The 72,089-nt window shown below is 28.0% G+C and overlaps 2 protein-coding genes across 7 annotated transcripts; one reads left to right on the top strand and one right to left on the bottom strand.

The window, feature by feature from the left end:
* Positions 1 to 14,892: 14,892 nt before the first annotated feature.
* On the bottom strand, positions 14,893 to 28,883 carry LOC129975844 (uncharacterized). 4 transcript variants are annotated; one of them, XM_056089086.1, is made up of 10 exons: positions 28,807 to 28,883; positions 27,702 to 27,864; positions 25,852 to 26,041; positions 23,696 to 23,818; positions 23,376 to 23,557; positions 21,216 to 21,374; positions 19,900 to 20,197; positions 17,705 to 17,953; positions 16,694 to 16,782; positions 14,893 to 15,126 (listed from the first exon to the last, which is right to left on the bottom strand). In XM_056089086.1, exons 2-10 carry the CDS (start codon positions 27,848 to 27,850, stop codon positions 15,003 to 15,005), a joined length of 1,563 nt encoding a protein of 520 aa, XP_055945061.1. In that variant the 5' UTR covers positions 27,851 to 27,864; positions 28,807 to 28,883; the 3' UTR covers positions 14,893 to 15,002. The 4 variants fall into 4 exon arrangements, with proteins under 4 accessions (XP_055945061.1, XP_055945060.1, XP_055945063.1 ...); XM_056089085.1 differs by having other exon boundaries at positions 28,734 to 28,876; XM_056089087.1 differs by having other exon boundaries at positions 15,011 to 15,126; positions 16,637 to 16,782; positions 28,734 to 28,876.
* A 246-nt stretch (positions 28,884 to 29,129) lies between these two features.
* On the top strand, positions 29,130 to 38,875 carry LOC129975886 (39S ribosomal protein L51, mitochondrial-like). Of its 3 annotated transcripts, none has more exons than XM_056089155.1 (4): positions 29,130 to 29,150; positions 29,480 to 29,632; positions 33,487 to 33,612; positions 38,582 to 38,875. In XM_056089155.1, the coding sequence occupies exons 2-4, from the start codon at positions 29,494 to 29,496 to the stop codon at positions 38,791 to 38,793; spliced, it is 477 nt and encodes a 158-aa protein (XP_055945130.1). In that variant the 5' UTR covers positions 29,130 to 29,150; positions 29,480 to 29,493; the 3' UTR covers positions 38,794 to 38,875. The 3 variants fall into 3 exon arrangements, with proteins under 3 accessions (XP_055945130.1, XP_055945129.1, XP_055945128.1); XM_056089154.1 differs by having other exon boundaries at positions 29,134 to 29,259; XM_056089153.1 differs by lacking the exon at positions 29,130 to 29,150 and adding an exon at positions 29,177 to 29,344.
* The last annotated feature ends 33,214 nt before the right edge of the window (positions 38,876 to 72,089 follow it).

Here is a 72,089-nt window from a genome sequence, read left to right as displayed (position 1 = left end):
TCATTTCTGAAATGCAGATACAAATAGCACGCAAAATTGACATAAAACATACCATTCTGAAGTGACTGAATGTGATTGAGTGTTTTCGAGTCAGACAAAGTTGATGAAGAATGAAAGAGCGCAAAATGTAAGACATGGTGGAACCACCTTAAATAACCATATGAGAAGAATGCACTGGCTTGGTCAGATGATCATGAAAGGTTAGCAACTACCAGATATGACTGTTTCGCTTATTGACGTCACCATTCGGTAAAATCCACCTGTTTGCATAACGTTCAGCAACCATTGTGGATCACATTGGTACCGGCGCTCATGTAGCAGTGTTTAGCCTTTCGTCTGTATCTGCTAATAATAAATTAAGAAGTTTCTGCCGGCGTCCTGGCATAGGGGTAGCGCGTCTTCCCCGTGTTCTGGGCGTCCTGGGTTCGAGTCCTGGTACGGGCATGATTGTTTTTCCTCCGTTCTATCTGTGAGATGTGTGAATGTACCCCCCAGTAAAAAGGGGTTGTGCAAGCGAATGAGATGCATGAGTAGCTAAGACGTACTCTTGGCCCTAGTTGGCGCTACTGAAAACAAGAGACGCTCCCTTGGCTTAAAATCGCTGACTTCGTCAGCGGGCTTGTGCATGGCAAGTGCCATTATAAACAACAACATGAAGTTCCTGTAATTTGAATGGATACAGATCTAAGATTCTACAGAATACATTGAATGGATGATTCTCGAATCCCTTTATTCTCCCATTTTCAAGAATTGCTATCTTCCATTGATGTTTTGGCTGTCAGAGTGCCTTTAGTACTTTTAACAACATGGATGGAGTCCGCCTTAAAGATGGTATGCCACTTCAGGGACAATCCCCCATTTCCTAAACGTGTCGTACTAAATTCACTTTCCGATTAAATCAAATAGGAATTTTTTTAATATTCAATCCGGGATTCAATTTTTAATATTTTTTTTTTCTCAATACGAAATTTTTTTAACGTAATAATTGTGGATTCACCATTCCTGTAGAAAATTTTAATTAACAACTTTCAATCTGGTAATGATGCCATGCTATCGGTAAAGAATGACGACCTAATTCCAGCCAGGTATTTTATTACTAACGTAATCTGTATGAAACATATCAGTATGATGTTTAGTGTTCTCTTTCGGTTACTTTTAGAATCATTTTTATACATGGAAAAAATCCAATTTATCTTTGATTTTAGTCATGCAAAACTAAATGATTTTCCCCAGCATTATTTTTTTAAATTATGAATATTTGAATAAAATTTTTTTCACCCTTCGTGCACTTTTAGAACTTTATGATCAATGAAATACAATATTATTTTCATACTAGTGCCATCACTTAGTAGTGAATTTGAGAAACTATAGATCTCAAGATTAACCAACGGATGTGGTCTCTCCTAAAACATTGTCGCATAATCTCTAATAAAGGTAAAATAGAACGATGATTTAGATGCGTTTTTTCCCAACCGATTGAAGCCAAAAACTGACACTGAACTACAATTGCAATAAAAAAATTCATTTATCAAATTTCAGATATTTACGTCTTTGCGTTTTTAAGTTATCGTTTTTACATGTTTCTGGAAATATACACCGACAGATGGTCAATCCCTTATTGAATTTGGGTCAACATTTAAGGTGTTTACACTAAAGATGTTAAATCTGCGTACCAAATTTTATTCATATAGCTCCTTTCGTTTTGTAGTTATCATATTAACTTACATTAGAACGCCAAACAGACAGACTCCCTCCGAACTTATTTTTCTCAAAATGTGATTGTAATCTACAAATTTTTTGTGAAATTCACATATCAAATATCTTCTGTCTTGCTCAAAGCATTTTTGATTTATCTGTGTCACAGACCGACAAACAGATGACATTTCCAACATGACATTTTCCATATTTTCTCTACACTTTGTATACGAGAAAGTAAAAAGTAAAAAAAAAAAAACTATTAAATTAAACTGAAAATATACTTAGTAAACGCTACATAATTTTATACTAACAAAAATGGTTTTTAACACGATTTTTAGTTAAATTCATTATTTTCAAGGAATAAATTTTGATTTTATATTCTTTGAAGTTGGAGAAATTAAATATTAGTAAATTTATTTAATTTGAGGTACAAAAATTAAAATAATTCTGTAAAGAATAAATTTTGAAAAAAAAAATCTCACGTTTTGGATGTGTGTGCGGAGAATTTTATCATTTATCTGAAGACAATCTATCTTAATTACTTTTAGGCATCTCATTTGGAATATATCGAATAAATGGAACGATATAATCGCTTTCTAAATTATTTTTATTAAAGTGCATCAGGGACAACATTTATTACTTACTTAGACTTATCAGATATTTGAAATTATGAATTTAGAATTCAGTTGTCTTATAGATTTCTACCAAACTATTCATTTTCTTCATTCTTTCTCCAGCATATTTCTTCTGTTGGAATATTGCTATTTTACTGTCATATTAAACTGAATCTTGTGTTTAACACGTGAGAACTGCATCGAGATTTTTTTTTTTAGATATTTAAAAGTATATAAATGACAAAATATTGAATCTTAAATATTGAATATTAAAATTCCAGATATTGAATTTTAAGTATTGTATATAAAATTACGAAATATTAAGCCTTAAAAAATGAATATAAAATTATAAACTATCGAATCTTAAATATTGAATATAAAATTACAAAATATTGAATCTTTAATCAATTTTTCAAACAATAAAATAAATATTTGGTTTTTCGAAAAAATCTCAGAAACAATCTTCCGTATATAGAAATATCATGCAGAAGGCTATCTTTGACTCAAATACAATTTCATTCGTCATATCTCATATTTCGGCGATATCTTTTCCTCGTGTTCCATCTTTCGAAGGAAAATACCAGATTTAGAAAAACATGATCTCATATTATTATTTCCCAGATCGGAATGCTGAAAGGAACGAGATGCAATCCGGAATTTTAGCCCGCTTACCCCGGAATGGATGACGCTGGTGGTCAGCCTTTCGTAATTCGTGAGTTAGGGGGTCAGTTTTCTGTCTCGATGAGGGCAAAGACCCGCGCAAGTAAAGGTTTCTTGAGGGAAATAGTCAGCAGAAAAGAAAAAATAATGTTCTCCTTTTTTATTTTTTCCTTTCCTCTGTTGCTGGTAAATGTCAGAAAGGTGATATTCTGATATATTGATAGCTCCATTTATTCTGGTAATCTCCGAAATTCTTAGATGATTTGTTGACATCCAGAGAATTTTTTATATGTGATACTTTATAACAATTCGAAATATGAGATATTAGAAAAAAATTCTTTCAGATCTTAAATAGAGTACTTGGAATTTAGTTAGTACATATTTATTGATTGTAGTGAAATAATATGTAGATTTTTTTGTATGAAAGTAAATTTTAGATACATTAATGAGAGAACGCGATTTAACAATCATTTAATTAAAATAATATATTTAAGGAAGAACCGAAGAATATAAATCAGATGAATATTTATGCATGATTCTAGACTCTGCAAGTCCTGAGAGTGTCGCTCTTTACACTTTTTCGAGGTTCTATTGAAGAATATCCGTTCTTGTTTTCCTCGGTAGAGACAAAAAGAAAAAAAAAGTAACAAGGCCTTTTCAGTTAGTAACAAGCGATAACTTCTAGGTTTTTCTTATAATATTATGAAGAAAAAAAATTGGGGAATATGTATATCTTGTTAAAGCTCTCCAATAATAAGATCCATGTATGAAGATGTTATCAAATTCTAAAAAATTTGCTATACAGTTTCAGAGAAAATACTAAATTTCTTAATATCAAATAAATTATATCTGTAAAATAAATTGATTTCAAAAATATCTAAAATGTCTTGCAGTCTCCTTTTTTTACAAAAATTATACATATTATGAAGATATTTATTTAATGCAATGAATTCTCCGAATATTATTCTTAAATTATATACAAATATGAAACAGAAGAAATAACATATTCCCAGGAACCTTATAGAACAGAACAAATAAGAACAGTTTAGCAGTTGCTATAAAAAATATTTATTTAGATTTCGATTAATATTTTCTACGATTGCTTAAATCTGCTTCAGAAAACTCTCAAATAAATAAATGCTGCTATTAAAAGGTGTCTTCTAATCGTAAATTTTCGAAGAAATCCACTCAAATTGTGAAACCTTTCGCTGATTTTAGCGAAATTTCAGCGAGGAAGGAACCCTTAACTCTGAATTAATAACTCTCTAAGGCGTAACACGGGTCTTCTTTTCCTCAGCTATTTCCGTCTTAGAATGAATCAGTTAACGACACAGTTAACGCAAATTCCCATTAGTGTTTCGAGAAGATTCTTGTTGCTAAATTTTCTTCTAAAGATTCTTGTTGCAATAAGAAACCTATTAAAACTTTATATCGATACTCACAATATTTGTTAGTAAAAATGTGAAACATGTTGCTATTAAATTTTGAACTGTAAGAAATATTACGAGTTTAAGCATTTTAAAAATAAAACAATTTTAATTAGCTTCACTATATAAATCGATACGATTTTTAATATTTAATTAACAACATTTAAATTTATTTCTGCATCGGCGTAAAAAAAATTCAAAATCGTTGGAAAGAAACTCATCTATTTTTTAACTTAAAGATATTGTTTGAGTTTAACATCGATTTCAAAGTATAATTATGATACGTTACTAGTTGCTCGTGAGAATTTTATGCTTGTCTTTGTATCTTCTCCCCAATATAAAGTTAAAAATTCATTAATTTTGAATATCAAATGAAAAGATAATATATTAAACAATATATTTACATTATTCGGCTTATATTTGTATGGTTAGATAATCATGAATTTATATACTCACCAGTACAGAATTCAGGGCATAATGTCTTTTTTTGTGTTTCTAAGGATATTCAATATGTTCCTTTTTTGTTTCACTTAGAGCATGATTGTTTTTCTTCTGCAAATTTTAGACTATTTATTTGAAAACACATTTGAGGAACAGCTTATTTTTTGAAATACTAAAAAAAATACATTCTGGTTTATTTACACTCTACTTGGGAAAGTTTTAAAGAAAAATTTCTTTTCCTCAAATTATCTTTAAAATGTGTTCTTGATTGAAAACGTATCTTGTCAGTTCACTTAGAAATTTTTATTTAAGATTTAATATGTGTTTTCAAGATGGTGAATATTTTGATATTACATTTGCTTTCTTTTTTAATTTTTAAATTCCTGATAAAAGTGAAGACATTCGGAGAGCCGGTGTCCTGGCTTAGGGGTAGTGAGTCTTCCTCGTGATCTTGGTGTCCCGGGTTCGAGTTCCGGGTCGGGCATGGTTGTTCTTCTGTGTTCTATCTGTGAGGTGTGTGAATGTTCTCGACTGTAAAAAAAGGTTGTGCAAGCGAATCTGACGCATAATATAGTTAAGTCGTACTCTTGGTCCTTGGCGGCGCTACTGGAAAAACAAGAGACGCTCACTCAGCTTAAATCGCTGACAGGTAACTTTCAGCGGGCTTGTTAAGTGCCACAGGTCACAACATTCGAAGAAAGAAGTAAGGTAAATAAATAAATAAAGTGAGATATGAAAAAAAAGCAATCAAAGAAGTAAAGTCAAACGCAAGGAAAATTGGGTTAAAATTGTTAAGTGCGAAGTAGATAGATTAACTTTATTTATTTTTTCAAATTATCAAATGATTTGAGAAAAAGGGAATTAAAACTTTTGGTATTAGAAAAATTTGATAATGCATATTTTAGATTATAAAATTAGATTTATGCATTATATACTACTATTTGTGTAGTTTGCTAAAAAATATTTAAACCGAATGAAATTGAATTTGCCAGCAAATCATCAATTCGTATTCAACTTTAAATTAATATACGGACTATAAAAAATGTAATTATTAATTTAGAGTTAAGTTTCTTAAAAAATTCCTCTTTATATATTTATCTCTTCTGGAATAATCTGTTCTAAAGGATTATGTTAGGAAACAGCATATTTATTTGGATTAAGGAAACATGCAATGAAAAAGTTACTAACAATATTTCGTTAATTAAATAGATCATTAACTCTAAGCAATCTTTAAACTTCAGATTTCGAATTCTCTTGCATTCCCAGCAATTATTGTTATTTAAAATTCTAATGAAGTTTTCTTTATAATATGAAGAAATAAATGCTCGAATTCTATTTACTTTATTAAATGATATTTATTCTGGTCTGTGACATCTTTTTGTGACACAAAGCGGGAAAAACATCCCGTTTCGATAAATCATTTTCCTCATTTATCTCTGCCAACAATTTCTTGACTCGGACCATCATCGAAGTGCACATTAATCTTCAGTTCATACTTTGGTTTCTGTCTTTGATCGGGGTGTACTTTAGAATATTTGTAAAAGAAGGAAGAATTCATTGGAATTACGCATTTATCTCTTTAATGTTTCGATCAAAATGCACTTATAGATGCTGTTATAAACATGATATGCTTATAACAGCATCCGAAACAGATAGCTTATAGCAGACCGAAAATGGAGATAACTTTTGTTTTTAGAAAAAGGGGAATGTATTCGTCTAAGGATGTACGAAAAGATATTGGAGATATCTATCTCATAAATAAATTAGTTAATGCGTTGTTCAAAAAATAATTTACTTTTTATTAATGTTGACATAAATACCTCAAAAGTTTTATTCATTTTGGGTTTAGAAAAACTTACTCAGTTTTATGGATACATAAATTGCCAGGAGAATTTTAAACAAAAGCGTTTCAGAACGAGTTTCTTTTTTAACCGATTATTTCTGGCTATGCAATACTGATGTGATAACAATACGTCCCTGGATAATTTACAACTCTTTAAAATCTGTTACCTCTATTTTATTTCGAGAATGTTACAGAAAATCCTGTTAATTATTCGTTATTCCTGTTAAGTAGCTAATTAAGTCAGTTAAAAACGTAACGATGAGCTTTCTGAAAATTAGAACACATATTTAAGTAATACACTTATGTTTAAGAAATTTGGTTTATATTGTCATGTTGTTTCTTTACACTTTAGGGGAAATCAATTTCATTCAGGCGAATCTGTGCAATCGCAATAATTAGCCATGGTAATTAGTCAATTCCGGTAATTATACGTCCCAGGATAAATTGCAACTCTTCCGTATCTTCTATCAACTATTTAATAAATTTTATGAACTATCTGCCAATTATTTTATTAGGAGAACGTTACAGTTAATCTTTGGTAATTAATTGTTATTCCTTTAAGTAACTAATTAAATCATTTAGAAAGAGGATAAGTAAGAATTTTCTTCCTGAGAACAGAAACACATAATTGATTAATACACTTGCAATATTTATAAATCATTAAATTTTCATATGCAAAAATTGATTTGTGGTTTTCAATTTATATCATGCTGTGGTTTTTTCCACTTAGGCAGAAACCGATTGAATCAAAACGTATGTTTGCAACTTCTATGCATATTTGCTCTTTTTCTGTCTTGTAAACCATAGCAAAACACAATTTTCAAATTGGAAGCATCCATTGGAATTCGTTGTGTCAAGGTTCTTTAGGTAAATAACGAAATTGTCTACATATATATTAGATATTTTTTCTAGTGTCCTGATTTATTTTTGAAAAGTTTGATGTACATAGAATATGAACATCAATATAGTTTAAGGAAAAAATATAGTAAAAAAAAATGAAATGCTTCAGACAAACCGGAAAGTGGAGTTGTTGTTATAAAGTTAACTACAAGTAAAATAATCAGATACATGATGGATCTTCCGTGGAATTGAATTTCGAACCTGCAACTTGCTGGTTCGATATTGAAACTCTACCACGAAGCTGAATAATTACTGACATTTAAATGTATATTGTGATAGTTTTTATCTGCATATTGCCGGCTTTTAACTTAAACGGTTGCAGATTAAAAGAAAACTTTACAAAAAGTATCTCATTTTCACTAGACAATTAATTTTGCAATTTGAATGTAATATTTTTGCATTCAATATTTGAATAAATGTACGAAAATGAAGACCTTATTCTTTTGGATGACTCATCTAATGAACTCATCCAAAACTGTCACTTACTCTGCGACATTTTCACTCTAGTACGATTCCAATTAAACACACTAGTTTTCACATTCATAAAATAGTATGTGTAAAAAGATAAATATTTAAACTCTAATTATGGTTCAATAGACACTTTCTTCAAAGTAAGCATGTATTTTCAATCAAAAAATGCTTTTAATGACTTAAGAAGTTATATTTTATGCCTTTGAATCAATAACTGCTGAAAAAAAATTAAGGATATTTTAATTTTTATACAGTCCCCATAGCCTATTAATCATGTTTGGTGAAACATTTCTGGCATAGTAAAGTTTAAAAAAAATCGTTATTCTGCGTTTAAATTTGACTCAGTTAAGAAGGCTTATTATTTTAAACCACTTAATGGTAGATTCAAGAAAATATTGTACTAAATAAAATTTATTAAAAATTGTAAAATGTAACGTAAATATTGTATATACTGATTGCAATTAAATAATTAAAAATCTTCTAAAATAGTGATACTCAAACTAAATCAGTTTTCATTTCTTTCAAAGTCATCTTTTTTTTTAAATATTAGTGCGTCGAGAAAATTCTAAATTATGAATAATAAAGCCGGGAGATTGCATAAAAATGGAAAATTCTTAGTTTGCACATTTATTGACTCAAATAACATAAAATACAATTTTTGTCATTTAACATATTTTTGTAATTGGATTTATATGTATATCCTATTATGGATAGGATATATATAATTCATAATCATGCATGTCCTGTAATGGTTATGCATTATTGTATCTATAAGCTAATGAGAAAGAATTAAAGCGCATATCATAAATGTATTCATAATTGTAAAGTTAGGCTTTTAAAAAGGAATCACCATAAAACTTTTACTTGTTCCTAGAATTCCTACTGGCAAGTAAAAACTTTCTATACAGAAGTTTCTACTTTCAGATATACAAAATTCCATATATTTGTATGGGAAATTGCAAATATTACTAATTAAAAGCACCATTTCTTGATTTAATAACTGAAAAAATTTTCAGCATACTTTTGCTATTAATTTTTTTTTTACTTTTTCGTACGCAAAGTATATTAAAATTATTGGAATCGTTAAAAAATTCGAACGCTAGATTTTGATGAATGTTTTCATTTTAGACTTCCCTGAAACTGAACGACTTTTTTTGGAATATGTCTGGGACAAAGATAACTCAAATAAAATTTAAAGCTAGACGAATGAAATTTTATTCATGGTCTATACAACAAATTTGCTGATTTTTATCAAATTTTGAGCCTATCCGTTACAGGAAGTCTGTCTGTCCGGCTGATAGAATATAATTTGAAACGATAACTGCAAACCTAAGAAGGCTAGATAAATAAAATTCGATGCACCATTTTAATGTACACAATGTAGACACGGGTCAAATTTTCAGTCAAATCCAACAGTAGGTTGATTGTCTGTCGGTCTGGCCTTTCAGAGACATGTAAACAAGAAAACTCAAAAACACAATATATATATCAAACATGATGCATGTTTTTGTGACTACAATTGTAATTTTGTGTCAAATTTTGGTTTTAATCGGTTTGAAAAAACATGACTAAAACACAAATTCAATTTTCAGATAATATTAGCCACATACCAGGGATTAATCGGCAAATAATTCGCCAATGATACGATAGGATCACTCGATAGATTCAGTAAAAATGCTAAACTCAACACGAAGTTTAATATTTCGAAGTTATTTTGCGCCAATGTAATGTAAGGCGTTCTCTGGGATAACACCTTTATGAGATGTTACCTAAGTATATTGCCCCGCCTCTCACTTGTAATGCTCTCAAGCGGTATATGTGAAAAACTATCAGTCTTACAAATTGACCGATATAGCAGCAAACGCCGAAAGAAAAGCTCAAAAAATGTCCCGAAAACGGAAAAACAATAAAATTTTTAAAATTCTAAAAAGGTCCGTCATCATTGTTGAACCTCTCCAAGCGAGTGCACGAAAAAGTTTTGAGATATGACTTCTGCTGATTTTAATTTAATAATTTCTTCTTTTAATATCATTAATATATATACATATGATACTGTTCTAATTATTCTCCGGTCGTATGAAATCATGAATATTTATCTTTTTTCTTTAAAGCAGAAAGAGGTATCAAGATTTTTCTGCAATAAAAGAAATTGTACAAAACTGCATAGCAAACGAACCAGCGGCATTTTCATGGCACATTGTACCCTATCAGAGTGGCTCGTTATTAGATGTGGATTCACAATTCCTCCCGCAGAAGGTATGATCAGCTTCTCATTTTCATCGTGCCAGAATTGTAGCGCCATTATTGCCGCATCACCAGCTGCGCCCGCTGCTGCACTCATCAGGGATCACTGATGCGAAAAACAGAAGAATGACGCCCAGGTTGCTGCGAAATTTGCGGAGAAAGTGAGAACTGGATCCGTAAGTGGAACAATGAAAGAATAAAAATGCTTTATGCAAAAATTTGCATGTTTACATTGTTGTAGAAACAGCTGTTGTCAAATCAGCATAGAATCTCAAATAGCAATAAATAAAAATAGTCTTCATCAAAAAGTAAAATAATACCTTCCTTTTAAAAAAAGATATAGAGAAATCGGCCTTATTTTTTTCATTAAAGATTAATCTAAATTGTATCAAAATTTAATCATTTTAGATACTTTTTAACTTTATTTATTTTATGTTTGTAGAGATGAAATGTGTGTTATTTCTGCTAATTCTATGTGTGTTATTTCTGCTAATCCTGTTGAATCAAAAGTGAATACGATATCAGAAGTTATTTAATATCATTCAGAAAATAATATGAAGCCTATGCAATATAATTGAAGTATTTATTAGCAATTAGTTCAGTATATTTAATTTTTAAACCTAGATTCTATCGGGACACTCTTCTAAGTATCGTCTTTTTCAGTTGTGCTTTCTGGTAACCCCTAACTTATTCCAGAAGTCTTTAATTTAAGCTGGATTGTATAGTTATACCAACTATTCGCAGAATCCTTTTACTCACAGAGGCATTTTTAAGCATCAAGTTTTAATTAAGTAGAAATAAACTTTATTCCTAATTAGAATAACAATTTTTGGCTGGAAAAATGGAATTCTTTATATTTAAAATATACCAGTAACAAAGCTTAATACTTCTATTTTTTAAAAAAAACCCTTCAATATAAAGAATAATAATAGGATTTTCTTCTTATTATTTGTGGTTTATCAGACTAGGGGTGGGGCCCAGGCTCTACCTCGATTGTGTTTATTGCAGTTGTTCTTCCTACAACTAAATAAATAGTAAACTGGATAATTATTAGGAACACCTGCAAAATCCATCCTTAATTGGATTTTCCTTATTGATTAATGTCTTCATAAAATGATCCAAATAACAATTCCTCGCATACACAAGCTTTTACATAGCAATAATGTATTTTATTTAACATTTAAATTCCAGATAAAATTAATTAACAAATAATGCAAAGATATTCAATTATTCCAGAGAAATAATTTTGTCATTCTTAAAACATGATTTTATATCGTTTGCTTATTACGTTGTACTACAAAAAAATATATATTAAAAATTAAAATTTCCTGTGTTAATCTACTGCATGAAATACAATGACGTAAATGTTTGTTCATAAAAATTCTTGTCAATATTCACATAATTATCGACCGTGGCGTTTAGATTATAGCGATGATTCACATTTAAATCCATATATTAATGAAACTGTTAGCTATTCTAATTTTTGTGAATAATTGATAAAATATGAAAATGGTTTTTTAATGAAAACACTCGCTTCTAGCTAGCAAACGAGCATTTTCCGAAATAGAAATTAATGTTGCATTACTTTTCCGATATTTGATTCTTTTGCAGAAGTATCAAGTAATTATTTTTATCAAACCCTACAAACAGCTTGCATAATTAATTAATAACTGTTAGCTGGGAAGTGAAAATTTTTTTAGTTAGATAGCATTGCACTTTACTATATTTTCTTGTAGTTAGGAAATGCTTCTCATAAGGCTGCCTGCATCCTATTAATTGAAAGAATTACAAATGAAAAATTATTAATTTCTTGACTAAAAATGTATATAAGAAAATTAAAGCAAATTATAAAAACTATTTTTGGATTACGTCCCTAGAAAAGTATCTTATCTTTAGTTTTCTTTTTTCATTATTCTTTTCATATAGTGTTTCGTCTCTGTTCCTTTATTGCGAAAAAAATTCCTTTTTTCTGCAAAAACATAATAGCCAGATCGTAAACGAGCATGCCAAAGGCAAACTGCATGATCTAAATATCGTAACGCAATAATTAATTACTATATTTTCAGAAATTTTTTTTCAACTATCACTGCTTTTTTTTCCCTTTAATGCAGATTAATTGTTTGAGCATGAGAACCATATGCCAAAATTTCATGTTACTAACTCTTGTCCTTTTCATTTGTTGCACTCTTTAGATTTTAAGCAGATTAATAGACAATGGCAGGAATTATTGCAATAATAATAATCATACCAATATTTAGAAGAAAGAAATGTTGGTGAATATTTAAGTAAACTTGAAACGGTGGTATTTCTAATAAAATCAGCAGATTAACATAAAACCTGCTTTTTGGATTTCATATAGCAGGAAAGAAAAATTCATCTTTATGAAAAGTGAGTGAGCAAAAGTTTCGGTGTAAAATCCTACAATTGCAATTTGCTATGCATGACTTGTTATTTATGACTACGCTGTGAAAACTTAACATATTAACAACTTTTTAAACTTAAAACTGAGAAAACGTAACATATTTGTTAAAAAAATAAAACATATTTCCTATATTGTTTTAGGAAGATAGTTATGTCTCATAACTTATCAGAATTGATTCTCGAAAGTAGAAATACATCCACCTCAGTTAATTAACCTAATTATCGTAAGCATAGTGTTGCGGATAGAAAGAGTCGATAAATGTAACATCAGAATCTCACGAAGAACGTCGCTTCATAATTCATTTAACATAACTGCATATTGTCTCACACTGGATGTTAGTAACGGTTACGGAGTGTACCTCCATGTGAAGTTTCTGTGCATTAGAGTTTTGTAATCAGTAAATTTTGCGGGATTTACAAAATACAAACTTTTTTCTACAAAGGTTCTGCCATTCAAATACCCTTTCTTCCTTTTTTTTAGAAGTATGGAGTAGTCTGATTCTTCATGACCACGCTGTGTTTGCGTTGTGATGTCTTTTATCCTCCAGTAAGATGGGCGATGGATTCAAAATTTAAAATGCCATGACGCCCGTGCAAAGTTGACTGGCCTTTGGTTCATTTTGACGTTTCCCCGCAACTTATAACTCAATAATATGCTGTGAACTCAAGTAAATAAAAATGGAGAAACTTTTAAATAAAATTATTTAGCCCTTTGCGAAACAGCCATACAGGTAATTTTACTTCATGATTTCTACAGTTGACCTGATTAAGAACAGTCTTGGATCGGGCACTTCGACTCTTCACTAAGATGTCTAAGCTATTGACTTGCCATGAGTACCAAAGCTGATATTTCTATTAATGGGTGTGATTTTCCCCATTAAAAATACAGTTCCTTTTAAATATATTTGATGAATGTTTTTAAAGTAAATACAGAATAATATTCTTACAAACTTTAACTGGAATTGAATGGAAGTTCAAATTTTCACCGATTATTCTGAATTTAGTGAAGCTGAAATAGCAATTGAATAGATTTGAAAGATACAAGTATTTTAAAACTCTGCATTAAAAATTACGATAAATGTGTGTGTGTGTGTGGTTGTGTATGTAGTTTTGGCGACAATCCAGAACATTTAACTTACAGTTAACAAATTTGGCTCATATATACCCAGGAGTAATTTTAAAAAATTTAATTAATTAAAAATTAAGCTGAATTTTGGCACATTTTGGCAATATTATTGCGAAAAATGAATTTTACGCCGTTTCAAAACATTGCCTATATAATGATTAATCCTGCAAATTTTCCTAGGATTTTAGCACTTTTTTAATAATATTTTGTTCTAACAACAGATTAAATTGTTGCCCTGAAATTTAAACTGTTTTCATTGTTTCATCAAATATTTGATCGCGTGATTTTCTTTCTGTAGTTGAAAGCTAAAGAGAAAAGATTCTGCTTAAGGTCTAAGTAGCTTATAAAATGACTTACAAAAGTGGTACTAATACCATAAGAGTTAGAAGATACATGAACTGCGCACATTTATATTTTTAATAGCATTGGACTGGATTCTATTAGTCAGATTCATATACTATAGATTCGAAAAACTTCGTGTCACCTGATTAAAAACACTGCATATTATAAGCAAAATATACGCGGAAAAATTTGGTAGTTTTTTTTAATCATCTTTATATTTTTCCGATTATATATGTTATTCTTATGAAAAAGCATGTAATTACTGCGCAAACATGATCTTTAGCGAAAGTTCTAAATAATTATTAGCTCTCTATGAAATAGGATGAGTCCAAACCTTTTTCAATTTCTATTAATCTTTTAAAAGCCCTCTTGACCAAACCTTCCCTATAAAATGAATATTCAAGTATATTCTTTGCATAGAGGAATAATAATCTAATAACGAGAAAGGTTGGATAAATTATTGGCAGAATTTTTCAATCCGTTTTGTGGCGCCACCTAGTAATGAGTATGAGAAACGATAGATGTCAAAATTAAAAATAGAAGATAACCAAAATAAAAATAAAAAATTCTGCAATCTAGAATTTTTATAAAAATGTGTTTTAATTAAATTTAATATTGCAAACTAAAAAGGCCACGGAAACTACATGAATATATAATTTATTTACATGTAATCAAAAACAGTAATACAACAAGTAAAAAATATCTATTGTAAATAAATGATCCAAATATCCATAAATACAGATATGATATGATTTTCAATTATTTTTAAGCGTTACATTATAAAAAAAAGAACCACAAAAACATTTATAGGCAGTTTATGGACGTTCTGGACTCGGCTGCAGTTTTTGTCGAAAGCTTTTAGCAAATATTTCCAAATGGTCCTTGTTAAATGGAATTTCAGGGATTTTGGCTTCGGCTTTCTGATGGAAATTCGACTTGCTGGAAAATAAAAAAAAATGTTAATGCAATAATCTAATATTATGTTGCACTGCACAATTCTTATTATATTAACATATAATTTAATAAGGTACGAGCTTTTCATAAGACCTTCAATAAAACCACTTTAATGTAAAAAACACATTCACTGACTTTTACAACCAAATCGACATAACGAGTGGCCGCCACTATAAGATGATCAGATCACGTGAAAAATAACGAGGATGTATAGCAGCAAATAGAAGGTGCACCATTTCAACGAATTCAATTTTTCATTGAAATTACCAAGAACAATTTAAAAATCAATATAAAACTGTTTTTGATTCCAAGTAATGAAAATTGCAACGGAATTTTCGAAGACAGCAAAACTGCTGAATTCACAAATTCTGAATTCTGTTGAACAAACCACTTATATTCACTTGGGAACTTTATTCACAACTTCAAACGTACTGCTATAACTGATATCGTTTAGTAATTGTGATTTAAAAATGAACATCATACGTTTGCTGATTTTTCTATGCATAATTGTGAACCAATATGTTCAATAAAATATTATAAGAAAAAAATGGGATTTTTTTTCATCAAGGGTTTTATATATCTAAGGTCTCCAATATTATACAACATAGCGGATTTTCAACAATAATAAAAAAATCGATCAATGTTTCATAAATCTGTAATATTGCTTCCTTGCGCAGTTCGTTTTGTTGTAAGGAAGCGAGTTTTACTGTCAGATCGAATGGTTTTTGGAAGGATACCCAAGGCAAGGATAATACAATTATCCCTGGCCTTGGAAACAAATTGATGGCTTTGGCGATAAAAATGACGTTATGTTGGTGTTATCTCTATTAGGAGCCGAGATGCGGATTTTTCCGGTGAATTCGAAACTTTCTCCCAGAGACAACAAAAACTCCAGAGACAGAGCTGAAGTCAATAGCGCACCAAATTATTTTAGTGTCGAGTTCTTTTTAAGCGCTTTATGGTGTCAATAACGATTTACCGCTTAAATTCTGTTGATTTTAATAAATGATGCCATTTTGTTACCCATTTTTCGTGTTTTCCTGTCAAATAAAGTGTAATTCGTAATTGAGTTCAGTTTTCTGTTCAGAATTTCTCTAATATCTGCAACTCCCAACTGCGCTTGTGAAATTTCTTAACATACATCCAAAAGATGGATTTTCCTTAACAATATCCTTATTCGTTTATGAGTCCATCTGAATCAAATGGTAATTAAGTAACACAGTGAGAATTAAAAAAATATATATCTTCAGACTTGCTTTAATGCAATATATTCAAGTGCAATGAAAAAGGGAAATAGCCCACCTACTGTATCTCCAAACTGCACATTTTAGACTTCTCGTGCATTCACCAGATGGATTTTTCGTAACAATATGCCCATGCTACCATGCGTAATTTCGATTAAAGGTTCATTTAATAGTGCACTATTAAATGAGTAATGCAACCGATTCAAATGTAATGAAAGTAGCCGAATAATAATAAAAAAAGATACATTTACATTTCTTCGTAATACTGAAGATATATATTTCCAAGTTAGTATTAAAGAAATCTGCACCTTTTCTCTTGACACATATAGTTATTAATTACTCTTTTCTCCGAAAAATTGTGTGATTTTTCAAGAGTTGTTTTATGAGCAGTGGCAATCTGTAATAAAAGAAAAAGACAAAACAAATAGGAACAATATAAAATTTCAATAACAATAAATAAATAAAATGAAAAGAAAGAAAACATAAATATGATATAGATGTAAAAAAAAAGTATGAAGAAGTAAAATAATAATAATAATAATAAAATAAGAAATAAAAGAATAAATGAAAGGCTCTCTAAAAATATAGTGTCCTCTTTCCTTCTTTCTGTATTTATTTGTTTATGGTTAATCGCCCAATGATAATTAACGAAAATCCGTTTTCTGTATCTTTGTAGAAAAACAATGCTTCCTGCAATGTAGCGAAAGATGCCTGAGGCACCATTTCTGCATTTATCTTTGAACTTTTGCCCTACCTGTAATACTGCCCAGATTTAGTGATTTCTGGTTATTATTTATTTTGTTGTGGCCTCATACTCACTTCCAATAGCCAACAATAACGAAGATTTGGATGCAATCATTATTTGAAAGACAAATGGGCAAAATGAATAGCTTGCCTTGGCAAAATTCTTTAAATAAAGCATTTGTTACCTTTCTCCTAATTTAAAATTGCTTTTTAAGGAATATTAAGAATTATAAATTTTCATTTGTGGTAATACACAGTCGATAAGGGATACAGAGTGGTAATACAGAGTCTTCTGTAAGTTGGTGTAAAAATCATTGTGCACAGAAGGAAATGTATGATGCAATCAAACCAGATGAAGGTAAATGAGATGAATGAAGTATAGAACAGAAATGTCTATGCTTTTTCAAACTATTTTTCCCCCTTATAAGTGTAATTTCTTTCAATTGTAATATTTACCAACTCCCTAAAAATTACTCTTTATCACATAAACCCTTATTTACACATTTCACAAAAAGAAAAAATATAAACAGAAAACACATTTAATAAATATAGCTTTTTTTTTAAAACCAATGTACCTTCATATCTGCAAGTTTACTACATCGTATCAGATCAATGATCCTTCGCTCCAAAGCTTCAAGGTACTGCAGTATATTATCATCTGTGATACCGGCGTCCACCGTAAAGGATACCTTCTGATTGGATACTTTGTCCAAGGATGTGTAGATCCTTTGCAGAATTTCCTTGACGCATTCTAATTCCTCTGCTTTGGCATCGGTGGCGTCCTCCAGCTGCTGAGCTTCTGCACGCAACTTATCAGTGGTATTCTATATTAAATATATAAACCATTTATTTAATACAGCCAAAATCATCTAAACACATTATACACTATTTCTATTTAACCGAATGCAAAGTATAACTTCAAAAAAGGCACTAATATTAGTTTTGATATCAAGGCCTATATTCCTAACAAATCACCATTTATTCAATATAAAGTACTATGTAAAAAGATACATAAATCTAAAATTAGAATTGAAGTAAATTTAGGAAGGAAACAAATGAATTTTCTTAGAATTCTGAAACAATTCAAAGTGAAGCTGCAAATAAATAAATAACAATAATTTAGTATGACCATCGTTCTTCTATCAATCTAAAATTAGAGTTTATTGTAATCATGATAAAATGTAAATCATGGAAGTTGTTTAAAATATTATTATTTAGGTTCTATTGGAATTTCAATCGTAGCATTTCCTGATATTAAATTTCAAGTACGTATTTGATATATTATGCTATTTTATATATGTATATATCAATATATGCTTTATATATATGTGTTATTTTAAGAGTGAAGTTAGTGCTGTTTTGATATTTGTTCTGTGCAACATTTTATGGGCATACATTTCAGCACATTCACATTTATTAATAGTAGAGAATACTTAAAAGAAAACTTTAAAATCTCTCCCATCATACCTTCAAGGAGTAATGAAATAATAAGGATTAATTCTCTTCAATTGTTGAAGTATAAAGTATGAAGTATTTGATAAAGAATTAATTAACTATATATATATATATATATATATATATATATATATATATATAATGATATTTTAACTCTAATTTCAATTTAATTAAAACATTTTCAATATTTTATCTTAATTTAGAGAATAAGAGAATATTTTCTAAAAATATTCTCTTATTTCATGATCCAATTCCACTGTCTCTACTTAATTAATTCAAGAGAAGCTTTGTTAATTTGCTGAATCAGCTAAAATCTCACTTTACCACACTGCGCGTGAAAAGGCAAAATACCGCTGATGAGGCAAATTCTTTTTTAAAATCTCCCTGTGTTTCCCCTACCTTATCCATGCGTGTAACGAAAATCCCTATCAAAATCTCATAATACATTAGCACAGTAAAGAAATGTTTTCCCTATCAAAATCATAGGTTATATAAGACCAGGGATAAAATGTCCAAGAGCTTTTTCCTCATTCCTTTTCTGTGTTGTTCTGCGTGCTCATCGCTTGTACATATGCCCGCTTCTTCAAAATGAAATAAAACGACGTCACGAAATTAAAAGTATCTTCACTGTCTTCAAACTGCACCATGCTTCACAACAAATAATGTTACACACACACACACACACATACACATATATATATGTCATGAAATAACAGAAAATAAAATGAAGTCCAAAAATGTGATATAAAAACAAATTAGCTACAATTAATCAGGAAGAAAAATATCACAACTTTCTAAATATCAAACAAACAGAAAAACTCATCTAATTTGATACAAGTTCATTATATCTAATAAGTTGAAATTTATTATTTGCTAATACATATTACACAAGTATTTAAAATATATTAGATATTAGATTAAATTAGTAATTGAAAGTAAATAAATAAAATTTCTAAATTTTAAAATTAATTGTAAGGAATTTTTTTTAAAAAAATGCCATATAAATGCAATAAAATGAAACAAAAACTGCTTTGTACATAAAGTAATTAATTGATCAATGATAGAAATAATTTCTTAAAATCAGATAATATAAAAAAAATGTGTTTCAACTTTTAAGCCTAAAATAAAAAATATATGTTTTAAAAAGAATTTGAAAAGTAGTAAATAATAGAGTTAATTTTTCTAACTGTGCCAACATCTATAAATTTATTTTACCATTAAATGAAAATTATGAAAAATTAATTGCAATATTCCATATATTAACAATAATAATAAATAAATAAATAATATTACTAAATTTCAAGCAATTCTTTACCTCTATATCATGTTTCACTGCCAAATCCTTTCTTTTCTGTTCTTTGTACTGTCGAGTGATAACTTCTAATTCTTGTCTTTGTGCTCTCACTTCTTCATGAAGCTTCTCAATTTCAAGACTCATTTCATTTACTTTCTCAAATAAATTCAAATTTTTTTCTTCTCCCTCCACAAAAGCTTTGCAGATTCGATTGACATCTTTGCAGCCTGATGCCATCTGAATACGAGCTAATATTCCATGACATGTCTGTAATCGTTGTTCCATAATTTGCTCGTTTTTAGAAATTTCTTCAGAATCACTTAAAAAGAATGAAATAATTATACATATATCATATGGAGCACAACAAAATGTGAATTAAAAATTAGAATTATGAAAATAAGCCCAATATTGAAAATACGATTAAAGTTGAAAACCTTTGAATGGTGAACTGAAAATGAAATATTTTGGCACAAACCTGATAGATTCTTTTTTTGTTAAATAGTTTATATAAATTCCCATTAATTTGAATTATTTTCATTATGCTAAATTACTAAAAGAATTTAAATCCTCAAACAATTAAAGACATCCTTTCATATAATATAAAAAGAAAAAAATAATCAAGTTTTTTCAGTAATCCAGGAAAAATAATAATGATACTAAAAATATAACTATATTCATATTTAATATTTTTCATTTCAATTTTTCAAAAATTATCATTAATTAGAAATTATTTGAGCAATAACTACAATGATTCAATGTGAAGATGAAAGCTTTATTTTGAAAATATTAATAACATTAACAAAAATACTTGAGCTCACCAAAAATATCATAAAGTATGTTTAAGTAAATTAGTTGCATAAAACACCTATTTAGCAAAAAAAAAAAAAAAAAAAAAAAAAGACACTAAAAAGAAATTTGAAATTGATAAAAGTGTCTCTCTACCTTGATATATATTTTCCTAGGCTATCAACAAATAATATTGAATTATTTAAAAAATCAATAAAAGGTCATTAGAATGATTGTTATGACATAGAAATATAATACCCAATTTTTTTAAAGAAATATCAAAAAAGTATTCTTTAAAAAAGGCTGCAAGATTATTTAATAATCTATATAACTGCTATGTATCAAAAATATAAATCGGCTGACTCTTAATATTATTTTTACAGTATTTATAAATACAAAATATAATAGAGATAAATATAAAAGATAAATCAATATAAGTTATAATAGATATAGAATATCATAATATTAAAATTTACAATTATTATGGAATACTCATAAATTTTTGAAGTATTGCTATTACATAAAAGTTAAAGATAAAATTAAATCCAAACCTAGATGCTGATCTATCTTTCATTTTGAATTCTAGAAAATCTCTGAGTTGCTTGTCTTGTTCAACCAGTATTTTCAGTTCCTTTATTCTTTCCCCTAACTTTTTCTGATCCACTTGTGTTCTTTCCTTGACTAGATTTAATTTGTATTTGACAGATTCTCTGGAATGAAATGAAATGTCATTACAACATTAAAAAAAAAAGCAGATAATTATTTTATTTCATCTTGAACATTATAAAATCTGAAAGTCATGCTTGAGATATTAAAAAAAATACTTTTGTGCTTTTATTCTTTCTAACATATTTAAAAAATAAAAATAAATACCTTATATTTTTGAGTATAACCCGATCCATGTATAAGTCAAAAATAAAATGTTTCTTCACAAATTAAAAAAAAAAAAAAAAAAAACAAAAAAACAAATTCTGTATATAAACTGAAATCAAAAATTATAAAAAAAGATTTTCAAGTATGCTATTATGAGGGCGAAAATATTGCCAAGTGACTTTTAAATTATTTATAGTGATTTTTTATTTCTTCTTAATTGTATATAGAATTGTGATTTGTTAAATAATCTCTTAAGAAACAAGACCTTGTACTTATGCCTTTTTTGAAACGAATTTTAAGCATATATGAATGAATTCAAAAGATAAGCCTACACCTAATTTCCATTTAAGTATAATTATACTGCTTCTACTAAATTAAATGTATTCTTACGATTTTAAAGTAATTAATTTTATTACTTTATTTAATGTATTTTGTTGATAACTAATTTATTTTTATGCCAATTTAAAATAACTCATTTTGTTGAATTTAATAAAAAAATTAATAAACAAATTTGGATTATAAAATTATTTATTCCATAAAGACATGTATGGCATAATTATTATATAATGATATCTTTCTTACAAATTTCTATTCATATTTGAAGTAGCAAGCATCAATCATGATCAAAGTACTACAATAATGGAAATTAAAGATATGTAGTACAAATGAATCAGCATTTAAAGTAAAGTTCTGCATTTGCATTCAACATTTCAACTAAGATATATTTTATATGCATGGCTTCATATAATAAAATCTTCCCTAATAATAAAAAAAAGAACATTTATATAGAACATTAAGTTGTTGGTAAAGCATGGGAAAAAACTCATTTAAATTTATTAATGAATTAAATGCATGTCTTTTTTATATGTTTGTAAAATAAAATGATATAGAATTCCATGTTTATTTGTGAACAAACAATAATGAAAAAATTTTTTGCTCACACATGATTTTAAAAAATGCAGAAAAAAAGTATAAAAAGATTTTTAAAAAGTTTTTCTATTTATCTGTAAGATACTAATTTTAATACTAAAATTAATATTATTTTCTAACAATATATGATATATTTAATTTTTTTTCGTTTATACAATATGATTATCATTTTGGATCTTTAAAAATTTTAGTTCAGATGCAATATAGAATTATTTCTTTTTCAATTCTCGAGAATATTTTTTTTTCGGAAATGAATCAAATTTCTGTCAGAAATTTTCTCATTAATATTTTATTATATATGAAATAGCAATCAATTGCAATTTTATATGATTTTAAATTATTAAAATAATAAAAATATTATCACCACTAGTTAGAGAATAACTAATTTTTATATATATCTATATATGAAAATGACTCTCTCACAGAAAATGCTAAATAATAATATAATCATGTATATTAACACAATTTTGTACCCCATTTTTGTGAAAGAATTTCAAGACATCAAAAAAAGTTGTTAATCTATTAAATTTTAAAGCTTTGTATAAATTAAATAAAACAATCCCTAAAAACATTTTAGATCAAAATCTTTTAGTTAGCATTATTAGCTTTAAAATGATAATTTCAGTTTCCATATACAATGAACAATATCAGAAGAAATATGAGTAGCTCCTTTTTCGTTTACAATTGTATTTTTGCATTTATATAAAATTGATTATTAATAACAAATTTCATATGACTACTGAAAGAAATTAATCGTCTTGAATTATTAAAAATATTTTCATATGGAAATAAGTGTCTACATTAGAAAACAGGGTAAAGAAATAAACACCTAAAACTTTATGTTATCACAGTTATTTCACATCTTGTATAAATCAATCAAGTAATATTATAAGACGAAAAATAATTACCCTGTTTGGTAGGAAACTGTTGCAGAATGAACCACTTCTGATAATGTTTTTTTACCCATTGCTAACAAACGTTTAATGTTACTGTATTTTCTGCGAAATGAACTTTGAGTAAGTAAAAGTGAAGTAATATCATCTCTAAGTGCTTTATTGGAAACAAGTAGTTGGTTATATCTATGAAGGCTCTGTTGAAAAAAAAAATGTTCACTGTCAAAATAATTAAATATAAACAGGTAAAATTATTTATCTACTTAAAATAGTAGAAAACATAATCCTCATTTTAGAACAGTACAATAAAAGGGAATGTAAGAAAGTCTCCGTACACCATTCAAACGATTTTCTAGAAATGAAATGTTCTGTTGATACTTCAAAACCCTTCCTTTACTTCGTTGAGCTTTAATAACTTCTTTCTGTTTTTGTCGAATTTTCTTTTCCAATTCTAATATCTATAAAAAAAATTAAAAAAAAAACTGCAGTAAGTAAATTATTGCAAACTTATAAAACTTTTTTAAAAGATTAAATATTTTGAACATAGCTAAAATAATTCATTTTCTCTGAAGAATATAGTGTACAAATAAAATCCCAATATGAATGATGAAAAATAATTGGAAGAAATTTTTATTTTATAATCCAATAAAAATTAAACACAGATGAAAAATGATAGTTTTTAATGACTATTAAAAATGAAATGGCCTAAATTCAATTTTAGTATTACATAAACTTAGACTTGTTTTAAATTTTCAAGAACCAAATAACCTTTGAATTAAGAAATGAAGTAAATTATGATTTACGCTTTCATCACTAAGAAAAAATTTACAATTAAAAACTCAGTTTTTATTTAGTTCGGCTACAAAGGAATATATCGAACATTTTTTAAGGTGTATTCCTTTTTCCATCCTATAAAGTGCTTAATAATTTGGAACTATCTAGTAAAAGCATCATATATCTAACTATCCTGTACTTATCCTTTTTTATATCTTACTCATTTTATCCAATTAAAAATGAATATTTAGTAAATGCAATATTCATATGAATATTGTATATATTTAAAATGAATAAAGTTGAAATGTAGATAAAATACAAAAAAAATTAATAGAAATTATGAAATTGAATCATTTTTTTGTCTCATAAAACAACATCTTGGAACTTGAATTAATGTAAAGATACCACTAATTAAAACTTGTGTAACATTATATCATTAAAATTCCAAGAATAATAAAGTTATATAAATATAATGAATAGAACATTTTGGTTGCTTCTTATAAAAAAATACTATGAAAATTTTAGAACTAATGTTGAATGCAAATGCTGATTTATAAATGAAATTTATCATTCTCAATAGTTACGAGAGTCTTGAAGATATGTATATACATCAGATGCATATCAATAGTTAGAAGAGTCTTGAATAAATACATCCAAGTTATCCAGCCATTTCTAAATTACAAAATTCAATACACAGAGCTATTTCTGATATCTAATGAAAACCTGGAAGTTGTTAATAATCTACCAGTGTAAAAGAGTGATAAATTTGGATAAAGAGGAATCCTTTAATGAGAAGGCATATTGAATGATCATACATCATTAATACAGGGTGACCAGAAAGAAGCACCCGAAGAGTCAAATGAATTAACAAACAAACAAACAAACAAAAAACCCCGAATGAATAAATATGTTTTATTTCAATTACAAAAAAAAAAAAAAAAAAAAAACATATATATTCTAAATTTGGTCATTAATTTTATTTATCTCTGAAGTTTAAATGATTTATATACAGTGAGTTTTGAGATATTATAGTACCTTTTTAAGGAGCTTATTTTTGATCTCCCTGTGTCTTGAATGTACACAATGTTATAAGAATGATGCTCTTGAACAATATATAAAAATTCTCTGTAGATAGCTTTTTTTTTTTTTTTTTTTTAACAAATGATGATTTGTAGCCACAGTTTTCCAAATAATTTTCAGTAAAATGGTATTCATCACATAGTTAAGCCAGTGGTGAAATATAATTTAAATCATATAAAACATGTTTAGCATACTACGAAAAAAATTCTTGCATTCTCTTTGGAAGAACAAATTATTCATGCATTTAATTAGAAGAATCAGATTTGATAACCATAACTACAATCCACAACCTCATTTTCAACATGAAAATCCACTATGATAATTATAGAAATATACAGAGAGCAATACTCTATACTATCCAATGATTCTGGAAATATCCCATGTCATATTTTGACTTTCTTTGTCTCATTTGTATACCTAAAGAATTTTATTCTGCTTACTTTGCATTGCTACATTTAGATTTTCTTATAACATCGAACAAAGATATGTACAGTTTCATTACAATAAATTAATCAATATGCAATCTATGGCATGTTTAGTGTTTGTAATTTTAAATTTCAACAGTAGTGAATATCAGCTACATAGGAAGCTCTTGGATAATTTTTACAATCATAAATACTAAAATTAACAACCTCACCTGATTATTGTATCTGTTTAATTGCTCATTCTGCTCTTTTATTTGATTTTCATACTTCATTACTTCTTCTAAAGATTTCTTAAATTGTTCAAAATTATTATTTGCCTTGTTGGCAAAACTTTCAGATTCTTGAAGTCGTAACTGCAATGTAAGTTCTGATTTTTGCTTTTTCAACTCTGTTATGGTTTCCCTAAGAGGATGAAAAGAAAATTGAAAATTTTTGTTTCACCAAAAATTAATTGCACTTTTATATTCATGCTTATCTAATTAAAACATTTTTATGAATAAATTTGTAATTAGGGACTGAAGAAAATTCATTTCATATGCCAAAAATGAAATGCATATAATTCATACAAAGGGAAAACTTCAGCAAATTATAATACATAATAAAAAATAGTTAAAAATATATTTCAGGTTGCATTATTACTCCATTTATTTATCCATAACTTGACAATAACAAAACATGGAAAAAACAAATTCAAATAATTTTTAAAGTTCAATAAAAGTACTACTATAATTTCAAATTTATATGAAACTATTTGTAATCTCAAAGAATATAAAGAATTTTTCATACATCAATTTTAGTGTAACTATTAGGAAAGTCACCCATAAAAATATATAACATAAAAATATTTCTTTAGAATTCCTTTTTAATATTTTAGAATTCATTTTCAAAAATAAACAAAAAGAAGAAATATATATTCACTTAAGGCAAAAAACCTAAACCTTTCATATATTTATTTATTTAGAAATTATCACTGCAAAATGCACCAATGTAATTTTAAGAATAAAGCAAATGTTCGCATATAATAGCTTTTTTATTCAAAATTAATCATAAAGAAAAAAAAATTTAATATCATTTTGAAGATTTAAAAATAGCTTAATAGATTTTCAAAAATGCATTAACTACTATCTGCATTAATTATCCCTAAACGGTAAATGTATATATACAATTTTATCAGACCAAAAGATGAATAAAATAAATTAATATATATTATCAAAGATAATTTATTGTTTCTACAAAAAATTTTTTAAATAGTTTAATTCAGTCACACAACTTATTATTAAACTCATGCTGTTTTCAATTTATAATTGATTATCATTTCAAAATTAGTCAGTATAATCAATTCTACAATTCTATCCATTAAAAAAATAGATATGGAAATGTTATATGCCTGCATACAGTAAATCAAAAAACACATGATAAATAATTATAATTAAGCATTTAATTTTTTCAAATACATTTGTCTTTTACAGAATAGAAAAATGTACAAATTATAGAGCACTCTTAATAAACGGTCTTAATAAATTTAATGCCCTTACTGAACTATAAGTATAACATTAAATATAGATATCAAAACATCTTATTTTTTAAAATGTCCTACTTCATTAAGATAGCTACTTAAAAAAATCTTAATGCAGTTTATATTTTTAATACTTTGAATGAATCTATATTTTAAATAATACAGATTTTCTCAGTTTTGTGTTAATATCCTTTTCATGCAATTGTTTTTCCCATTAATTTACTGTATAATTAAAAATGCAGTATACATCATGTTTTTGAAGTGCAGAAATGACAAAAAAGCATACAAGTATGCTGAGCGCTATAATCTCATGTTGAAATGTTCATTTTTCTTTTATTAGAAAAATAGTTTTCATTTTTAATGAAGCTATAGTTTTTGAAAACATTCATTTTTAGTGACAAATGGAATTAATAATATTCAACAAATGGTATCTAATTATGAATTATACTAAACAATAAAATTAATTCTAACAAAGAAAAAGAAATAGATAAAAAAAGGTTTTTGAAAATTATTACAGTTTTTAAGAAATAATAAACAAATCCTTACCATTGTTGTCTAATATACTGCTGCATTTTTGCATGTGTTGATTGGCGGTCTGCTTCTTTTTTCTTCAATTCATAAGTTAGCCGACGATACTCATCTTTAACAACTAGAAATTTTTCTTTATCATCATCTGAAGATTTTTGATTTTCCATGACTTTTGTTCTTTCTATGATGAAAGTAACAAATTTAAAATTTTAGGCTGAAAATGTGAACAGTTCAGCTAAATTATTTTGATTTTTTTTTAATTTGCTTTGAGTAAAATGAATTCTAAATTAGAATAAGAAAATAATGTGATGAGAAGATAAGAAAATGGCACAAGCAATTTTAATTTAAATACACAAATATCTTTGAATGACTTTTGTTATTTTGCAATTACTGTACACTTATATAAAATTCATGTGATTCCTTAGATAGTAAACTTCGCTTTAGAATTAAATTATTTTATCAAAAGCATACATTTAAATATACTTATTGAAAGATTTCAGAATGATAAACAGTGAAATAAAAATGAAAGTGAATACATTATCTTTATATCATGAATTGCATAATGCAATAAATTTCATTATTGCTACCATATTCCTTTTCAAGCTTGAATGTTTGCACTATTATTTATTTTGCTAGCATAAACATTCAATGTCAAAAATTTCTGATGTAAATTATTATTAAGATTTAGCAAGAAATTGCTACTATTTGATAGACAAAACCTATCAAATGATAGCAATTAGTAGTCACAATTTCTTACTTAAAACTGAAATCGGAATTTTGATTTTTTTTTTTTTTCCTTTTTTTTTAATAGCATTAATTTTAAGAAAAATTCTCCATATACATATATACATTTCTTAATAATATATTTAATATATATATATATAAAACCTTATCAAATTATGTTTTGAGTAACAATCTCAGTTTTACCAAATTACAAATATAAATATATATTTTTATGCAAATTACATGATGTTCTTTTTTAAAATTTAAACCATTTGAGAATGTTAAAATCTGATAGAGTACACCGAAATAAAATGAAAGGACACTAACTTTAATGCGGATTTCGGAGATGCAAAGAAATTATTTCACTTATAAAAATTAAGTTTCGAGAAATTTCTATTACTTGGACTCAAATAAGATCCTTTTTAAATAATCAGAAGAATGTATCAATAGAAACGCGATTTCCCTGCCAAGCTTCTCTGTTTCCAATGTAAACAAGAACCTAGCAACCGCAGAAGCATGGATTAATCAGTTATCACACTAAAATATTTAATTTTGAAAAAAATAATAAGAAAAAAATTAATGGTTTTGACTTAAAGTATCTTGAATCAATAACTTGTGCAAGAAGCATATTAAGGAGAACAAATTTTTTGAACATTTTAGATATCATGGTTGCGATTATTATATTTTAAATGAACTGAACAGAAACCTCGTTCATTCGATTTTGAGAAAATGAAGTAAAGTGAAGTAATATTATTTACAATTTAAGCATGAATTTTTGTAAAATTTTACTAATAGAATTAATTTGATTGTCAGTATTTGCCATTTTAAGAACATTAATTGATTTCAAATCGAGGTAATCTAATGCATATTGATTAAGAGTCCTAAAAATCCCATATTAACATGCGTTCAATGTTAATAATTTTAAGTGAATTCTTTAAGTATGTATTTACGCAAAAATACCTTACAATGTTCTAATAGAGCATATATGTTAATAAGTATACTTTTTCGTATAATACATTAATAATGTGGCATTAATTATATGTTTAATAAGTGAAATTTTTTATCGTTTTCAGTTCAAAAGCTCAATATGAATAGTTTTTGTACACGGATTTTGAAAAATGTAGTTACCTGTACAGTAGAACAAGTACGATATATTCGAGAAACTCCATGGAAAAAAGAATATTTAAGAAGATATGGATATGAAGATCCATTTTTTAAGAGACCAGGTTTGTCAGTTACATTTCTTATGGATTTTTATGAATTGCTTCATAATCAACTGAAAAGTCGATGCATTCATCTTTAAAAGTATTGTAGATTTTCATTCAATTTATTATTTTTTATTTCTAATGAATTACTTTATCGAATTCCCAAATTTTAAATCCATTGAAAATTTGATTAATAAATGTGTATTTATTAATTTTATTTTTGTAATATATATATTAATAGCGTCAATAATTCATAACAACCTCATTGAAAATGACAATAATTATGTTTTTTCTTTTTACTGTTTGCTTTCGTTCTTATTTAAGCTTAAATTTATTAAATGTTCTCTCTAGTTTCTTTCATTTTAATTAGAGATTATGCACAATAATTGGGGATAATAATGTGGGAATTTGAAAAAAAAAAAAAAAAAAAAAAAAAAAATCTGGCCATTTGAGATATTATTCTTATCATAAGCTTGTATTTTCAAGAATGCTGAGGTATAAACGAAGAAAAAATTGAATGGATACATTATTATAACTAAGCTAATTGATAAGTTCAATGTCTTATGTGCAAAAGTGATATTGTTATATTTTATAAATGATGACAAATATTTATTTATTTATTTTTGGTTTCAACTTTGATGGGCATGTTTGTATACTATAATAGTGTTATAGGAATATATTAATACAGGTTATAAAGAATATTTATTTGAACTGAAATTTACATATATCAATGAAGTCTTAAGCTGGCTTAAAGTATTGATTTGATAAGTTTATATATAATTGAATAGCTTTGATTATGGGGAGGAATATAAATACTGTGACTCTCATATGTTCTACAGAATTTAAGCCTATTTTTCTTTCTGCAGATCTGTTTTTCATACTTAAACTTAGGAAACAAAATGAAAACATTAATTAAAGAAATGTATTAATAATTTAAAGAAATATTTTAAAAACTTCCCATAACCATCTGTTAAAAGATGCATAGAAAAAAAGTTTTTGGAAAGATTAGACAATTTATATTGTCAATCATATTTGTAATTAAAAAAAAAAAAATTCTTAAATGAAAATGTAAACATAGCAAGAGTTATAAAATTAACTTTGTGAAATGTATACTTATTAAATATTTTTTAATTGGACAAATTGTACAATTATCAGTGTGACTTATTTTATTCTTTTTTACTCATCCTTTTTGGTATAACTTGTAGCAAAAGAAAAGAAGAAAAAAATGTTATATGATATGAGTTTGAATCATTCATTTTAAGTGAAGAAACATAAAAACAATTAGTTTTGCTACTAAAATATTATTCATCATAAAATAAACATTACTTATGAGTAATGGGACTTTAATTATAAGCACAAAATTTTACTTTAATTCTTCGCTATAGAAATCTGTCATTAATTCTTCCAAAATGCATAGACTTATGGAAAAGAAGATGTTAAATAAAATGGGGCTAATGTTGCCTCTATTTTAACGAGAAATTCACTGTACCTCACTTTTTTTTCTATAAGAAACTGATAGATATTTGTTCCAGACTAGTTTTTCATCAGTATTTCAACAATGTGAAGCAAACACTTCTAAATCTTTTAGGAAATGTTTTACAATTAATTTTATCCAAGTCAGAATGTTCACTAAATGAAACAGGTAGCAAAATGGTATGACAAAGCATGATTATTTTAGTCAGTTTTATGATATTGTATTTGATTTTTTTCTGTGCAGTTTGGGAACACATATGCTGACTGATTTTTTTTTCAATTGAAGTGGGTGTTAATTTATAAATGTCATTCTAATAATGAAATGCCAAATAAATCAACTAGATTAGCAAAGGAAACTACAAAGAATTAGTCTTAAATATAATTAAATGTTTTGAAAAATTGAATGCTAATAAGAGAATAACACATATTTTCTATGTTCAAACAAATTTCAAAACTTTATGGGTCATTGTAATGTAGAATAAGAACAGTCCCATTATGATATCAAAATAATGAAACAGAGATATTGAGACACATGAAACATATGTATAGAATATCAAATTTCTGTAAAGTCTTTGCCTCAAAACTTTCAACTTTACATAAAAGAAAAAAAATGAAAAGTACTTTCCCATGTATTAATTGAATCAATATATTTTATATAGTTTTCAATAGTTTGATTTGATGAAACATTCATTGTATGTTTTTGCATACTATTGCTAATTATTTGGGTTGAAATGTAGTTTAGTTTGCAAGCCGAGTTTTTTGCCAATAAGGCAACCCACCAAATGATCTTCTAGCAACCCTAATGCTGTTTTCTTTACCACTTTTTACAGTGGTTGAATTGTGCATAAACTACTACTATTTTATGAAAAATGTCAAATTAAAAATAATAAAAAAATATCTAAATATTTTAATTTAGTTCTGTATTATATTTAAAAGGTTTTTTTACTACTAATAAGACACTGCAATGTTATTTTTAACGTGAATATGAACAGAAAATATTTATTCTTTTGCAATTTTTAACTGTTGGTATGCACTTTAAAAAATCGTCTGAATTCTTACTTTACAAAATCGTCTGCAATGAAATTTCTTGTAGTTCTCATAATTCTTTTTGTGCTCTGACATTTGTTATGTAAGTAATTGGGTAAGAATGAATGTGTGGTGAAAGGTATGGCATGAAATATTTTCAACCTGCTATATAGATGAAGGTGGAGTGGAATATATATATATATTTTTTACGAGTTGATGAAATTGGGAAAAATATGCTTGTTTGAACTTTTGTGTGGAGAATGTTTTGATTGCTTCTTCCTCCATTGTTTCTTTTCTTTTAATTATATATTGTTCCTGTTATCCACACATGTTTTATGTATTAGCAAAGCTACTAGATTCCTGTTCACGCTGCTAGGGAAGCCATAGGATATTTTTTTAAGTTAAAAAATTCTACCCAGTGCCTTCTTCTGATGGTGCTTTCCTAAATTTTTCTCTCTACTCAACAGACCAATTGTTCAAATAAGCAGCGATAATCATCCCAAAGGTTAACAAAAGAAGAAAAAAAAAAAAAAAAAAATCTTGTATAAACCAATACTTATCAGAAAAGGTATAATTTTAATGCAGAAAGTGGTAAATGTAACTGCTTCACAGAAATGTTTGTTTATTTTGTCCGCCATCTTTCTTGGCATCCTTGGCGCAGCAAGGGGCACACTGAATTACAGTTTTACCGTTATTTGTTTTGGTTTGTTGAAATGTATTTCTTTATTTCATTCATTAATAGTGCTTTAAATTATATTCTCTCTCTTACATTTGGGCACAGATTTATTTGATTTATCTTCTGATTTAAACATTAATTATTTTTTATTATTATTATTTTTTATTATTATTAATTATTTAGGATTAGGTTATTTATTGCATTTATTTAATTTTTTTTATAAATTTGCATTTAAAGTAAGTGCTTTAAGTGTAAATTTTTAGAATTCAAATGTTATGGTTTTATTACTATTCAAATATGATTTTTATTTTATCTTTGCAATTGAAGCCAATCTTATTAAAACATATTCAGAATCAACCAGATGAAATTACCTGAACATTATTAGAATATTATTAGCAAGAAAATTATTGTTGAATTATCATTATTGTATTCTTGTCAAATATATATTTTATTTACATATTTAATAAGTGTTTAATATTCTATAAATGAGTTGATCCCCATATAATTTGAACAATTCTTAAAAGTAGCAATTTTATTATTCATGTGTGTATTAGTTATTAACAATAGTGCAATGAATCCTATAATTCCTATTATTTTATGTTTATTTTATTCATCTAACTGCGATCAGTCTTTTTATCCTATTCAGGATGATTTTTTATTTATATTAAAACAATCTTATTATGTTTATACATTTTTATAGATACTTTACCAAGACTTCCTGAGAAACATAAGAATTTGAAACTTGGTCTAAGTCATTTACCAGAATATAAACCTTACAAACCCTGGTCAGATAAACGAAAATATTTTGGCCAGAATGATTATATTGGTGAGAATTTTCAGATTATTTTATTAAAACTCTTGCAGAAAAGAATAATTTTTAACTCTGATAATCTCTTACTTATCAATATATTTTGCTCTGCTTCTGACATCCATAGACAATAAAGTGATAATTTTTTTTTCTATATTACTGTATCTGATTTATTAATGTAAAATACTGAATCAATGAGAAATAAAAAGGGGTTTTAAAGTCATAAAAAATGCCAAAATCGACAATTGTTTTTCAACTTTTGACATTTTTCTTAATTTATTTTTATAAGTTGTTAAGTAACGAACATCTTAAGAATAATAAATATACTTCTGGTTATTCACTTCAAATTAAGTGAAAATGAATGAAATAATACTAATGTGTAATTTCTGACCATAGCCACAACTGGCATGCTCCAACTTGTTGAATCACAGTAGTTTGATGTATATGTATATCAAAAGGTTATTTAGGTCTAAAAAATTTCTATTTCATTTATATTCTTTATTGAACACATTCAACAAAGAACAAAAGAAAAGATTCAAAACAAGAATATCATTTATTATTGAAGAACAAATGGCTAAAATACAATAATAATATTAATGTAAAAATTAATGTAAATGTGTAATTTTTTTTTTTATTTACAAAAATGTAAAAAAAAAAAGTATTAAAACATCTTTCCATGTTTTAAATTTTTTGTATGTTATTACCAGATGATATTTAAAAGTTTGATTTATGAAAGAATTCAGGTATTGCAGGGGACAACACCATTTCTGCTCTTAATTCACATAAATTTTTGACAATGTTTCTAACCAGAGGCAATGTTTTATTAGATTTCTTAAGTTAAAAAATACTGTGGATACCCATTTCAATTGGGATTCAACTGAAAAAACGATTGGGATATCAGTGTATGGATCAATCTTTTTCCCGCCTTTTCATAAAAACTTACTTAAAGCCAACAGATTCAATTATGTTCTGAAATTTCTGATTATTTCTCTCTTTGAAACTAAAATCTCCTTTGAAATTTGGAAATGTCTAATTCTCTGAAGTGTTTTCTGTTATTTAATGTCAACGTCTCATTTACTACATGAACCCCTTCCCTTCCTTCTCCCAAAAAAAGCATTGTATTCATTTTCAGGGTCTATAGTTTTATGTAAATTGTGAGGAAGTTATCAATTTGTTTCAGTTTAACTGAGCTCTGTAAATTATTTCCTGGCTGTTATTATTTTTCAATAGTTACATAAAAGACTGCCAGTTTTCAACTGCATTTTTCAGTTTTTATATTAACTGGAATATTGAGAAGATACTTTTGATCCTAACTTCGTTTTTTTGGGCAACTTAAGGACTTCGATCAGTAATGTGCAAGTTCTCTCGAACGACTATAAATCAAACTTCAATCTACCAACTATGTTTAGACTTCCCACTTTTTTTTACCAGCTATGTAAAAAAAAAAAAAAAAAAAAAAAAGTGAAATGCCATTAAAAAATTTTAAATCTATAAAAATATTTTAAAAGCTTAAATGCTTTTTTAAAGATTTCATCATTCTTGTTACTTTCTCTCTCCCTCTCTCTTTTTTTTTTTTTTTTGTTAATAAATAATACTCAAGTTTTGAGTTTCTGTTATGCAGAGTTTCAGGATAAAGAAGAAAAAGGGAAAAAAAAAAAAACACATTATATATTTTTTAGACTTGAATAACTTTTTGCTTTACATATGCATCAAATGATTGCATTTCTAATATAAAATGAAATATAAAAATTAAGGCTGTGATTAGGAACAAAAAATTGCTTTAAAAAAATTTTTTTTTTATGTTTTCTGTTTACTTTGAAGGTAGTATACAGCTAAAAGTTTTTGATGGATTTTGATAAAATAAGTCTTATTGTTTTAAAATTTGGGGAAAAAAACTTTTTTACATAATAAATGTTTAAAAATTAAGATAAAAGTAGATTTTTACCACATTTTGGGATTATGCAGGAGCAGTAGATATCAATTTTATTAACTATATTTCTTCATTTAATTTCTCATCAGTTCACAGCTATGTCATAACATGAGAAAGAAAATTTTCAGCATACCTTAATGGATATAGCATTTTGTGATATATGCAGGAATATCATATCACATGCCACAATTGAGTAGATGAAGTTAAACTATGTATCTTTTAAACAATAAAAAAGTTTTGAAAAATTTTGATTGCAATATTTTGATATGTGAATGATGAAATACTATTATTCTTCTGTTTTGCTTTTGAAAGCTGTGTGGAAAAATTTGGAGTTTTAAAAATGAATGCAAATTTACCAAATTTAGTGTATTGTTTACTATTACTAAACACCAAGTGGGAATGAAAGATATAGCTTAAAAGTGTTTTTTTTTTTTGTATGTGTGTGTGCACGTGCATGTGTGTGTGTATGTGTTTAATATTTCTTACTCATTTGCAACTTTTCCATGGTATGGGGGCATGATTGATTGATTTATTGATTTCCTGTTCATCCTAATAGACAGTGACAAATGAAATAGACAATGCTATAAAATTTATTCATTATGCCATAACACTTTCTAAAACAATATTGTATATAATTGCATTTGTGACATATGCAGGATATACAATAAAAATATATTAAAAGAAATATATGCTATTTTAGATATTTATAATTATTAGTTTAGGAAAAAAATATTTTGATATTTAAAATAGAAATTGTTTCAATACTTTGAATTACTTTTTTAACATAAGATGCATTATAATGCATATTACATATTCCAGTTTTGATGCAGTCATTTATTTTTTATATTGTCGTATTGAGTTAAAAATGTTAGTAGGTCAACACTTTTTGGTGTTAAATATATACTTTTTTTATATATCTTTAATATTTGCTCATTGATCATATGTTCAATATAAATCATATCATTTATAATAGCAAGGTTCTTGTTGTAAATCATATACATTAAATCAAAATGTCACTTTAATACTTTCATAGTGTCAATAATAATATATTTTTCAAATTTTATTGAATTATTCATTTATGTTTTGCTTGCTTCCACAATAATTCTGTGGTATAATATTGATTGAACAACAAAATTTGTTTTGGAAGTCATTTAATGAAATTAAAAATTTTAAAAATCCTTCATTTGCCATCATGCCTCTCTTCATAACTTGATTCTACTCGTTTTGCATTAGTTGGCATATAATTTTCTTTTGTTGTTGTTATTAATGAAGCCTTTGTAATTTAAATAAATTTGTAACATTATATCAAAAGTAGACATTATAAATAGTATTGGTTTATTTTGACTTGGCAGATTGTCATTTTAATATAAGGACACTTGAGACTTTAAAAATATTTTTGAAAGCAAATATATATATTGCATTATTCATAATAACATTTTATATTGTAGAATGTTTTAGATTCCTATTCAGTTGTTAATATCTTGAATGTGAATTTGATTATCATTGAATGGAAATATTTAAAATGCATTAAAAACAATCAACAATATAGTACGATTTCTAAATCTTTCAGCTTTTTTCATTTTTAATATCTTGTAATTTTCATTTACCTGTAGCATTTGTTTTGTTCTTATTGTTATTTAATTTCAATTAAATTTATTAATACTGATGTTTAAATTCTTGAATGAATAACTGCTTAGTATAAACAAAAAAGCAAAATTGTTACATGTCTTAGTAGATATCAGTTTAATCCCAGCAGATTAAAAGAAGAAAAAAATCATTATCAATCCGAAAATGATGATGGTATTTATTAATCCAATCTAGATGATTTTTCATGATGAGTATTAAAGTAAAATATATCTCATTCTTTATTTAAACAAAAATGTTTGATCCGAATCTTTTTTTAAATAAAAGTAAGTAGTATTTTAAAACTAGCAATTTGCATTCCACATTTAAAGAATACAACCTATTGGATGAACACAAATGAATCTATATAAAATATTTTTATTCATTAAAAATTACAGCTGATTACAATCCATTTCTGATTAATTGTTTAAATTCATGTATTTTCACCGGTCAACTTCTTATGCATGGCAGTGAAAAATTTTCTTTTGTACTTCTCAGTGTTAGTGGTATATTAAATTAGCTAAATTGTATGTATATATATATTTTTAAATTTATGCTCTTTTTACTATTTATATGCAAAGTGAAATTATTGTGCTCCATTATAGTGTGAGAATTTTTCAAGACTCATAACTGACATTTTAAAACTCATAATTTCAAAAAGAAAATTCATTTAAAAGAATTTAAATTTAAAAGGTGGTAGTTTGCTCTGTGTGTTGATATTAATTTCAATCAGCTTCCTTCATGTACTTATCAGCTTCATATGACTGATGTTATGTTGTAATGTATTTTTCATTTACAAATCATTGTGGATTCAAAGCTTTGCATACTATTTGCATTCCCTCCCTTTTTTTTAAAAAAAAAAATCTTTGTGTTAATTTTAAGTAATTAGATATTTCCCACCATTATCTTTAGGAATTGAAAAAAATAATAATAATAATTCTCAATTTGTAATGCTTATGATAATTTCAGGTATCTAAATTCTAATCTAAATTTCAGGCATCTCAACTTCCCTAAATTTTAATTTGCTATAAGTTTTAAACTGAGTTCTGGAATTAGTATTAAATTTTATTACATATCTGTATGTTTCTACACTGAAAAAAGATTTTTGTAAACTGCAAATATATCTTTGGCACAGATGCTTTAGTATTATTTTTTATTTATATATAATTCCAATAAATATTGATTATTACTTTAAAATGTATTTTGTCATTGAATTTCAGCTATGTGCTAATATTCCCACATGCTAATATCCTTTCAACCAACAGAGAATCCTAGTGATTCCAAGTTCGAGGATATTCCATAGCGAAAGAAAGAAGCTATGTGCTAAATAATAAATTTATTCATAGTTTTTTTTTTTTTTTTTGTTTAAAAAAGATTATTTACTACACCATAAAATATATACTTGTTTATTAATTTATATTGTTTTTTTTATAGACATTTTAGGAGATGGAAGTATTCATCCTGTTAAACTGCTTACAAACATGCCTCCATGGTTGCGAGGTTTTAGTGGAAATGAATTTCAAATGCTTTTAAAGAAACAAGTGTACTATTCCCACTGGAGGTGGTCAAAACCTACAAAATGGAAAAATTTGAATAAAAGGGTCATGTGGTTGTATAGATATTTAAATAGGAAGAGAAAGCAATAATTTATTATTGCTTCCAAAAATATAATGTATTCTGATAGAAGAAATGTTTGTATTGGTATTAAATGTGTTTTCTCTTGAAAAATGTGTTATTTCAAAATATGTTGTTTCACATTAATATATTCAAAATACCTTCAACTATCAGGTCACTTACGATTTAGAGTTTTGAGATAATCAGTTGAAATTGGTGGCCTGCCAGATACCTCTTCTGAAGCAAATAGCAGTGTTTATTGAAATTCAATGTAGGATTTGCACAGATAATTGCTGATATAGAAGAATTTTAATTATTAATTGATTTAAGTGGCAAAACATACAATATACAGATACAAAATAAGCAGTAAAGCAGACACCTTGAAGAATAAGCTTATAAAAAATACAAACAAAAAAATTATTTTGAATACTATGAAATTTGACAAATTACTTAAAATAATTGTAACAGCAGTAGAAATATTGATTGCAAGTAACAATATTATAAAAGCTGACAATTTTAAAAGTATATTGTTAACTCGTATATTGCAAATTCATTCTCTTTTTGTTTGGAACGTTCTTATATAACCAACTCTATGAAGATTATTCTCATCATCAGAATAATCTTAATACAGTTTATATATATTAATGAAATTTCACTGAACAAAGTAACAAAATAATAATATTAACAAATTAAATCTGTGAATCAAAAATAAGGAATATTTGAATTAATAAAGAATGCATGCTTTGTTTTTCTGCTTCATTTTCTTTTTTTTCAAATGTTACTTAATAGAATAATAATTGCAAATTTTTCAGTCTGTTTTTATTTTTTATAAATAAAAAATAAAAAAAACTAATGTATAAAAACTAAATATAAAAAATACCATTTATACTAAATATAAATAATATAATAATAAAAAAACTAAAATATAAAAACTAATTTTTATAAATAAAAAATAGTTTTTATTTTTTATAAGGTTATATATATATATATAAAACCTTATTTTAATGATTATTAAATGTTTTATTTCTGACAATTTTTGGAAATTCAGTTATTATTTTTATTGCAAGTTCTATTTTCAAAAAAAATTTCTTTATTTTTTTAATAAATGAATTTAATTAAATTTCTTTTCATTAATTCTTACTGGTAAAATATTTAAGAATTTCGATTTGTTTCATAAACACTTATGAGAAATGAATTTTAATGTTCAAATATAATTGCATACAAGAATCGGCTTTAATGGGCGAGGATGATGGTACTCTGAATGAATTATTACACTTCCTCAAATCCAAATTTGTGAATTTCTGAAGTTTACCCTTATTATTTTCTTCAAATTTTTTTTTTAGAATATCTTGAGGGGATTAATTATTTTAAGAGAATGTACAACATCCTTGAATAGTGATTGCTCAAATACTATGCAGTTTGTGAAATATTATTTGTTTGTATTTAACAAATTTATATATGAAGTTTGCAATTCAGAAAATCCATATTAAAACAATATTGATGATGATTTTCAGTGCAATTTATTCAGTTACTGGAAGGATTACTGATACTTTTTACATTCTATGAACTCTTCTTTTCTATCTCATGTTATACATGCTCGAGTACATATTAAGTAAAAATTATTGCTAACAGACCATTGAAATGCCTTTTTGATGATATTAATTTTTATCAAAGAAAATACTATGTTTCCTTCAATTTTAACCCTGCCTTGTTTGTACTAAATTTAAATTTTTTAAAGCATTTTACTCTTTTTGTTTAGATAAACCTGAAATACAAATAACATTGTGAAATAATGCAATGGAACATAAAGTGACCAATGGCAATTTTATACATTATTGATATGATTTCATTTTGTCAACCTTATAATTCACTAGTATGTTCGAGATGATCTTGAATAAGCTAGGCTGAAAATTATGTCTGAAATCAGAAATATCATTATACTTGAATTATTTTCTTTAATTTTGTTTTGTTTTTAAATTAAGGCATCTTCATTGCATTTTAAATTTGAAGTTCCCAAATGCTTCTGTTAAACTTCAGTTTATATCAAAATCAAAGGAAATTTGAAAATTTTCTTGTCCATAAATGGCATAGAGTGTTTTTGATTCGATTATTTTATTGTTTGTCAGTATTAGATTTTCTAAAAGTTTCTAATAATAAAACGAAAAAAAAAATATCCTGCTATTTAGAAATTTTAAAAGATGTCGTAATAGGTATGACAGTTTAATTTTCTTATCCATTTTTTCTCGTTACTTTTTATTTAGAAGAAAAAATAATGAAAATTCCAATTTTTTATTTGAATAGTTGAAGCATCAAGTTGATATAGGATTAATTGTTTCTGCCATTACATTTTGTGCTTAATTGAATTTAAATTATTTTCTTGAATGGCAGTGCATGTGCACTTCTATTCATTTTGACGGATTGTTGGAAGTAAGAAATTCTGGAACAAATTCTGTTAGTTGTTTAGATTTGATTATTAGATTACATGAAATAGAGAAGTGAAAGGACAACAGAAAAGTAGAAAAAATTGACAGACTAAAACATTACAATGTTTATAAAAGCGGCCATTCTGCTTTGGAATTAAATATCCAAAGTATTTTTCTTTTTCTTTCTTTTTTTTTTTTTTAATCACAGCCTTTACAATAGTAAAAACATATAAATGAAATAAAACATTAGTTTGAAAATTTCATTTCAGAATAATAAAGGCATTGTTATAAATATTTTAAGAAGCATTTTAAAATTAAAAAATAATAATAACGTTTTCTTGCCGTATTTATTGTATTTAAAAAATTTTCATATTTCAAACATTAAATTTTAAAACAGTGTAAAAATAGCTTTGGTTCGATCAGAGTCAATAGTTAGTTATCAGTCATCAATCAGTTAGTTAAAAAAGTTAACATTTCGATTAATTTTTAATTAAACATAATTGAAATTTTGAAAAGCAATTCTTTATAAATATCCAGGAAGTAACTATTTGCCGAATTTGTTAACTCTTCAATCAATGTCCTGTCCTGGAGAATGTTGCATTCTATACATTACATTTTTTAAGTAACTCAAAGTATGTCAACTTGACTAATTTAAGCTTGGTGGTTTATTTACTGAAACACTTATAACTGGGCATTTAATATTTTGTAGCCAGTTTTTAAACTTCTTGAAGAAAGATATTTTTCAACTTTAGAGATATACTTTCTTTAATAAATTGTTTAAAAAGTAATAAAAGTATAAATTTAAAATTTAATTAATATTTCGATTTAATTGATTCAGGAAAGGAACCTGAAGGAGTTAAAAGCATTTTCATGTGAATATTGAATAATTAATTAATAATATGTTATTTAATATAATTACCAATATATATAATGTATTAATAATTATACTAATTCATTATAAGTCCAATATATTGTCAGCAAATATTCTCGCTAAAAGACCATTTGGTGCTATACATTTAAAGAAGTGCAACTATCTTTTGAATAAAATTTTCCATTTATAAGAGGATCAGCTTGCGTATCTCAATATATCATTGGAAATATATCTTTTGCTTTTTATTTTCATAATATAATCAAGCAAATGAAATCTGCTTTTTTTTTTTTTTTTTTTTGCAATTTGAAAAACTGCAATTTGAAACTTGGTCTGTTTATAGATTTGGTCCAAAATTAAGGAAGATCAATTTTAGGATTCGAATTATGTGTCAAAATCTCTCTATCAAAGTCATACTTTTGAATTTCTAATTCACATTTGTGAATTCCAAAAATGATCCTTTTGAATCCGGAAAAATCTAAACCGTTTAATTTCAGCGAATTCTCGAGATCGAAATATTTTTTTGTGAATTGCAATATGCTCTGTTCTTTCATCATAGTGATAATTTGCTTTAAATGATTTAGTGCGACCTGAAAGATAGAATTTAGATATTAAGCTTGCGTTTCGGTTTAATAACTCATTTGTTTCATTCTTTGTTTATTTTCCTCATGATAGTGTACTTCGGGAATTTGAAAAGTTATTGCAAAATTAGCTTACAATTCAAAATCACTTAGTTAATTTCCTGTATCTCTTCTGCAAGAATTCTTGCAGAATTGAAGGGAAAAAAAGGAACTTTTCTTGATTTATTAATTGAATTATACACTAAAATGGCGAAAGCCATGGAATAGCAACATGCAAATATACATATATCAGTATTATCGAGTATAAAATGTATAAATGGGCAATGCAATCACATGGCTTTCATTTATATTAGAGTGTTACATGAAAAAAGGCTTCTGACATGATTACGGTCGCATGTCCTGAATTAATAGACTTTAAACGCTGAATGGTAGTTGGAGCTAGACGCATGGGATATTCCAGTTCGAAAATCATTAAGGAATTCAAAATACCGAAATCCACAGTGTCAAATGTGCCGTAAATACCTAATTCTAAGCGTAACTTCTCACTGTGGATACTGACTGCTCTTAAGAACCAAGATCAGCGACATGTTCGTAAAACTGTCTGTGTTGACAGACTAGAAACACTACGTGAAATAACCTCAGGAATCAATATAGACGTATGACAGACGTGTGCTTTAGGATTTGGCTTTAATGGGCTATGGCAATAGACCGACTCGAGTGTTATTTATTAACAGCACGTTATCGCATGCAGCACCTCTTCTGAGCTCTTGACTATATCGATTGAACCCTAAAAGGTTGGAAAACCATAGCATGATCAGGTGATTCACAGTTTCATTTGATATGATTTGATGGTAGGATTCGAGTGTGGCTTAGAGCCAAAGAAGCCATGGACCCAAGTTGTCAACGAGGCATTATACAATTGAATTATATAGTGGCTCCGTATTATTAGTGTGTGTTGTTTTTACATTGATTTTACTGGGTTCTCTGATCCAGCTGAACCGATCATTGACTGGAAATGATTATATTCAGCTACTTGGAGACCATTTGCAGTCATTCATGGACTTAATGTGCCCAAACAATGTTGGGATTTTTATGAATGACAATGCACTATGTCACTGAGTCACAAATGTGTGCAATTGGTTTCAAGAACATTCTGGACAACTCCTGTGAATGATTTGCCCACCTAGATCTCCCGACATGGATCCCATCGAACATTTTTTGGTGATAATCGAGAAGTCAATTCGAGCACAAAATCCTGCATCAGCAACACTTTCGCAAGAATTCACATCTATAGAGTCAGAGTGGCTTAATAATTCTTCAGGGGACTTCAAGAGATTTGTTGAGTTCATGCCACGTCGAGTTGCTGCAATTCGGCGGGCCAAAAGAGGTCCGACAGGTTATTAGAAGGCATATCATAGCTTTTGGCTCTTCAATCTGTGCCGTTTCCCTTGTAAGAAATATACACCATATTTTTAACTGGTTTGCAGCCTCTGTAGAATAAAACACAAGGAAAGTATACGGATAAAATAATATAATTGTCAAAAATTGGATTTTGATGAATTTCCACATTTTTGACAACATTAAACGCAGAAGTTGCCATTCTGGAATTTTATAAATGCCTCTATTCTCTTGAAGTATTTTCTAAAATCTGCTTTCAGTTTTCTTTGTAATGCTATTAAACTTCATAAAAATGGTCTAAAAGTATTAAGTCTCTTTTATCCCTAATTAGGCTCTTCTCCATTCAAAATGAATGCACATGTTGCATGCACTTTTATTTGTCATTTGTGCTGAATCTTCCAGTCTAGAAAAATGTGTTATTTTTATTTATTCCAAAGTGCTTTGCCATTCAATTGTGTGAAAGTATTTTGCATTTATTTTTGTATATTATCGTTTCTTTGATTTAAAACTATTTATAATGGAAAGTCAAAGTGAAAAAGCATGCTGATAAAACTGAAATCATAGAACACATATTTATATTTTTTGATAATATAGAAGTTACTTTTTTGATTATATACTCCAAAATCATTACCGGAAAATGTGAGGTTATGGAAAAAATGTCGCTTTTTAAAAGCTAGCAATGCCATGCCTTCGTGCGTTAAGTTATAGTATAAATGGACAACAAAGAATGGAAGGAGACTGTTGTGGTGATTTACTAAATTACTTATTTCTGTTTTACTAAATAGTATTTATATATAACGTTGATGTATGTGGCAAAGTAATTGCTCTTATTGTTTATTGTCAAATGGCAACAGTCGAATATAAACAAATCATCATGTGATTTTCAAATTGTTTAAAATTCAGAATAATGAGAAATCGGGGTAAAAAAAGTATGGCGATAAAACTGCCATCATAGAATAAACATTTATATTTTTTGATAGAATAGAAGTTACTTTCCTTGATTAGTATGCTCCAGCATTATTACTAGAAAATACAGTATTAAACTTTTGGATATATCTATTTTTCTTTTAATTTGGCTTTTAAGTAGCATTCTCTTTATTTAAAAAAAATCAGTTCTGAAAAGACTGAGCACACTCAAATCCATTGCTGCCAACAATTGGGGTTGTCGATCATTTCATCTAGTTAAAATAAAAATTCAAAAATTAAAAGAAAGATTAAATACGGATTTCGTCTCTTCATAACTAAAAACAAGAGTGATTTTTCGATTTTTGGAAATATATCACACATTACCTAAACGGACGTCTATTCCTATTGTCCTAATAGAGGCAAATCCAAACAACTTTATATCACCGTTATACAATGCTAGTCGAACGTTTCTAAGTTCTTAGCACTTGGTCAGTCAACAGCGTTATTCAAACAATTTCTTTCTACTTCTCATCAACTGAAACTCAAAAAAAAAAAAAAAAAAAAAAAAAAAAACATAGCAACCTTCAAAATATTCCCCGACAAAACGCATAAAAAATTACAGTTTCAGACACGTCTTCTCATCCCAAACTAGAACCACTGTGGAATTATAAAAATGTTTTCTTTTACCTTTATTCACTTCCTTTTCAATACAAAAATGTTTCGGATATTGTTTTCCAAAAATTATATCAATAGTGCAAACTTTAGAACTTGGTGAATAAAATAATAGGTAGATCCACGAAACTTAGAAATAGAGACTGACGAGTGGCGTCCAAAGAAATTAAGAAAAAACGTACCAAACCGATGGCACACTTACTTCATGAGTTTCAACAAGCATTTGAAACTGCTGTTTCGATAAATACCATCCTCAAAGGAACACATTTGCTTAGTTTCTTTGGCCGTTTTACCGCCCATAAACCTTTGATTACAAAATCCAAACGCACTGCTCTGTTAAGGTGGTGCAAGGCTCGTCGAAGTTGGACTGTGGATGAGTAAAAACAAATTCTCTGGAATGACGAATGAAGGTTCAATTTCTACATCGGTTGACAGAGTGGTAGAAATTATGGTCTGGGGATGTTTCTCGTGGTATGAAACGGTACCCTTCATCCCAATTTATAGTAAGCTCAACGCCGACCTCTACTTCACTATTCTAGACAACAATGTGCTTCCTACGCTGTGGCATTTTATGAATTGGATCATTGTTATTTCCTGGATAATACCGCCATGTTGCGAGGTCCCCCATGGATTGGAATGATGACAATGGGATGAATCGACTGGACTGACCTGCCCAGAGTCTAGACATGAATCCTACAGAAAAACATCTTGTACGAGTTGGATAACTAAATTAAGGGTTACAATAACAGTCCGAAATCGGTGAAAAGACTTGCATGTCTTCTCCTATACTAATAGTAGAAAATACCATTGTCCATTATCCAAACACTTGTGGGAAGCCAAGGTGTAAATGCCTAAGCTGGAAGCTCTGTAATCTATTGAATATGAATAAATTGTGTTTATCTCTTTTATCACAGGTGTCTAATTACTTATTGGTAGATAGTGCCTGTGCGTGCGCGCGCGCGTGCATATAAATATATAGTTTTAGCCAAGAGTAATTTCATCCTTTTTATCAAAACTAGATGCAGTTAAATTAAATCAAATTCATATTAAAATAGCATATTTTTATAGGGTTTATAAAAAACGAATCATGACATTGATTTATAAAATTATAAATTTGATTTATAAATTTATAAATTACAAATTTGAATTATAAATTTACAAATTACCTTCAAAATTTAATTTTGTTTCATATTGCTTGTCAAGCTGAGAAAATAAATTTGTATAAAAATTGCACATTGATAGATAGAACCTTTGAAAGTTCAGTCGCTGTGCTGTTTCACATATTTTTAAGATCTATAATATTCTGAAACTTGTAACTTTTTTTGATAACTTATTACTTTCATACGAATCTCCTAAATATTTTAGAAATTTAGAAACTATTTATATATGCCATTGAAATTCCGCTTATCCACCCTATAATGGGCGTAGAGTAATCAAACATGTTTTTTATTTTAACGTATCCGCATATTGTGTGCAAACAAATGAAACCACATTCACTTGAACGCAACTAATTGTTATATAAAAAATGAAAAGTCAAATTATCATTAAGTTAAAATTCTGATCAAGTAGAAATGATTAAAAACAGCAGAATAAAAAAATAAGATCATCAAAAATGATGAATGAGTAAGTAAAACAAATATTTAATATTAACTAATTTTTGCTCAAAGATTCGAGTTACAAATATTAGCCATTTTTTTTTCAGTACAAAAATGTTAAAAAAAATCTAATTACTTCAGTGAAAAGATTCTTTCTAACTTGTATACATCCTCAAAGAAATATACGCTTAAAAAATATAAATATGAAAAATACTTCTCGTAAAACTGAAGATGAAAGCAAAGAATACATCGACATCTTCAAATAAACAGAGAAATTTCAGTTTGAGTAATATACAAACCGAAAGGAAAAAACAACAACAAAAAACAAAACAATGAGGGTACTTAGATTAATACACTAAATTGACTTAAAAGCCCCGATCAGTTTCAGAATTAATTTAGCGTGATACAAAAACGCCTTCCACATGGCTAGAGAGCTAATTATTTTTATTAAAGCCCTTTTAATTTTCTGGAGTGAAACTCTGATTAAAACTGCTGTGTACACAAACCTGCGTGCTCGCAATTACATGGGTACAATTAGTGCCCCAAATAATGAGCTAATTATTCTTGCAAGCCGAAACTCAACAACTAGTCGCTCCGTTGTGCCATAACAATTCATCAGCCGGCGATCAGTTTATTTTGTAGGCATGGGCAAAATGGAAAACGTGAAGAGTTGCGCTCTTCCTGAACAACTTTCTTTTCTAAAAGTAATTTTCAGCATGGGTGCTTGCAGGAAATTTCCTTGCAAGTCTTGTTCACTGCGAACTTTTCTGACTTTATGATAAAAAAGAAGAGGTTTTTGTGGTTGTACTGAAGAGCAAGAGGAAGATGTGCCTTGTTTAATAATTCTCACATGGGCATCGCGACCATCTTATGATTAAGACAGTAACTCCCTGCAAAGGTAACTCAATTCTTTGGAGTTCTATTTCAGGTCAAAAATTATGATCACTTCATAAAATATTTTTCAGTTCTAGATTCTGAAACTAATGTTAAACTATTTATGAGGAAGATTTTTAATTATTTTTATATTAAACGCATTAAATTCTATGCAAAAATTAATTTATAAAAAATTTTCCTACTTCCTAGAATTAATTTAAAGAAGAATTTCCTACTTCAGAAATTTTAGCGAGATTTAAATTTTAATAATTAATTATATATAAACGGTATAAAATGCATTTAATTTTAAATTAACCGCCTTTGGCGACCAGCTGATTCACCAGAAGTAGTGCTCTCTAAAATTTTCTTTTGAATATTTATTTATCTTGGTCTTTAAATATCTTCTGCAACAAAATATTTTTAAGTTTCAGATTTTGATAATCATTTAATTTATACTATTACAGAAATCTTTCGATAGTCTGTTCTTGACTCTTTCTATCTCACATTTCTTGTCAGCTGTCGTAAAATTTCAGCTTGAGCTTGTTCATAATAAAACTTCAACAGATTTTTAAAAAAATTCTTGTTTTTTGCTGAAACGAAATTAATATATATATACATATATATATATATATATATATAAAAAATTCAATCCTTCAGCACTTAATTGTGCAACAAAATAATTTGTTTTTATAATTTTTGCTATATCTTAAATAATTATTGAATAAGAATTTCTTTGATAAATTATAAAATTCAGTTTTCAGGTTTACCTTTACAATGATTTAATACGCATTAAGTAATGTTTTATTTCATTCCAGTGAGTGAATGCACTACTGAAAACAATTTGGCTGTCTGAATTTTATATAGTTTTTTGACCGTGTTAATCATATTCAGTAAAGTCATGCTTCTAACTCTCCGACCCGCCCGAAGTCTCATGAATAACAATATTGAATGGCCGGACCGCCGCAACAGCAACACTAGCGAAAACTGTGGTTGAGTCCTAAGGGCCATCACCGGCTACGGTACAACCCTTCCCGAAGGAAGTACATCCCGTCATCGATGAGAGGAGCCAGCCAGTCCCCACTTTTTTATGTACCCTCCAGGGTGGCGAGATCCAACCATCATACCGGAAGCCTCTCATCCTCATTTCGAGGTACTCCCCCGGGAGTCCTCATATTCGGTAAAATAATATTGACAATCTAACATTTTAATCATCCGTAATCAAAGTAGATCAAGATATAAAACGTTGAATATCCTTATTCTAGGACCCTCTGTTATTTTATACCAAATAGTCTTAAGTGGACTTTTGGTGTCAATCGGTTTTGGTTTCTTCAGGACAGTCGATGGAGAGTTCTGAAATCGCAATCTTTATAGAATGGAGATATTCGAATTTTTATAATTCAATCAGTTCTAGTCGCAAAAAAAAGTAAAAACTTTTCATTTAAGATATTAGCGTCTCAAAAATATTTCATTAGATATGACATATTAGACTGAGGATCCGTATAAAATTTGTACTTCATTAGAATATTTTTGACCTAAATTACAGAAAAAATACTAAATTTAGACATCATTTTTTTTAGATGTACATGCCTGTTACTGAAGTTTTAGAAGTTATCTTTTTGGGCCCTGATTACTGTAGATATTATATATATGTAAAAAGGAGTTTTTCGTTACATAAAACTGAATTTAATAAATTAATATTATATATATTTAAAAAAAGCCGCATAAAATATTTTATTGCTTTTATTTTTCTAGAAAATATCACATTTCATATTTATTTCATTTCATATAGACACATGTTGAAAACTTCAGTTTTCCAAATTTAATTTGCAGTGTGAATCAACTTCTTAATCTTTTTAATTTGAGCTTTTATCAATCTAATGACAACACGTTGATAAATAAAAGTTTTTCCCATGCACGCGTAATGTTCTTATAAAGGTTAAATTTTGTTCTTATTTTGTGCGAAACAGATTGTTGGAAATTGTGATTAAAATATTTTTTTTAGAAACCCATTAAAAATAGAAAATTTAATTTATTATTGAAAACATAATTGTGTGAAATTTAAAATGATGCAAAAATCCTTTTTGTGGTCCAGTATTTTCGGGAGTTATCGAGTACAAACATGAAATTTTCTCTTTATTTTTATAACCACCGGCCGCACTTGATATTGGAAACTCTTAGATTAAATTATTTGTAAATGGTTTTGAAAATTATCTAACATCCAATGTTGGAACATTAGACTGTTTCGTACCATCGTCTTGCAGTTCTCACCTAACTTTAGCGTAAAGTTAAAATCTTGTATATATTCCTTTTAACTCTTTTTGTATGCTAAAATTTGGCGAAAACGAGATACAGCATTATCGTTAAATGCATTTATAACGCGTATAACTACTGTCTTATCAGGATATTGCTTCTCAACATATGATGCGATAATTTTTCATGGTCTCTGCATCTCTCTTATTTCGCTGGAAGGTTGTTGCTCTGCTACGTCGATTATTTCTTCCTCTCCTGACCAAATACCCTTCGCAGTTTTTTGCTGTGATAGAGAATTCAGCTCCTTTAGTTCTTTGGCAGTTCACACTATGTTCTTCCACCAGCTCATCAGTAGCATTGTTATTCACTTTTGATTTCATGAGTTTGGCTAGGAACAAAATCCCGTTGATTGTGGCTCTACAGACCCTTCGGTATTGTGTTCGACTGCAGTATCTGGCCAAAGCTTCTTCCTTACAGATATAAGGACGCTCAAGAAAGAAACGATGAATATAGACTGGTACAAACCAATCTAGCATGTGACGTCAAAATATCTCCACGCCACTCGTTCCTTGAGGCATCACTCTTAAAGCGAGTCATTTATTTATTTATGGAACGAGGTTTGATTGTATTACAAATAAAAAGGCGTATATTCTATATGTATACATGCTTCCGCAATAATAAAATAAATTCGACAACTCTTTGAAGGTTGTAGTATTCTTTTAATAGAATCTCTATTCTTTGGTATGTATTAAATATTTTTAATTTTTAAAAGACTGCAAATCTTTTTGACTTACAATTGAGTCATTTCATATTTATGTAATATGCAGAGGATGCAACGCGCAAAACATATTTTGAATTCTTTTGTCTATCTTGAGGGGAAAAAATGGATGCATCATCACATAACAGCGCAAGATAATGAGTTGTTGAATAATGAGTGACAGATGTAGACCATTTGAATTTACTCTATTGATGAAATTCCGTTTAAAAACCAAATGTTTGCCTTGACCATTAATAGTAGTAAATATATCGTTTAAATTTTAAATCGAAAATTGCACTTTTCTTATAACGTTATTCCTTTAGCCATTTATATATTTATAGAAACTCATTTGTGTTGGAAATAAGATGTTCGATATTTCATCATTACTCTAAATCTACATATATTAATTTTAAACACAGGTTTGATTTTAAACCTGACTCAATTATCATAAATTGTAAAATTAAATAACATGATGATAATGATTCTTAATTCAAAAATTAAGTAATAATTTTGAAAAATATAGAAGTAAAATACAGGAAGAAAACGTTTTAAATAATAAATCTGGTTCATTAAATTTTTCATTAAAATAAAATTTTGCCTTTTTATTAGCAACAAAACAAAATAATAACAATAACTTTCCAACAATGTGGAATATTTAAGTAATTAAAAATCTATGAATTTTGTAAAAATGACTCGGTCAAATTCTATTATCAAAATTGCTTTTAAAAAGATTTGTTTTCTTATGTGAAGAGATTAATATAAACATTAACAGTCATGGAAATTTTCAATAGAAAGTAAGGAATTTCGTATTAGTCAGGCTATAATGATTAAAAATTATTTTGATGTCATTTACGAATAAAGTAAATAAAGAAGCGTTTATGTTTGTTGTTCTACTTCTCTCTCTTCTACCGTCAATTTTATAAAAGGGTTGTACAATTTTGGTTAATAAAGTGGAATGTTAAGCCTCTTCTTTGGTACGGTGGTAATCCCAATCCCAAAGTAACCTAATGACTTGATGTCTTTTTTTATTTTAAAATCCACCCCCTCCTTTTCTTTTTCTTTTTTACTTGTCTATATAAGAACCTTCATAAAAATTTATCAGTGCTTTTTTTTAAAAATTTAACTTCTCAATCAGCTATTGCCATAAGCTGGACATGCATGCTGATCGTGTAAACTAAGAAATGGAAGTATATGCTCTTTGAGAATTATCCAGGATCCACTATTCTACCCAAGAATAGCGCATGATTAAATTTTCCGCACTTACAATGAAATAGCACATGTCTTCATCTGTTTGCGCACGTAGGACAAATTATTTGACCTAGAGGACAAATTATTTGACCTACCAAAGTTGGTTAAAATATGCTTTCTAAAGTGCGAATGTGCAGCTTGGAATGATTTTCTAAAACTTTTAATTAGAATTTTGGTTAGTTAGCAGTTGAACGATATTTTAGTGCTATTTTGGGATAATTATTTAAAACATAATTTCACAAAAATAATTTTATACAATTTTATAATTAGGAAAATTGTCTTTTTAATTTTACCAATTCAGCTATTGCACGAATTTTTCCTGAAATTTGACAAATTTTTAAAAATTGCATTCATTTTTTAATATAATTTTCATTAATGCTTTGCTGCACAAATTACCTGCGATGAAATTCGAATCGTTTTCCTTCTATCAGCAAATATTTTATTTATGTGACTCTCTTCCATTGTTGAAAGTCAAGGAAGGAAGATTTATATAAATTTGCACAGTTGACTGCAAGAAAAAGAAAGTGAAATGACAATGACAAGAAATAATGTTCAATTAGAAAATAAACCCCTCTGGTAGTCATATTTTTAATGGCGTTATAATATCATAAGGCTTGTCTCCATTACGAAGACTCATATAACAATAAACAGAACAGTGGAAAGATTTATAAAATAGCATGGCTTCATTATTAATCATTGTTTGACAATTAAAAATACTTTGCTGGAAAAAATCGTAAACATCACATAATGCATAAAAGATTTAAATTAAATTAAATACAACCAATACTCTTGGTGAATCAGCTGGTCTCTAAAGAGGCTAGTCTACATAGGCGACTACTAATTCTTTTAAATACTTCCAATTGTCAGCACTGTAGTGATTGTAGGTGCTTTTTTTTCTGCATTCGAATGAACTAATAGATATGTGATAGATTTCTCAAATGTATATAAAATAGTTCTGATCTAAATTTACTGTTTGTTAGATCAGATGTTCTTAGTTACAGGATACTATGAATAAGTAGTTGAAATTTTTTTTTTTAAATGTTCGTTTAAAATATCTATAGTAAATAGCACAGTGAATGATAAATTCTTATTAAACTCTAGAAAGAAACTCAGAAAACTATTACGACGGAGAAACAGAACATTACTTCCACTTGTTTTTAAGTTTAAAACTAGGAATTATCAATTAAAAAAATTAAAAAAAGCACCCGAGAGTTGCTCATTACCTATCAATTTAGAATCGCTCGTTGAAAATAACATTTTTTAAAAAAATCATTTTAGATAAATGTCCTAAAAACTGAATGTAAGTTTTGATAAATTAAACTTCTTCGTAGTAAAAATTCATATTTATTCATTCAAACTTTTTAAATGGTAAAATTCAATTTGCTATACAAATTCAAATACTCTAGATTTTAAAGTTGATGGAAAAAGGGTAAATTTTTGTATTTCCGAGGAAACTAATGATAAAATACGAGCAGTTGAAATATGGATTCTCTAAGATTAAATGAATGATTTCCAGTTTTTTTTGGCATATCTGTAGATATAATTGATCAGTTACTTACAATAGTCTATGTTTAATATTAAAATATTAGATGGCAATAACTAACTTCCGAACTGTGATAGTTAGTTATATACTTTTTGTTATAAAGATACCTTAAATAGTGGAAAAATATCGTTTTATGTTGCATAAGTTAATAATATAATATATATATATAAACTCATCTCTAAATAATATAAGCTCATATAGTTAATATTAGCTCATCTCTAAATAATATAAGCTCATATAGTTAATATAAGCTCATCTAAAAATTTTATGGAGTTCACTGTCTTCATGTCCTTCAAATATTCTTTCACATAAGCATTTTAAAAAGTAAACGAAAAAAAAAAAATGACACTCTTTTGTGATAAAAATTGACCATGTTATGAAGCTCAATTTTTTTAAAATTTTAGGAAATCAATGGTCATTTTGATGGAATATTGTTCTTTAAAGAACGAATCTTCTTCAAGGATGCCATTGAAATGATTTACATAATCATAAAATAAAATTAGTAATATATCTAAAATAATACCACCCAAACCTTCACAGCTCTATCAGTTTTGGTCGCAATTGAGTGCAACTTATTTTATGTCACTCTTTTTGATTACATAGTTATGCCAATCTTCTTGAAATGGTTGAAAGTCATCTAAAATAGTTTTGTTCCAACTTTCACAGCTCGATCAGTTTTGGTCTCAAAAACATTTTATTAAATATGGCTCGTAGAACAACAAAGCCATATAAAAATTTAATTTCCTTGATTTTTAGCACATTTATTGATTCAATCTACATAGAATGTCATTCTTTACGCATTTGAGAAAATTTTTCGGATTATCTTTCCTAAATAAATACATTTCTGTAAAGGTTTAAAACTTGGACTTCGATTAGAGTAGACATACTGTATAATTGTAATGTCTTGTTTAAAAAAAATAGAAATAAAAATTTTGGTTGCAAACAAAAGTGTAGGAACTCGAACATTTAAGAAGGTACTCGATGAAGGTACACACTCGTACGTGTGAGTACAAATACGATATATAAAAAAACTCAATAAAGCAGACTGACAAGATTTGGAATACTCCTCTATGTCTCGTATCATAGACATGTGTACAGTTTTCAACAAAATCTTTGGAAGGGTTTATTATCTCTAGGATTGTCTATTTCTTTATTTCTGTATGCGCAAACTTAGAAATTCAGTAACTTAAATAAATGAAATCCGATTTTATCACCTTGAAATTAGAATCCCAAAGTTTCAAACAAATAGGTGGAGGGGGACATATTAAAAATCTATATTTGATTTTTTTTTCACTATGTGACGAAGCTTAACATAAAACTTGCTCTATCCTAGGGGGAAGGCAAGCCACAATGAGTAATTGCATAAGTTAGTAGATTCTCGCTTTTCCTGCAGATAGAGTAATGTTTGGAATCGAGTTAAGTGTATTCCGTTGAAAAAGAATACTTCCTATGGCATAAGTTGGGCTGTAACAGTAATGATCCTTTGGTCTCCCATCCCCGTTTTCTATATTAGTATCGAGATTATTACAAAGGTCTGCATTAATAACTGTTTTTTTTCCCAAAAATAAACAGTGGCCTCATAGGTTATTAGCTGCTACTTATTGGAAAAATAATTGATAATTCGATCACGTAGAGTTTTATTGTGTCAAATATGTGCAATTTTGTATGTTTAAGGGAAACGTAAATTATTTATATCAACCCGTATAACATTTTAATAAAAAAATAAAGCATAATCTGCTCTGTAAAAATTCGATAAAAAAAAGGTATAAACTGTTATTTAGTTAGGATTTTTTTTCTAATCTGGGGAGATGTCTATTAATCAAAACAGTAATGAAAGAGAAAACACAAAGTGCGTCTAAAAAGTTTGGCGAATGGATGAATATCTCAAAAGCAATGTGAGTGAGAAATATGGTTAGGCGCATGCGCAGGGTGAGACCTATGGAGAGACGCCATATAGCAAGGAGCGCAAGAAATTGACACAGATTATTCCGCTACGGGTAATCGAAAGGCGTGTGTGCGAAAACTCACGTCAAATTGAAATGGAGCAATGGATTAACATGACATTTTGCTACAAACTGTGAAAAAAGGTTACTGCTGCGCATCCAACGTGTTCGCCCACAGCTTTGCAGGACTGCTAAGTGGAGTCTATTGCATGACAACGTCCGTCCCAAATACTGTGATCCGTTTCGCAACTTCTTGGCCAAACGCCGCTGACTGTCTTCGCTCATCCATCGTATTCACCAGATCTGGCGTCTGCGGACTTCTTTTTGTTTTCTTGCCTCAAGGGGATCCTGAAGGGCACACATTATGCAGAAATACCAGACATCAGATGATGTGTGTCATCTGTGTTTCATTCCATTCAAAAAGAGGCCTTCGCTAACTCATTCCAACAGCTTTATCAACGATGTCAAAAGGGTATTGTGGTTAATGGATGTTATTTTGAAGGAGAATAAAGACATTTTGTTCTCATGATTTGTTTTATGTTCCGATTCACTGTAATTTTTAGACACATCTTGTAAGCTGTTGGTGCATGAGTGTCCTCTCCCTCATTTCTACCTTCCATTTACAATCATTTTTCTTATTCCTCTATGAATTTCCATTTTGATTCATTTAACCCGTCAGCACATTCAAGAGGTCTTTTAGACCTGATCCTTTCTCTTTTGTTCAGAAATTCTAGGAATTTGTAAAAATTTACATCTGTTACTTCCTTACTTTCTATACCTTCACAAGGGAGCAAGACGAAGAAGATTATAAAAGCAGAAATCAAAAAAACAATATTATTTTTTACTGGAAAAATAGGATGAAATTGACCCTCGTGCTGATAACGATTCAGATTCTTTTAATATTACGGGCATGAGAGCGCAAGAACGTGAAAGGCAGAGATTCAGATATTTTCTCGTAAGTTTTCCGACTGATAGTGAAAATGATGATAGCTCAGCTTCATCACATATTGACGAAATTTTTGAAAACGATCATGATACAAAATCGGAACGAAACGCAGAATCTGAATACTCTTGAAAGTATTTTCTTCACTTCGAATAAAAGTAGCAAATACATTTATATAAAATGCATTTTCTTCTAAAGAGAATAAATTTTCTAGAAATTTATGTTGAAAATTCATTTCATTCTGAATCGGGAATGATAAAAGCATTTTTTGATTGTTTGTATAAAAATGAAAGGCAAAAGTTATCAATTTTCAAAATTGTATGCTTAAGTATCTTTTTTTTTCAAAAACTTTCAAATGTAAACTATAGACTTTTACTATGATTATAGAAAATAATATAATTGTAGATTTTTCTTATTCTTTCAATATTTTTATGCAAAAAATACTTACTTTAATAATAACATGTTTTAAAGGAATGGAGCAGGGGAAAAGGGAAAGGAATACAGAAAATATGTGAAAAAAATGAGGCGCAGTTGATTTTTTAATTAAAAATTTTCTTTTAATTAAGAAATATTTGCATGAAAAAATATTCACATATATTCATAATATTCTATTTTTATACCAATAGTCAATAAGATAAGTAGTAAGTGTCTGATCATTTGGATTCAAAATGACTCTGGGTATGCTAATATTCAAAAAATTGGTTGCTGAACGGTTGAATTAACAGTTTGGAAAAAAATTGATACCTAATAAAGTTTCGCATTCAGAGCACATTTGGGTACCTTGCGGTGAATGGAAAGGGAATTTTTTATTCTATTTCCACGCGCGAAATTCTCTAATTTTCTTTGTGAGTAGAACAACTGTAATAGAAATAACTTTATACTAGCAAAGAATAGCCAAAAAGAAAAACATTGAAGTCTAGAGTCAAAAATATTGAAAGGAAAAATTTGATGATTCCCCCTCCCCCCGGTCTCAAAAAAGAAAAGAGCCTTGACATGTACTGCCTCATATAAAATTAAGTTTAAAAACACTAAAAAGTCACCTGTATACAAGACATAAATAAAATGCTGTAAATGTCTTTGTAAATATTTCAAAAATTTTACTATGAGCAAATTCAAGAAAAGTGTATCCATCAAAAAAACAAATGCAGAATGAAATTTTAAAATCACAATGGAAAGAAATAAGAGAAGAAAAATAAAATAAAATAAAGTGTTGAAATATTTCGTGCTAACTCTAAGTGATTTTTTGGAATCCGAAAAGACCTAAACTGAAAATTTATTGCAAACAAGCGAATTTCAAGCTATTAGAGTGCAATATTGGCTTACAATTTTCCAATAGCACCTGCTCTAACCCTTTGCAAACTTAGGCGCAGACTTCGAGGAGCAAGACGTAAGACTCCATCAAGACGTAAAGGATATAAAAAAGCGATATCCAGAAGAGTGAAATACAAACATGATAAACAACTTCTGCTGTTAAAAAAAAAGGTAAGTCACATCAAGAAAAATCTAGAAAGTTTCGAAGAATAAGAGAAAACGCTATTATAAAATTCTTTTAATCTCTTTTTTATAAATTCTTTTATATTTTAAATTCCTTACATGATCTAAAAATCTGGATTTCATTTCTAAAATCAACACAGAAAATAATATAAAAATGAATTGCCGAAACCAAATCTATTTTCAGAACAGATTTTTCTTGTAGGCTTCTATCATCATTCAGTGTTAGCGGAATTCAGGACGGAGTAACTTATTAGCAGTGCACGAATTTTATGAGCAAATACTAAATGCACAATATTTTGAAAGTGCATGAAACAGTCGAAGGGAGAATATTGAAACTGCCTCGTCACGTATTTCAAGTGACGTTCTCATGCATGTATATGTTACCGGTAAAGTATGAAATCCGGTATTCTATAGAATGCCTAGGCATTGTATATAATGCCTAAAATAGCCGGCAATGTCTGAAACGATTTGCATTTCACAAGCTTCTTAGACATTCTGTAGAATGCCAAATGATAAACCGGCAAAGAATGAAATGCATTTTCTATTCGTTTCGAATTTGGGATTTTCTGTGTAAGTTCCTGTTTCCGATGTCTACAAGGGGCGAGATGATTCGCTCAATAAATTGGCAGTTATAATGAGCGCGACTAAGGATGATTTCTATCGACTTGGAACTTGTGAATAAATTTTGAAGCAAGTATATGCGAGATCACAATTCACTTTATGCCCCAAGAACTTGCTTAGAATTTGAGATATTCTTGCTCACCTAATTCCTCTCCGGTCAGTTGCAATTGCTCAGTCAAGTGGAAGCGGCCAAGGATTCGTCAAATGTATGTGTGAAACAAAGTGCCAAAATATGAAATGTTTTTGCATGAAAAAATGCAATTCAAAAAGTCGTTCCATCCTACCATGTTGCAACAAGCAGATTAATTTTTTCTTATTTTTTATATGAAAATTCGGTTTCCCTTAGAAAAAAAAGCATAAATATTTGGTGCAATTTTCATTTTTTCTTTATGCATTTTGAATAAATTTTTTTAATGGTACTCTCATTATTTTTTTAATAACCTTTTTTATTTTTGAGGAATGGACGTCATTAATATAAAATCCTTACCAGGACCTTCTTTCATGCTTTTCCTTAGTAGCATTTGTCATTCTACAGAATGCTTAGGTATCATATACAATGCCTCAGGAAAGTATGCAATAATTCTCATTTTTCATACTTTGCTTAAAAACATCCGACATTATATATAATGCCTAGGCATTCTATAGAATGCCGGCGACTCATACTTTGCCGGTAACGTATACAATAATTTCCAGAGGAATGTTACTCTCTCTAAATTTTCATTTAGAAGCACGTCCATGAAATTAATTTATCGCCAAATTTTGATAGAAAACGGCATATTTCTGCTTACATCATTGAAGAATTTTAGCGCTCGCCATCTTCGCAAGTTCTCGGAAAATGAATCAGTTTCATTATTTGAACAATTTAAAAACGCATTAATGAAATTAACGCTGGACTCAAAGGCGTGCGGCTTGAGGCATTCCTCGGTGATGGATCGTTAATGGATATTTGAAATTCTCTCAGCAACTCAACTCAATTTTATCACATCAGCTTCTAAATTGAAATTTTTAATGACATCAAAGAATCTCGGAAGTGCTGTGAAAATTCATTTCCTCCGCTTCTCAATCGAGAATAGCTCTTTGTCTTGATGTCGGAAAAAATGCAATGAAAGTATTAAGAAAATAAGTAGCTTTATAAAGAAAGTAGGAATATTTATAAAGGCAAAGTGTACTACATTTTGCATTGTTGCATGAAGTGAGAATCCAGTAGACCTTAGATCGTATAGGTTTTAACGAACCAAAGCATCTCTTGACTGAACCAATATCATAAAATTGAAAAAAAAAATTAAATGCTTTTAATTCTTTTAGTAAAATAAACAAATTTTCAAAAAAGTATATCAAGGTAGACAGCAAAATCGATTTTCAAGATGTAAAAGTTTGTAAAAATCATTATTTAAAGATGATCTTTTATAACATTAAAAATCATATAGAAAGAAATATCATTGCTTGATTTTTAGTTTATCGTATATGAAGTATAGAGAAAGTATAGTAATCGTCAAAAAGTTCTACCTCGAGATTTTGATGAATTTTGAAGTATTTGAACACCCATATTTCGAAAAACCACATTTCTGGAAAATATCTGTCTAAGGTTCAACCTGTCTGAGAGTGACCAGTGCAGTTGTGGTGGGATAGGCACCGCAATTCCTTATGCTACGGAATGCATCTTTACAATTTCTTGGCATATGAAAAAACCATCACCAAGCCATGAACAGGAATGGCTGAAAAGAGTCGCCAGCAACTTCCTTTCCAGGCAAAAAATCCACAGTATAATCAAATTTATAAGTGGAAATTGAGACCTATTCTTGCCTCCATAGCTCTCAACATCAAGTCTCATACCAAAAAAGACTAAGGGAAAAAAACAAGCACCACAGTCTCCTGTTACACATTTCAATCAATCAGAGATTATCTTCATTTCCATTTCTCAAATTATTTTCCATCTGATTTTTTTAACTGCATCCTGATCTACTATATCATAAAAAATAAGTGAACACAGATTATATGTATTTTTTTTTTTACACATTTTATCTCTCAGCACTATATTTCTAAGTTTATTACTACAAATTATATTTCTAAGTTGAAAAATTATGTAAACGGTCTCATCATGATATAATTTCTTATATAATTTTAAATTCTGTATATAGTTATTTTTTGTTTCGTTTTCCTACTGTAAATATTTTGTTAATTAAATAAAATTCCCGTAACATGCCCACCAAACCGTTCTGTGACCAGAATGGTCACGGATACGGGGGCATGAGACGGCGTTCTGTATGTGACAATCCGTCTCTTTGCTGTTTTCCTATGACAAGGACAACTCAAAAACCCTTTGAGCCAATCGAATGAAATTTGGTATATGGTCCTCACACCAAATTTGTAGATATCTTTCAAATTTTGAGCAAAATATATTCAAAGGAAGAGTGTCTGTCTGACTGTTTGAATATAAGCTTACATCATAACTACAAAATGAAGAAACCTAGATTTTAAAAATTAGGCACACCGATTCAACATTTATGGCATAGACATTTATCAAATTTTGAGTGAATTGAACAAGGAGTTGAAAGTTTGTAGGTCTGTACTTTCAGAAGCATGCAAACGTTATTAATCAATAATGCAATGAACTTAAATACATTAAATTTGGTATGTAATTTTGTGGGCAAATGTAGTTCTGCGTCAAATTTTGACTTCAGTTGGTTGGGAAAAAACACGTCTAGAACACAAATTCACCTTTATTAATGAGTATGCAAGAAAGTTTTGGATTGACCATTTTCCTGGGTATAAATTTCAATAGTGATGTGAGCGAATTCCAGGCATTTTCACAAAAAAAGGGCATTATAATTGTATAAGAAAGCTTCACGTAACCGAAGGGGGCAATTAATCTTTTGATTGCTTTAACGGTAATTTTAATATGCTGTACTAGTAATTTTGTCTCAGAGTTTTTCGAGTATTACTTTCATTATTACATGGTAGCATTTGTGAACTTATACGTATCATTTAAAATAATTCTTTTGGAAACTTTGTCATAAGAAAGAAGTCATGATTAAACTTTTTTTTTCTGTTATGTTTTCGATTCGTTGAACTCTATTGCGTTCAACTGGAACTTTCAAACCAAATTATGTGGCAATTTATGATATTTTCGATGGGGTGTAATTTTTGTCAAAAATATTAATTAAATCTTGGGACAAAAGTTTTATGGCTTTTCAAATATATCGACAAATCTGATAACACATTTAAATTGTAATATTTTACGAATGAAAATTTTAACTCATAATATAATTTATAGACCACTCTGGTGATTGAAAACATCATAGATAAATATTGATCAATTCATTTTGCAACATTCATTTTCGGGAATTTGAAAAAAAAAAAAAAAAAATCGAAATGAAAAAAATAGATATAACTCATTAATGACCTTGAAGATTAAGCAATGTCATCACCGAATTTTTTTCTCACTAGCACTAGAGGTTTTCAGCCATATCTCGAGAGTCTGAATAACATCTAAATCTATTCGGATAGAGCTGAATTAACGGCAAACTTTCAGCACTGGGGAGGCAGAAAAGCCTTCAATATAATTGTACTTCTGCGGCCTAATATTGTCAAAATATGCCACTGAATGGCATAGATCAGAAAATTAATCGAAAAACATTCTATTCAATGTTTGTGATATCCAAAAATCATAGACCAGTACGAGTTTCTGCAACGAATCATTCACTATGATCTAAATGACTGCTGAAGGTTTTCCTAGCTTTCTTAATAGCAAAACGCAAGTGTGGGCAATTTTCTCCTGAAATATTTTCAGGAATGCAATCTATCTCCCTACCTAGAATTTAAACCAGGCTACTACTTAAAGTGCTCAAGATCAATTCGATTAGCAGAAAATGGTGCTTTTGCCTTTTACCATGAAATCGTTGATTCGTGAGCATGGTTTGTTACATTAGACCAAGTTTGATTACAGCCCAAATCAAAAATCAAAATATTTTTCTATTACAAGATATATGATTAAATCAATTTTCTTTATTGGAAAGATTAATAAAATTAATAAAGGAAAAAAATTGTAAAATTTCTTATGGACTTGCCTAAAAATATTGAAACCTCATCTGGAGCACTGTAGCTTTTTTCGTCGGCTTGGTCTTTGGCTTGATTGAATCAGCCCTTGCACTCTGTGTGTTACGATTATTATATCACATAATTTATGAAAAGAACGCCAATTTAAAAATATTACCAATTAGCCGCTATTTTCGCAGCTCCGCCTGAGTTTATATATATATATATATATATATATATATATATATATAAACGAAGCACTTATAAATCTAAGTTGCAGAGTTTTTATATCCAATTTTTAATCACAAATCTTAATTAATTACTAAATAAAGAGTGCAAATAAAAAACAATTTTATAGTCATCATGAGGCATATATATATATAATATTTTCGGCGAATCCAGCCTTTTGAATCTATCAACATATGATTGGCCGCTGAGAAATATGGAGTTTTTAGGCGCATCATAGCTTTTTTAAGATATTAAATTTTAATTTAACATATTAATAATAACAGAAGAAGGCAATTTAAAGTCTATTTGGCTCAACTACTTGATAATTTCTTTTTTCAATGTATTAATTGGAATATTTAGCAAAAAAGATGATGCTATAATAATAAGAAAATAGATTTAATATAATCAAATCTCTTCAATAATTGAAGAAGAATTATCAGATAGAACTTATTAAAAATAGTGCTTTGGAGAAAAATTTTGTAATTAATATTGGTTGGTTTGTGTTATAAGTTAAATAATTCAAACAATTTAAAGATAATATTGTAAAAGTCTTTCACTTGGCTATAAGAATATCAGTTGGGATTCGTCTAGTAATAATGGATCTGCTTGAATGAAATTTATTTAGAAGGCGATAATAGTTATATTTGTTATTATCACGTCCTTTTTTAATAATTTCATGCCGTAAGTAAGGAATAAAATGGAAAGAATAATCCCTGGAGTTTCTTGGTTAATTCTATTTGGTAAGTTTGGTATTTATTTTGAAGCAAGACTTTCTAGTTATATGTGATAATTACGATCACATCAATTCAATTGCATTCTTTTCAAAATATGGTTTTGACTCGATAACCATTTTTGTGAGAGCAATTTCCTTTTCATTCCAAGAAATATTGAGTCCAAACCCATACGATCTTTTGATTTATTTTTCTTTAATTAAGAGTTATTGGTGATTTGAAAACTAAACATTTCAAAACTTGTCCGATAGAGAAATTACGTACAGCAATAGTAATTTGGAGTTAGCAATGGTATGATGACTACGGGGAATTTAACCGTAAAGATGGAATTAAATGAATGAATTCGATGCGAAGAAATATTAAAAAAATAAAATATTTAATTGTATAATAAGGTGTTTTAACACCAACTGTTGCTTACATTCCAGCAATTGCAAAATTTGGATAACTGGCAAATAATAATTTTCGCTTAATAAGATGCAATGTGAGCGCTGGAAATACCCATACAAAATGGGAATGCCAATTCAAAACGCATTTAAATAAATATGCGTTTAAATGTATTTATTTATTCATTTTTATTCATTCGATAAATTCAAGATAAGACCAGAAAAAAAACTTATAATATGCTTATTGGACTCATTAAAATTATAAAAATACTAAAATATAAGACAAAATTAGGCAAAAATTTTATAAAAAATGGAGCACTTTAAGAAACAATTTTTAAAACACATATCGAAAGGTACAACGAAACCAATTCAACTCAAATGCAGCTAAAAAAATGTGTAACTAAAGCAAAAGTATATAAAAAAAACCCTCCTAAAAATACCTTCACATAACTATTTCCTTCGCATTATTTAAATTGAAAGCAATAGCAGAACTTGGTAGGGTCAAAGAAAATAATGTGAATATATCACTAATTTTCTGAAAATATTCCTTAATCCAACTCTCTATTATTTCTATCTGTGTTTTTTTTTTTTCACATTGTTTCGGGAAATCCTCAAGTACCACTGTTCTGCGTTGTTGTAATTTTTTTTTTAACTCTGAAGAACGTCCTCTTTTTTTTCACCTAATATTTTGACTTGTTTCTTTCCCCCTTACCCCTTCATAGAGTAAAACAATGTAGTTCTAACCATATGTGTCTCCAAATGAATTCAACAATTTTGAAACTTCCATAGTTCTGAGGGATGAGCTAATTCTTTTTTCTTTACCTATTGTTCAGATATTTCTATTTTCCTTATCTGTTTTTAGAGCAAAACAATTTATTAAATCCACATCCGTCAAGCAAATTGCCTAAATCCACTTTTCTGTAATTTCATAAACCTTCTTGGTTCTTAGAGAAGTTCCAAACACTTTATCTCAGCCTATTATTCAGATTAATTCTTTCTCTCGTCCCATCTCAAAATAGCACAATACGTCTCCTGATATCTCAGTTCAACTGTGCACCTATGAGGAAAATATTCGCATGCAAAGAAAAATCATTAACAGCATCATTTCCGATAAGAACAGCATCATTTCCGTTTATTGTTGCATATTTTTACAGATAATTCGACAATACTCAAAATCAACGGGTCCAGTGTAGTGGATGTATGTTAAACTAGTCCTACAGGTTCGATAATAATGAACGTTGTTCTAATATGCAGACAAAAACACACAGATAAGAACAGCACTTACAGTAAACAGCAATACACATACAGCAAATCAGTAGCAAACACTGCAGTAGCACTAAGAGTCGAGAGAGAGGTCAGCAGGAAGAGAGACTTCACTCAACTACTCACGTCCCTAAAACGTCTGTTATTTTCCACTGTATACTGACTTGAATTGTACTCGGCTGCCGGCTCGCTACTGAGGAAATGCTCGACTCAGCACTAATTGGATGCACAGCGTCATGACTTAATGCTGTTTCAATTAGTTGAGGTACACGACTCAACTAATCGCTTGAATTCGCGCAACTGACTGATTCTGTGTTTCCATATTTTTTTATAGTTTCCGGAGCAGAGTACAGAAACTTCAAGAAGAATCGACATATTTCGGTTAAGCCAATTCCTGTTGATTTTGAAATCTCCCATTTTGTCGCTGAAATCACTAAATTCTTTACCAAGTCATCAAATGTTAGGAAGTTTCTTGCTAAGATCATCCACCTGTAAAACTGTCTGTGCTAGGCAGCAACATTACAAATTCATAATAATGCTAGCACACCAGAACAATATATTAATTTATTAAAGTATGCCCAATGATGATGTTATTTATGTTGATTATAAGAAACTGAGTACTAGCTGAGATTTCTATGTGGGCGTTAGCTTCAGATTGATAACATGTTTCGCAACAAACACAGTTTCGAATTGCAGCCCTTCATGTAGTTTTTATTTATCATGCAAATGTTTAAAGAAGCTCGCAATTTCTATTTTATTCGCAAATTAAGTATATAACTTGATTAAAATTTTTAAAAAAACAGTAGTCGTCTTGATTTATAAGTAATTGGAAATGGTGAAATGAAATTGCCGGAATATTAATTTGTTAAAACCATGACATTTTAATTCCGCGAATTAGAAGATATTTTTATAAGAATTAAAAATCTAATTTCGAATACTGGATAAATTAATTTTGACTGAAAGAATGAAATGCACTGGTGTGTGAATGAATTAGAAATAATATTTATCTTATTGTGTTTTAATTATCATTAAAAGTAACTAAAAATTAATTAAGGCTCAGATGTAAGGCATTGGACAATAATATTTTACAATGTTAACAATCTGTATTAAAAATTTAAATCTGAAATTTGAATTCAAAATAAATTTAAAGTATAACAAAGAAATTTTCTTCATGTTTTGTTCATCAAGGGTATTATGCATTTGGAAAGTTGAAGATATCCTGATAATTAATTAAATACAAGATTTTTTTATCAAATAGAAAATATGCTTCTTTATAATTAAAAGAAAGGAAAAGATTAATTTATCTTTAGTGTTGCTACTCTTATGGAATGAAAATGTTATAGATACTTTAAATAATTTAATTCTATTTTTATGAAATTTATTTAAATTTTATATAAATTATAAAAAATAATAGCTTATGAAAAATATTGTTTTAAGATGGTTTTTAAAAACAGTTTTATGCAGTTTATATTCTTATTTAATTAAAAATATGTTTGCAGATGATAAAAAGATTTTGTGATTACAATATCTCACATAAAATTATTTTCGTACTAAAAATTTTAGAAGAGAAATATTTTTACTTAAACAACGGGACAATTAGCTATTAAATTAATAAATTTTCTCTCACAAAGAAGTGAAATTTTTAAGTTCATCGAAACGATATTTTATGACTGCTTCTTGGCGTAAGTTCATAATTTGAAAATAATAAGAAAGGAAGAAGTTTCACACGATATTTGAAGAATGTTAGAAAAAAAAATATAATTTGAAAGGCTGTAAGATTTCACAAAAGTAAAGAATAGAAATTAGTGTAAGAAGACTTCTTCAAGTAAAAGGGAAAAAAAGAAAGGAATAGTGTCACTCACATTCAATCTCAGTGAAGAAAATTTCCAACAACCTAATTAGAAAAATCTTTTCCGTGAATAAAAACCAAAGAACTAAATATTTGGTTATCAGAAAGTTTAGGCATTCTTTGTCTAAAATTCGCCAAATTTTTTTTGTCTTTTGTCATATTTGACTTACACAGAGAAAACGTGATAAAAAATATAGTTATAAAGTAAGTGATTTGCGTTTTTATCTCCATTAATATTTGTTTATCTACACTAAAAAATCGTTTTTTAATCTTTTTAAGAAATAAATCAATTTAATCAATCAATAAAATTGCTTATTTTAGTCAAAGTTGGCTATTTTTGTGAAATGTTTAATATTGGACCCAGACGTGCATAAATTCGTCTTATATCACTAGGCGATGTTGAATCTGCTTATGACACTTTTTGCTTTCTTTGGTTTTGAAATATTTTCACTATTAATCTTTTTTTCATCATTTTAAGGAATATTTGGTAAGTTCGTATTTTTTTTTTTTTTTGCAAAAGATAATTATTTATAAAATTTAAATTGCGCTTTCTATAACTATGATAGATGGATAGTAGATTTTTTTGAAAAATATTATTCATTTTTAATCAAAATGATTTGACAACTACTTTGAAAATAAAATCCTTAGTATTAGAAAAGGAAATTAAAAAAAATGTATTAATTTTAAGAGATTTAAAATTTGTAATAGAACTGGACGATCAGGAGTATTGAAAAAAAAAAAAAAGCATAAGTATGGGATTTCTCTCTAATTTTCTTTTTATAATTTCGAATAATTTGCATGCAGTGAATCGTAGAGGAATTTGATTTCAATTCAAAACTGTATATTCCATGTATTATTCAATGAACATTGCATAAATGTTTTTTCCATTTTGCTAAAATTAAGGCACTGACTATTGAAAAAAATCTGCACAATAGCTGACTTTAACTCCACTGCCAATAAAAATATATTTTCTGTCATTGAAATACCCATTTTTCTTCGCTGTAACTCAGATCAAATCACTTCAAAGACGCTCAGATCAAATTAATTGCACCAAAGTTTATATTCACCCTTGAATATAATCCTGTCACATATCGCCCTGCCGCTTCTTCCATTTACTCAGAAAGGCCAAAAGAAACTTTTCAATTGCCAACCACACTTTCAAATTTCTACTTTCTATTTGTCGAATCGAATAAAATGCTTCTTTATTCTTTAAATAGTACCAAACTATTGATAACCATTTGGATCCTTGAAATCAACATTTCCTCATCTTAGAATATGGTGGAAGTTTATCTGGCGACTGATTTCCCGGTTGATTCATCAGTGGCTGGCTGATTTCATCCACTGAAGTTCTTTCGTCCAAGACAAGACCCCTTTAAGGTGATGCATTCACGTTTTTTTAAAAAAGAACCAGTTCAAACAGTTTATGTAGTTGTTGTAAACGATTATCTTGGCTCGTGATCCGACTTAAATTCGATTTATTGAAATAGCTGCGCCAATGTTTTTTTGGTTCACAAAATATTTTCTTTTATAAATTGTCATTCATTTTTTTAGTCTTTCTGACTCATTTTTTTCCATTTTACACTTTGAGACTTAGAGAAAGTTAAAAATGACATTGCGACTGCTGTTGAATATACACGGTTTCTCATAAAAATGGAACCAGTTTTTTTACCTCTTAAATATTACTCCTAAATATTTATTTTCAATAACAATAATGTCAGTTAAAAAAAAAATTCTTACATTTATTTATATGCACACAAGGTTTCTTGCTATTTCCTAATTTATTTTTTAAATACCAATCTATTCAATAATAATAAAAAAAAACTGTTATAAGCAAAAAAATTGTCTAGTAGTAATTATTTACTCTTCATGACTTGATGGAAATTTGTATTCAATGCATAAATGCATTATCTTAATGGTGACAAATCCCATGACGTCAGCCTCTCGAAATCTTACTATCTGGGTAATCTATCTTCCGACTATCTTTTTCGACACTGTAAATTCACTTTTTTATTCCTAGTGTAAGCTGTGTTCATAAGAACTAGCATCTTTCTTCTTTAGTTTTCTACACTGAAGGAAAATCATAGGACGATACATTTTATGCATTCATGAAAACGGTTTAAATTCAATCGTAATAATGAAATGTACTGTTAAAAATTATTAAAATCGTTTTTAAAAATTTCAAAATTCAGTAAAAAATTACACGACAAATAAAGTTTTAACAATAAAGGATAAAATTTTAGCATTTCGTAAAAAATATTTTTGTTCAATATGTTGCCAAATTTGATAGTTCTAGATTATACAGGTCTGCAAACACTCATACTCACACACAAGCACACGCACGCATACACATACATGTTTTCTGCTTATCATTTAAAGATGACTCACCTTCATTTTTCAGATAGAAATATTAATAAATAAAAATAATGAATTTATTCTAAAGTAAGTTAATAAAAGACTCTTTCTTGAAAATAATGAATTTATTCTGAAGCGAGTCAATGAAAAAACTCTTCCAAAAAGTAATGAATTCATTCTGAAGTGAGTCAATAAAAAATTCTTCCAGAAAATAATGAATTCATTCTGAAATGGGACAGCAAGAAGAATTCTTAAAGAAAATAATGAATTCATTCTGAAGTGGGTCAATAAGAAAATATTTTCTAGAAAATAAAAGCAGAAGAATGAAGATATAATGAAAAAAACACAAGCATTTCTTCTTTGTCTCTTTTAAATATTTCTATATAATATGTCATAAAATGATTCTTTCCCCATTAAAACTTTCAAATTGTAATAAATAAATAATCTAAAAGGAAAAAAAGTTGTCTATGACACTAAGAGTTGGTCACCTTTTTTCCTATTATTTTGCAATCATTGTGTTTTAAATAACTCGAAGATTTATTTATTTTTAATATATAATTATTTATTATATATTAAAAAAACGATTCTTAAGGCATCCTAAATTTTGTTTATTTTATCAATTTTAATGATCTTTATTGAGTTTGATCAATAACAAGTTTGAGTTGACAAGAGAGCTTCTCTATGATTTCCACACTTTCAAAAGTTTTTTGAACATGTAGTGGATAATATATATAGCTTGAAAAGTAAAATAACTCAGGCTCAAGTGGAGAGTGGAATGCTCTGGTTCTAGTTAAAATTTTTCATATCTAATAGCCCAAAAGAAGTTTTTCGAAAGTCAAACATATGAGATTGAATGATGCAAATTTAATCCGTATTAAAAATAAAGATAGGGATTTACATACACTAAAGGAGAAGTTTTAAAAGAAAGATATAAAAATTTGACTCATACTCCGAGTGGAATATTTAAGTCATCCAAGAAAATACTTAAAAAGATTAGAAATATTCACATTTTCAATATCTTGCATCACAACTTTTTTTCATTCTAAGTATCTCTCCAGATATTATATACAGAGTATTTGTCAGGGTAGATAAATGACTCTTTTCGTAAGAAGATAAAGATGTAGACGGATTAAACTTTAACGAGCCAATCGAAGGTTGAAAAACTGTTTTTATGGATATTCTAATCTTTAAGCCAAACATAGTAGCATTTTTTGACTCGATTCAACCGTTTTTCTTGCCTGGCTTCATTGCAACAGTCGATGCATTCATTCTGTGCCTGACGAATTTCAGATCGTGCGATAAATAAACAGAATGCCATTTCAAAAACATTGACATGATCAAAAAAAAAAATATTTTGAAATATTTTAAGACATTAGTTAGTATTAAATGGAAGAATCTAATAATAATTATTACTTAATCGTGCAAAAGCAATTAAAATATTCATAACATAATACATTACTAAAGCTCTAACAAGAACAAAACTATTAAAATGGATTTTTTGAATTGAATTTAAATTAATAAAAAAATTGTATAGACTTAAATTTGTTAAAACTGCACTCATTTTTTATAAGCAATTTCATAGTGAGCACCTACTGTTGAAAAATTAATTATTTGTCGCATTTGGTAGATCTTGATCCGGTAGTTTACTGTGTAGAACGTTTTACATAATGCTTACATTATACTATCTACAGATAATATTCAACCTATTAATGTTATCATATTGGAAAAAAAAGAACAGACTAAAGACATGGAATGTGTCTTCTTCAAAAATAACATAATTAGGCATTTTGAGGGTGGTTTTTTTTTTACATTTTTACTGTTGTAAAAGTTAAAATATTTGATGACTATCTCGGTATTTATTAAAATCATTATATCCTGAAAGTGATATAAAGTAAGGATATTTTTTCCATTGAGTATAGAAATTGGGTTGAAAAATGTGAATGACGAATGTATTACATGAGTTTTACTGATTGGCTTTACTATTCAAGTTGAGTAGAGCATTGATAAAATAAAGATGTAAATCGTTTTTGCACAAGAGAAAAAATATTCTAAACATTCGTCATTTATCTAAAGCCATAAATTAATTGGATAATTAATGTTTGAAACATTATAAGGAGTATATGTGCAATTTCCTACAAAATATTATCAAAAGAATATGATCGAAAAGATGCAGTATCTAAAGCCAGATATAAATGGTGTAAACTTGTTCAACGCTAATAATGTTATGGTTTCTCTGTAAATTAAAGAAATAGTTCTTTTATCAATACTTTAAGCTCACTTTTTTATACTTACTTATATACTTTATTAATTTTTCAATTGTGAAGAAGACAAAATTATCATTTTGCACATGTCTAAGGTTATATAGCAAAAAT

The sequence above is a fragment of the Argiope bruennichi genome, chromosome 7 (genome assembly GCF_947563725.1).
Source record: "Argiope bruennichi chromosome 7, qqArgBrue1.1, whole genome shotgun sequence".
In the NCBI taxonomy this organism is placed as follows: Eukaryota; Metazoa; Arthropoda; class Arachnida; order Araneae; family Araneidae; genus Argiope; species Argiope bruennichi.
Note: the sequence above shows the minus strand (reverse complement) of the source record. Positions and strands in the feature narration are given on the sequence as shown.

Bases quoted from the DNA above. Each gene is read 5' to 3' on its own strand.
- LOC129975844 (XM_056089086.1), bottom strand. From the start codon at position 27,850: ATGGAAAATCAAAAATCTTCAGATGATGATAAAGAAAAATTTCTAGTT. The intron at 20,198-21,215 runs GTTTGGATTTAA...ATTCTTTTTAAG, and splicing joins AAAGATAGATCAGCATCTAG to TGATTCTGAAGAAATTTCTA. The intron at 17,954-19,899 runs GTAAAGAATTGC...TATTTAATATAG, and splicing joins CAGTGAAACATGATATAGAG to AATACCACTGATAAGTTGCG.
- LOC129975886 (XM_056089155.1), top strand. From the start codon at position 29,494: ATGAATAGTTTTTGTACACGGATTTTGAAAAATGTAGTTACCTGTACA. The intron at 29,633-33,486 runs GTTTGTCAGTTA...ACATTTTTATAG, and splicing joins TCCATTTTTTAAGAGACCAG to ATACTTTACCAAGACTTCCT. The intron at 33,613-38,581 runs GTGAGAATTTTC...TTTTTTTTATAG, and splicing joins TGGCCAGAATGATTATATTG to ACATTTTAGGAGATGGAAGT.